Source organism: Chiloscyllium punctatum, chromosome 37 (genome assembly GCF_047496795.1).
Source record: "Chiloscyllium punctatum isolate Juve2018m chromosome 37, sChiPun1.3, whole genome shotgun sequence".
Classification (NCBI taxonomy): domain Eukaryota; kingdom Metazoa; phylum Chordata; class Chondrichthyes; order Orectolobiformes; family Hemiscylliidae; genus Chiloscyllium; species Chiloscyllium punctatum.
Genome location: NC_092775.1, coordinates 5,355,005 through 5,416,355, shown reverse-complemented (window position 1 = coordinate 5,416,355; position 61,351 = coordinate 5,355,005). Strand labels below are relative to the sequence as shown.

General features: G+C 44.2%; 1 protein-coding gene across 2 annotated transcripts; it reads right to left on the bottom strand.

Moving 5' to 3' along the window:
• Positions 1–3,526: 3,526 nt before the first annotated feature.
• LOC140462819 (neurocalcin-delta-like) lies at positions 3,527–36,522 on the bottom strand. 2 transcript variants are annotated; one of them, XM_072556155.1, is made up of 5 exons: positions 36,320–36,522; positions 18,520–18,587; positions 16,109–16,513; positions 14,671–14,776; positions 3,527–9,108 (listed from the first exon to the last, which is right to left on the bottom strand). In XM_072556155.1, the coding sequence occupies exons 3-5, from the start codon at positions 16,484–16,486 to the stop codon at positions 9,011–9,013; spliced, it is 582 nt and encodes a 193-aa protein (XP_072412256.1). In that variant the 5' UTR covers positions 16,487–16,513; positions 18,520–18,587; positions 36,320–36,522; the 3' UTR covers positions 3,527–9,010. The 2 variants fall into 2 exon arrangements, with proteins under 2 accessions (XP_072412256.1, XP_072412255.1); XM_072556154.1 differs by lacking the exon at positions 18,520–18,587.
• Positions 36,523–61,351: the final 24,829 nt, after the last annotated feature.

Genomic DNA, 61,351 nt, shown 5'->3' with positions numbered 1-61,351 from the left:
AACCTTGTGATACTCCATTGGTCACCACCTGCCATCCCGAAAGGGACCCGTTTATCACTACTCTTTGCTTCCTGTCAGCCAGCCAATTTTCAATCCAAGTCAGTATTTTACCCCTAATACCATGTGCCTTAATTTTGCTCACTAACCTCCTATGTGGGACTTTATCAAAGGCTTTCAGCAAGTCCAGGTACACTACATCCACTGACTCTCCTTTGTCCATCTTCATAGTTACATCCTCAAAATATTCCAGAAGAATAGTCAAGCATGATTTCCCCTTGGAAAATCCATGCTGACTCTACCTGTTCTGTTACTGCTATCTAAATGAGTCATAATTTCAGCTTTTATAATTGACTCCAGCATCTTTCCCACCACTGACATTAGGCTAACCAGTCTATAATTCTTGTTTTTTCTCTCCTTCCTTTCTTAAAAAGTGGGACAACATTAGCCACCCTCCAATCCGCAGGGACTGATCCTTATTCTTGAACATTGGAAAATGATTACCAATACTTCCATGATTTCTAGAGCCACCTCCTTAAGTACCTTGGGATGCAGACCATCAGGTCCTGGGGACTTATCAGCCTTCAGACCTAATAGTCTATCCAACACCATTTCCTGCCTAATATAAACTCCCTTCAGTTCATCCATTACTCTGGATTCTTCAGCCACTATTGCATCTGGGAGATTGCTTGTGCCTTCCCCAGTGAAGACAGATCCAAAGTACTTATTCAACTCTTCTGCCATTTCCTTGTTCACCAGAATAAATTCACCCATTTCTGTCTTCAAGGGCCCAATTTTAGTCTTAACTATTTTTATTCTTTTCACATACCTAAAAAAGCTTTTACTATCCTCCTTTATATTTTGGCCAGTTTGCCTTCGTACCTCATTTTTTCTCCATGTATTACCTTTTTAGTTATCCTCTGTTGCTCTTTAAATGTTTCCCAGTTCTCTGGCTTCCCCCTCATCTTGGCTATGTTATACTTCTCTTTTATCTTTATACAATCCTTAACTTTCCTCGTCAGCCATAGTCACATCTATCTCCCCTTAGGATCTTTCTTCTTCTTTGGAATGAACTGATTTTGCATCTTCTGCATTATATCCAGAAATACCTGCCATTGTTGTTTCACTGCCATCCCTGCTAGGGTATTGAACCATTGAACTTTGGCCAGCTCCTCCCACACAGCTCCATAGTTCCCTTTGTTCAACTTCAATACTGACACTTCTGATTCTCCCTTCTTCCTCTCAAATTGCAGATTAAAACTTATCATATTATGGTCACTACCTCCTAATGGCTCCTTTACTTCCAGGTTCCTGACCATTTGGAATGTTCTGTGGTGGAATTAGTTCTTTTGGGAGCAGATCCGATGGAGGAATTGGGAATAAGGGATGGTGTTTTTACAGAAAGCAGGGTGGGAGAAAGTGTAAAGCAGGTAGCTGTGGGAGTCAGTGGGTTTGCATTAAATGTCCGTGGTTAGTCGATTGCTGGAGATGGAGAAGTCCAGGAAGGGGAGGGAGGTGTCCAAGATGGTCTAGGTGAATTTGAGGTCGGGTGGAAAGTGTTTGTACAGTTGAACTGTTCAACCTCACCATGATGAAGGTCTCCAAGCCCTCTGTTTTTTCCTCTCACACCGACCTAATTAGTACCCTTTCACTGACGCCCTCATTCGCCTGGCTGAACTGGTCCTCACCCTCAACAACTTCTCCAATTCTCCACTTCCTCCAAACCAAAGGCGTAGCCATGGGCCCCAGCTATGCCTGCCTCTTCATTGTGTATGTGTAAAGTCCATCTTCCGCAGCTACATTGGCACCATTCCACACCTTTTCCTCCACTACATCGATGATTGTATTGGCACTACCTCATCCTCCCACGAGGAGGTTGAACTGTCACAAACACCTTCCACCCTGACCTCAAATACACCTGGACCATCTCAGACACCTCCCTCCCCTTCCTGGGCCTCTCCATCTCCAGCGAGCAACTAACCACGGACCTCTACTACAAACCCACCAACTCCTACAGCTATCTGGACTACACCTCCCACCTTGCCTCCTGGAGAAATGCCATCCCTTATTCCCAATTCCTTCACCTCCACCGCATCTGCTCCCAGGAGGACCAATTCCACCATAGAACATCCCAGATGGCCTTCTTCAAAGTCCACAATTTCCCCTCCCATGTGGTCGACGATGCCATCCAGCTTGTCTCCTCCACTTCCTGTAATTCTGCCCTTGAACCCTTCCCCTCCAAACACAATGACAGAACCTTCCAGCCCTCACCTTCCACCCCACCAACCTCCAGGTACATCGCATCATCCTCCGCCACCTACAAACAGACTACACCACGAGGGGTATATTTTACTCCCCACCCCTATCAGCATTCTGGAGAGACCATTCCCTCCGCGACTCCCTCGTCAGGTTCTCCACCAGCTTTCACCCCACTCCCGGCATCTTCCCCTGCCACCGCAGGAAGTACAAAACCTATGCCCACACTTCCATCCAAGGCCCCAAAGGATCCTTTCACATCTGACAGAAATTTACCTGCACTTCCACACACATTATCTACTGTATCCATTGCACTCGGCATGGTTTCCTCTACACTAGAGAGACAGGATGCCAACTTGCGGATTGTTTCAGAGAATATCTCTGTGACACCCACACCAACCAACACCACCGCCCTGTGGCTGAACACTTCAATTCCCCTCCCACCCCACCAAAGAAATGCAGGTCCTGGGCCTCCTCCATTGCCAAACCCTAACCACCCGATGCCTGGAGGAAGAAAGCCTCCTGTTCCACCTTGGGACCCTGCATCCACACGGGGTCAATGTGGATTTCACCAGTTTCCTCATTTCCCCTTCCCCCACCTTATCCCAGTCCCAAATCTCCAACTTGGCACTGCCCTCTTGATCTGTCCATTTTCCTTTCCCATCTATTCGCTCCACCCTCCTCTCTGACCTATCACTTCCTCCCCCACCTTCATCTACCCATCACATTCCCAGCTACCTTCACCCAGCCCTACCCCTCTCCAATTTATCTGTCAGCCCCTGGTCCACAAGCCTCATTCTTGACAAGGGGTTTATGCCCAAAACGTCAATTCTCCTGCTCCTCGGACGCTACCTGACTCTGTTCTTTTCCAGCACCGTATTCTCGACTCTGATTTCCAGCATCTGCAGTCCTCACTTTCTCAGAGAGTGCAGATGAGGTAGCAGATCCCCCTGACAGTGGATGCTTCCCCAGAACTGCACTGCAGGGTCAGCCTGGATTGTGTGCTCAGGTCTCCAGAGCAGAGCTTGAACAGATCCTGCTAACTCAGAGGCAAGGCACATGAGACCATGGCTGACATGTGTGAGAAGTCACGTACCTGTGTTTGTTGAAACTTTCAGACTTTCCTCATTCTAGATTAAGAAAATGATCATTTTTATAACAATCAGTGAGAATTCAGAGTTGCAGAAACATTCCTGTTATTTCAGCATCGTCGTGGGGCAAATGTTAGGCTTTCCAGTAATGCCTACACCCAAACAAAAACATGCAAAATGAGTTGCAGAAAATATGTACAGTTTTAATTTTTATTCTGATGAAGGAAAATGAACATCATTATCCATTTTTGACATTTAAGCCAAACACTAGCTGCAAGTTATGATGCAGCCCTGAACACAAATAAATCAAACAACTGACACAAATATTTTTAAAAATGCAAATTAAATATTAATTACTACGGTTAAAGTTTGAAAAAGCTGATTGGTTCTTTTCCTTTCATACACCTGAGGTTTTAAACTGGTGATAAAGCAGACGACTGAAAGATCTACAACAGGAGAAACACTTAATTCTCAGGGAAATTGGTTGAATAAATTACCATCACTGTCTTTATCCAGGACGGTCTTACTTTCTGGTCTGGGACACCTGCCAGAACATACATAGACTCATTGTAGCGTGGAAAAGATGTTAGTAGGTGCATCCACACTGACTCTCTGTAGACCAATCCTATCAGTCTCATTCCCCTCTATTGTGGTTGTCCTGGCAAGTTTATTTCCCTCAGGCAGAGCGTTCCAGGTCATTACCACTCACCGTGTAAAAAGATGTCCCTTCTCACATTTCCCCAGCATTTCTTAACCAACACCTAAAATCGGGGTCCTTTCACTCTTGTCTGCCAGGCAATGGAAAAGCTTGTCTTCAGCTACCTAATCTATCATTATCTTGCACAACACTATCAAATCTCCCTCTGTGCTAGAACAACGCCAGCTTCTCCAATCCAACCTTGTAACTAAAGTTGCTCATTCCTTTAACTATTTTACTACATTTCTATTGCACTCTCTTGGCACCATCAGAAAATCTGTCCATCCACCCTGGTGGGCTGTGGCTAGGAATGGTGTAATATAATCAGGTATGTGTTGCATGAAAACCATGCTAGTACAACATCACATCACCTTCACCTGTTGGAATTCGCTCTATTTACAGGTTAGGCCTGTCTCTCACTACTTTGGGATAATCATAATGAAACCCACAGGGAGCTCAGAATACACCGGAAACCCAGGAGTTGTTCCAGATTCTAATTTAATCAGCACCTCCACCCCACTCAACTCTCCTCCCTGGATATTGAATCTTGTCCCAGTTCTATGGGACGGGGAACAATGTCCAAGTGGTTATGTGTTATCAAGAGAGTTGACAATATAGTGCTCTACAGAGAACTAGATTTCCCCTTGCTTAGCAACCACAATGTTCTTAAAGAACATTATTTGGTCAGAGTTGGGGGACAAATGTTCACTGTAAAGTTTTGTTGTGAATTACCAGTTTTGACATTGTATGGTTCCTCTTTAAATTTGCTTTCAAGACTGCACATTCGCAGTTTGTGACACAGGGCTATCTTAGCAAAGGTATTACTGCAGACACTGGCTGTTATGTCTCATAACATTTTAGATCTGGGCTTCTGATAAAAGGTTAGCAATCCCTGAAGTGTTAATGCCATCATCCTATTTCCACTGATGCTGTCTAAGAAGCTGAGCATTTCCAGCATCTTATATTTCAGTTTTGCAATAATGACTGTTTTGAATGAAAATTGACTTGTGTACACCTGCTTCCAATTTCAAAGTTTTACTCCTTGTCTTGGGCATATGCAAACACATTACAAAATTTCAATTGTATTGTAATGTAAGATTGTGTAAATAAGCAGAACATTGCTCAGTTTGGAACACTGAATGAATCTTTAAAGCAATGAGTTCTGACTCCGCATCACTCTTGTCAACATCTCTTCAGACTTAGCCTGGAGCCTCTAGCAATTAAATATTAACTTTGGGACAATAAATTGGGCAAAGAAAAGTTAGGAGAAAAATCACCAGGGCATTAAAATATTGTTTCTTAAAACATTTCTTTGAAATATTTGGAAAACTAGTAGGAATTGGGGTAAAAAAGCTGGTTAAAACGCAGTCGAGAATTATTCAGTCAACATTGAGAATCTATTCACTTTACGATTGACCAGGGTTGTCATGATGGACATGTTGGGTCACCAATGGTGGGAGGGTGTGGGTCAGGAGGGCATGTGTTGGGAGAGTTGTTCAGGGATTGGTGATGGAACATTGTAGGTCAAGGGTGTGGGAGTGAGGATCGGGGGAGGGTGTGGAAATAAAGATCTGGATGGAGGGGAGTGGGAGTTGGGAGCAGGAGGAGTGGGGTGGGGATTGGGGAAGGGTATGAGAATCGGGGTGGGACAGGATGGGGATTGGCGAGAGGGGGCATGGGTGAGAGGATGGGAGCGGGAATGAGCAGTGGGGTTGGGATGGGGGATAATAGGGGAATGAGAAGTTGGGAGAGATCACATGATGACACCTCTAATACCAAGTCCAACCAGAGTAGGCCCACTGTTACAACAGTATCAGAGCTGAAAACTATTTTCTGTTGTAGAATTCTTTTGTTACAGTGCAGGGTGCACTAAATTGAGTCTTGATAAATGATCTTTGAACTAAGAAAATCAGCACAGGACAGAGTGAGACCAGCAAACTGAGGGAGCTGGCTGGGACGAGAGGCTGCCTTTCACAACTTGGGTAAATTTTTTGTAGCAATAGCACTTTGTGAATTGAACACCAGGTGGCTCTCTGACTGAAGTATGTTGTAGCGATTAGACTCCAGAGTCCACTGAATCATTCTCATGCAGTGTTTCTCAACTGGTGAGGTTGTCTAGGTGGGACCTCCAGGAAAACCAACATTCCTTCCAATGAAATGGCAACCACAGGCTTCTCAGAAATGACCCAACCATTATCTCTTTTCTTATAGTTTAGCAATAAACTTATTCTTGGCAAAACCACTGCAATTTTTAATGTCCTTAATTTTTCATTCATGGTTAATATAGTTTAGCAATAAACTTATTCTTGGCAAAACCACTGCAATTTTTAATGTCCTTAATTTTTCATTCATGGTTAATAATACTAAAATGCATGGAAACATAAAAAGACCATTACTTGGAATAGTAGGATTTTGATTTTATCATGGTGGGACTGGACGTTTCTTCACAAGATGTTTGGTGGCACTCAAGATGCAGATGGCTGAGAACCACTGTTCTAGAGGGTGTGTCAATAAAGTCACCAGCTTTTACCAGACCCACTGGTAAGTTTGTTTGGGGTTAAATAGCAGGGAAGCCATCAACAATGCCTTGTGCTGAGGCTGAGGTTTTGGAAAGATGACCAACGATCAATCACGATATTTTATATCTTTCGAGGTGAGGTATCCCAATTGTTGTACAGTTATTTACATCACAGAATGGGCCACTCAGCTCATTGCCGGCTCCCACACAGAGCAAAGTGCTGTGACATTTTGAGGGGGATAAATACCTGTGTTTTCTGTAATATCACAGTGCTATATTCATTTCATATAATTACAGCAGAGCCAAGTTTCTTTTATCCTTGGCCTCACTCAATCCACTATTTTTAAAAACAATCCTGAAATGGAGAGAAGGAGCAGAGTGTATAAGAAAGGCACAATGGTTAATTGGGGAACCAATTTTGGCAACTGGCCCCAAATGTTAGGCATACCATTAATTGTAAATGCAGTAATAGTCATACAGATAACATAAAATACAACATGTAGTACAGTGTACAACAGTGCAACATGTTGTACAACATGTATAACAATGACCTCAGACAGAGCTGTCCAATCCATTAGCTCCTAGTCACATTAGTAATCTTGATGCAGCTAATTGCATTTTTAATTAGTGAGTATAAAATGTAACTCTTGGACATGTGGTCTGAAATGATTTGAACAAAAAGACTCAGACAGCAGGAGAATGGAAAAATAATTTGGCTGTGAACATATGTTTTGAAAGTGTTTCTGAGATTCTTCAAAGAATGAGTGGGAGACCCTCATTGTCTCTCCGCTCACAGAAATTCAACCCAATATGCTCATGTTAGGACGCAAAAGTTAATCAGGAAACTAACAGCATAATGTCGGATGACTTGGGGAATGTTATAAATCATTTCAGAAACCACATCATAGGTGATCATCTGAAAATGCCCCGGGCCAGCTAATTGGACGAATGCCCAATGAAAAAGACCTAGCGACAAATCTTTGATTTTTTTTTCCAGAGGGCAACAAGGGAGTTAAAGTGGAGGAAAACAGAGGTGAGTACAGCTAGAGGAAATCATATTGGACTTGAAACATTAACTCTGTTTTTCTCTTCACAGATATAACCCGACCTGCTACGTTTCTCCAGTATTTTCTGTGTCTGTTCACCACAGCGTTAATGTTGAAAGAAATGGCAGAGATTTTGTGTGGTACCATTGAGGATATTTTTGGAAGGCTTACTGAGAAGTGGGGTAGTGTGCGATGCAATAGCCAGACAGTGCCTTCTTTCAGTTTCAAGGAACCAACACCCAGTGAATTTATCCTTTGTGGTGGACAAGATGATGTAACATTAGTTTCGGGGTGCTGGCAATACATCACAAAACCTGGAAGACAGTGATTAGGATATTGAAGATAACATGCCATTCAACATTTCTTGGGCAACATGAGGATACATGTTATTACTTGAATAAAATGCAGGGAACCTAGGGTGACAACCTGTGAGTGGTGAACGATGAAGATATCCTTGGATTTGTATAACAAAGAGAGACAGGGAATGGATCTGATCAATATGTTAAAGATACATTACAATCAGTCAATGGTGTTTTTGAGGTGATAGGGAACAATGGATTTAGGGGACACAAATGTAACCAACACAATAAAGGAAGTGAGGCTTGAGCTCTTGAAAGTTTACTTATCCCAGAGAGTATTGATATGTGGAGGAGCATTCCAGATCAAACAGGATTTATTTACAATGCTTCACGAAGGTGACAAGACAGAAACAGTTTATATGGATGGATAAAAGTGAATCATTTGGGGATAATTAGGATTTGTGTTCCCCAAAGGGAGGCAAGAGGAAATGCACCACCAGGGTTGATTCACAGGATGGTCCTTGGAGGTATCAGAATGAAGGAAAGTTGCCACATGGATATAGGATAAGCCGAGAATGGAAGAAGCATATATGAACCTAATGGCTTTTTCATGCTCCAATGTACAAATGTAAACATTAACCCATCAGAGTTTGGTTCTCACTCTCCCTGGCTTCATTAAGAACGAGCTATGACTCAGTACAGTTCAAATAAAGTAATGAGACACATTTCACCTGTAAAAAGCGAACAACAGACAAGATAAACCTAATAAAACATACCCCCCTTCTGCCCTGTTAGACTATATTGACAACAGTGCACGGTGCAAATGAAAATGAGATGGTGTTAACCATTGTTGACCAGCTCAGTTCCCCTTATTTTTGGCACATTTATACATCTAGAATTTATTTACTGGATTTTGTAAGTCAGGAAGCTGTATCTTCATGCAGTTTCTTCATTGTGTGGAAGGATGCTCAGTGTTTTGGCAGACACCAGTGTTCCACTTGTCTGAGCATAAATTCCCTTTCTGCCAGCGTCCTTGCTTGTTCACTTTTGGTTCGCCAGTGACGGGAATGGGGCGGAGGAACTGAATTCATGTCCCGGACACTGTCTCAGAACTGGCCAGCGGTGCTGGGGTCACACTGCAAGAGGCGGACAATGGATGGGTCCTTTTTTGCTCCATTGATGAACTCTTCCAGTGAAAGTCTGCCTAAAATCCAAAAGCGAGAGATGGTTCAGAATGAGAATTTAATGGTGAAATGCATTTTCCTTCCAATAGGTTTGACCCTTTTTGATAGATACACTTCTTTCCCACTACACACCCTGAGCCCTCAAAAAACGTACTCAACACAACTTGTATTTATATTGTGTTGTTCACATAACAAACCGTCCCTACTGTTATATGGAACAAGTTAGTCTCGGAAAGCTTTACCTCGATGTCAAGGTTTCAGTCCATGACCAGACCTCCCAGTAATGGATAACTTCACTTACATTGCTAACACACTCCCTCAAGTTGCCTACATTGCCTTAGAACAGAGAAGGTTGGAGGGGGGGGAATCTGACTGAGGTGCACAGAACTCTGAGGGACATAGGTACGTTAGGTAGAAATATCTTTTTCCCTTTGGCAGAGGGCTCAATAACAAAAGGCATAGATTTAAGGTAAGGGGCAGGAAGTTTAGAGAGGATTGAGAGGAGAATATTTTCATTCAGAGCATGGAGGGTATTTGGAAAGCACCACATTCTGGCCAAAGTTCAATGGTTCAATACCTTAACAGGGAAGACCGTGGAGGAACAATGGCGGATATTTCTGTGTATAATGCAGAAGATGCAGGATCAGTTCATTCCTAAAAGGAAGAAAGATCCCAGGAGGAGACATGGGAGGCCGTGGCTGACGAGGCAAGTAAAGAAACATATAAGGTTAAAAGAGAAAAAGTATAACTTAGCGAAGATAAGCGGGAAAACGGAGGACTGGGAAGCTTTTAAAGAACAACAGAGGATTAGTAAGAAGGAAATACGCAGAGAAAAAATGAGGTACGAAGGTAAACTGGCCAAGAATATAAAGGAGGATAGTAAAAGCTTTTTTAGGTATGTCCAAGGCAAAAAAATGGTTAGGACAAAAATTGGGCCCTTGAAGACAGAAGCAGGGGAATATATTACTGGGAACGAAGAAATGGCAGAGGAATTAAATGGGTACTTCAGATCTGTGTTCACTGGGGAAGACACAAGCAATCTCCCTGAGGTAACAGTGGCTGAAGGACCTGAACTTAAGGGAATTTCTATTTGCCAGGATTTGGTGTTGGAGAGACTGTTAGGTCTGAAGGTTGATAAGTCTCCGGGACCTGATGGCCTGCATCCCAGGGTACTGAAGGAGGTGGCTCGGGAAATCGTGGATGCGCTGGTGATTATTTTCCAGAGTTCAATAGAATCGGGGTCGGTTCCTGAGGATTGGAGGGCGGCTAATGTTGTGCCACTTTTTAAGAAGGGTGGGCGGGAGAAAGCAGGAAATTATAGACCAGTTAGTCTGACCTCAGTGGTGGGAAAGATGCTGGAGTCTATTATAAAGGATGAAATTACGGCACATCTGGATAATAGTAACAGGATAGGACAGAGTCAGCATGGATTTATAAAGGGGAAATCATGCTTGACTAATCTTCTTGAATTTTTTGAGGATGTAACTCGGAAGATGGACGAGGGAGATCCAGTGGATGTAGTGTACCTGGACTTTCAGAAAGCTTTTGATAAAGTCCCACACAAGAGGTTAGTGAGTAAAATTAGGGCGCACGGGATTGGGGGCAAAGTACTAGATTGGATAGAGAATTGGTTGGCTAATAGGAAACAAAGGGTAGTGATTAACGGCTCCATTTCGAAATGGCAGGCAGTGACCAGTGGGGTACCGCAGGGATCCGTGCTGGGACCGCAGCTTTTTACAATATATGTAAATGATATAGAAGATGGTATCAGCAATAACATTAGCAAATTTGCTGATGACACAAAGCTAGGTGGTAGGGTGAAATGTGATGAGGATGTTAGGGGATTACAGGGTGACCTGGACAAGTTAGGTGAGTGGGCAGATGCATGGCAGATGCAGTTTAATGTGGATAAATGTCTGGTTATCCACTTTGGTGGCAAGAACAGGAAGGCAGATTACTACTTCAATGGTATCAAATTAGGTAAAGGGGCTGTTCAGAGAGATCTGGGTGTTCTTGTCCACCAGTCAATGAAGGCAAGCATGCAGGTACAGCAGGTCGTGAAGAAGGCTAATAGCATGCTGGCCTTCATAACAAGAGGGATTGAGTATAGAAGCAAAGAGGTGCTTCTGCAGCTGTACAGGGCCCTGGTGAGACCACACCTGGAGTACTGTGTACAGTTCTGGTCTCCAAATTTGAGGAAAGACATTCTGGCTATTGAGGGAGTGCAGCGTAGGTTCACGAGGTCAATTCCTGGAATGGCAGGATTGCCTTACACGGAAAGACTGAAGCGACTGGGCTTGTATACCCTTGAGTTTAGAAAACTGAGAGGGGATCTGATTGAAACGTATAGGATTATGAAAGGACTGGACACTCTGGCAGGAGGGAACATATTTCCGTTGATGGGGGAGTGCCGAACCAGAGGACACAACTTAAAAATACGGGGTAGACCATTTAGGACAGAGATGAGGAGAAACTACTTCACCCAGAGAGTGGTGGCTGTGTGGAATGCTCTGCCCCAGAGGGCAGTGGAGGCCCAGTCTCTGGATTCATTTAAGAAAGAATTGGATAGAGCTCTTAAAGATAGTGGAGTCAAGGGGTATGGAGATAAGGCTGGAACAGGATACTGATTAAGAATGATCAGCCATGATCATATTGAATGGCGGTGCAGGCTCGAAGGGCAGAATGGCCTACTCCTGCATCTATTGTCTATTGTCTATTGTCTATTATTTAAAAAATGTTTAGATGAGTATTTGAAACTCCAGAGAACTAGACTTGGGACTGGAGTAGATAGGTGCTTGACAAATGGAGTGGACATTCATTAAGCCAAAAGAACTCTTTCCATACTGTAAAACTATGATGAGACACCTGAGGAATTTCCAATGGAGGAACAACCAGTTTGAAAACCAAAAGGAGGAGGTTTGCCTAATGTCAGTAGAGAAACAATTCTGGCCACTGTACACAGGTGAGACTTGCACTAGATGGCAGCATCAAGCCAGAAAGTTCAAAAATGCTTTCTCTCCTAATGTGTTCAGAAACTTGTGAAGAGTAGACAACAGAGCAAAATATCCAGCATTGTGGTGTTCACCTGATCGAGCATGCCAAACATCCACAACATATTGAAACACCCAAGGCTGGGTTGGCAAGCAGGAGGCTGGAGGAATGGAGCAAACCAGGCAGCATCAGAACTTAGAGAAGTCGACGTTTCAGGTGTAACCCTTCTTCAGGACTTGGGTCACGCCTAAGACATCGACTTCCCTCTTAGTGCTGCCTGGCTTGCTGTGTTCTCCCAGCCTCCTGGTGCTGCCTGGCTTGCTGTATTCTCCTAGCCTCCTGTTTGCCAATCTTGGATTCCAGCATGTGCAGTTTTTCTCTTTGACTCTAACCATGGCTGGGTTGGCCTGGTCATGTCGACAGAATGCCTAACACATTCTTCCCAAAAGTGAATCTATCATGGACAATTTCAGACTGGGCTGCACTCTCCTGACACTCAAAAGAGGCTGGAAGGTCACTCTGAAGACTTCACTTTTAATATCAGCCACTATTTCTGGGAGAAGCTGGCCCAGGGTCTTTGCACACGATGCAACCAGAAAAATACAGTCTCGCCTCCTTTGAAAGCAAACAGATATTAGATGCAGAGAGGAAACAGAAGGAGAGGACTTCCTGAGCCAGCATCACGTCCAAAACTCAGTCATCTGCAAAATCACATCCTGTTTAGAGCAAATCAGCTGCAGCATTTACCTACTTACCTACTGGAACCCCAAATAAACCCCAGAAAATAGCCATGATCACTTTTATGAATAAAATAAAACAAGTTTAAACTTGGAGACACATAAGAATCATAGATAATGATCCAATTTCATTTTGAAAGTCTCAATTGATCCTGACTCCACCACACTCTCTGGCATCACATTTTCCAGACTCGAATACAAGATAAACAGCAGGTTAGATAGGGTGGACAGGGAGAGCCTTTTTCCAAGTATGGTGACAGCCAGCACGAGGGGACACAACTTTAAAGTGAGGGGAGATAGGTATAAGACAGATGTCAGAGGTAGTTTCTTTACTTAGAGAGTAGTAAGGGTATGGAATGCTTTGCCTGCATCAGTAGTAGATTCACCAAGTTTAAGTGCACTTAAGTCGTCATTGGACAGGCAAATGGACGTACATGGAATAGTGTGGGTGGGATGGGCTTCAGATTAATACGACAGGGCGGTGCAACATCAAGGGTTGAAGGGCCTGTACTGCGCTGTCATGTTCTATGATCTATGAACCACTTACTGAGAGGAAATGCCGTTTCTAATGTCCCCCTTGCGTCTTGTGTCAATTATTTTAAATCAGTTTTCACTGGCTCTTGTTCCTTCCAACACTAGGAACCGTTTCTCTTGATTGACTCTGTCCAGACCCCTCTTGATTTTGAACACCTCAGTCAAATCTCTCTCTAACCTTCTCTCCTTCAATGCCTTTTGATCTTTCCCACAATGTATCAGTTGAAGTTGAAACAGTGTTTTAAAAGGTTTAACATAACTTCCTTGCTCTTGTACTATTGAAAAATACAGGTTTGGTAGCCATTATTAATTCTACTGTCAATTGTCTTGCCATCCTCAATGACATATGTACATATAAACTTGGGTTTCTCTGCTCCTGCACCCACTTCAGAGTTGCATCCTTTATTTTATTTCGTCTCTCTGTGTTCTTCCTACGAAAACAAAACACTTCACACTTCTTGACCATCTATTCCATCAACCTGTTCTACACTATCTTCCTCACAGTTTACAATACCTCCATATCTTGTCTCAGATTTTAAAATTGTGTCCTGAATACTAAGTATTGAGGTTATTTAATATACCAGGAACAGCTAGGATCCTAACACCTGGCGGTCTACACTACAAACCCGTTCCCTGTTCGAAACACAACCACTTACCTCTACTCTGTTTCCTGTTAATTGTTCTGTCTGTGTTGCTACTGTCTCATTCTTATTCCATGAGCACTAAGGTTCCTTGAGTCTGTTGTGTTTCACTCTATTAAAGTCCATGTATATCACATCAGCAACATTACCCCCATCAACTCTCACCCTTAGCTCCTCAAAAAACACGAGTTAAAAATAACAAATCTGTGCTTGTTTCACTAATTAATTTGCACTTGTCCAAGTAATTTTCTATTCTTATTCTTTCATTGTGGTTGTATCATTAGTAAGGCCAGGATTTTCTCCCCATCCCTCATTGCCCATGAACTTGCTAGTCCACTTTAGAGCGAGTTAAGAATCAACCACAATGCTGTGGGTCTGGACTGTCATGTAGACTGGGTAAGGATGTCAGATTTCCTTCCCTAAAGGGGGTGAGTGAACTAGATAAGTTTTAATGTTAGACAATGGTGGTTACTGAGACTAGGTCTGTATTCCAGATTTATTAACTGAATTCAAGTAGCTGCAGGTGCCTTAGTGGGATTTGAACCGATATCCCCAGGACAATAAGCTGGACCTCTGGAATATAGGTCTGGTGACATTACCATTGTGCCACCTGCATACGAGTTACTCCATCTCAGCTCACAAAGGTAAAGAATAGCTCACTGACCATGCTGTCACTTACCATCTGCATTGGTGTCCATCTGACGGAAAATTTTTTCTGTTCTTTTCTCCGGGGTAGCTTCATCCTCGGATAACTTCATTACTGATGAAACCATCTTGTAGATAGCCTGTCCGAGGACAATAAAACCATTGCGAGAGTTTATTTTGTAACTCCTAGAACTTGTTTCATGTGTGGGTGATGGAAGTGAAGGTAAATTATTTGATTAGGGATTTAGATGAGCATTTGAATGAAAAAGACTTGCTGGGTGACAGGAATAGAGTAGGGAGAAGAAGAATAATTGAACTGCTCCATCGAGAGCTAGCAATGCAACTCAATAGGTTGAACAGTCTCCTGGCCTGTAAGGTCTCTATAGGCTTTTCTTAAAAATATAACCTGAAATTGAATCAAATTCAGACAACTTTAGCACCACAGGCTCCAACGTGTTGTGTGCTGATCGCATCCTGTACCTGGAGAGAGGTGTACACTACATTGGTTAGGGGTCACCCAAATTTGGGTGGCCTTTGTGATTGATAGCAAGTCTTACCCAGCATTAGAACAATGCTTACACCAGCTCCATAGGATAAGATATCTTACCGCAATGGCCAATCCATAGGACAACAGGAGACAAGACAGTGTTTGGAGAGCATTATTTACGGTTAGCCTGGTTCTGACAACAGTAACACTGAAATAAATATCACTCTTCAAAAAACAAATGTCAGTGTCAAAGTAAATCAATCCAAAACAGATGGAACAGTTGAGGTAAGAAGATCACGTGGAGGTTGGGGGGGAGGTGATTTCATTAACCACATGGACTGGTGAGAAAATAAAAGTCCATTCACTTTTGACTCTCATGATGAGCAACAATTAGTGATGTAGGTTATTGAATTTTCTTAAATTGTTAGAGTGGTAGAGGCCATTTGGCTCATCATACTTTTGCTGGCTGTTTGGAAGAGCTAGCCAGTTAGTACACATCTCCTGTTCTTCCTGCACAGTCCTGTAAGTTTTTACCATTCATATAAGTACACGAATAGGAGAGGGCTATGAGCTAGGAGCTGGTGGGACTAGTTAATTTTGGGATTATGTTTGGCATGGACTGGCTGGACTGAAAGGTTTCTTTCTGTGCTGTATGACTCTATGTATTTAACTAATTCCCTTTTAACAGTGATGGATAACAACAACTGTGTAATAACAATTTCCACGTGTCTCCTCTCTTTTTGTGTCAATTATGTTAAATTAGTTTCTTCTGACCATCCTACCACTGCAAAAAAGGTTCTGCATTGATATTGTGAGCCCACCACTAACTGGCTTCAGCGTCAGATTGGTTTAGGAAAAAGGGAGGAATTTTAGTTTGAGCAATTGCAAGGAGGCAAGACAGGAAGAAACTAACTAACGATGCAGCAAGAGGAGCAGTAGTTCCACATAAAGAAATCTCCCTTAGTTTCGACAGAGAATCTTATACCTGGACTATCTCCAGCATCTCAGATTTGCTGATGTAACCGTTCCCATCGACATCGTACATGTTGAAAGCCCACTTCAGCTTCTGTTCCAAACCTCCCCTGGAAGTCACACTCAGTGCGATGATGAACTCGCGGAAGTCTATTGTGCCATCTCCATTGGTGTCGAAGGTACGGAAAACATGCTCGGCAAACTTGGAGGCATCGCCATAGGGGAAAAAGTTGCCATAGAGTTTTTTGAACTCTTCCATCGTCAGGTATCCACTGGGGCAGTCCTTCACAAATCCCTTGTACCATTCCTGGATCTCATTCTCCGTGAACTCTGTGTTTTCCCGTAAATCCTGCAGCACCTCGGGGCGCAGCTTGCTGTTCTGTTTGCCCATCCTCACCACCCCACAGTGTAACTGCAGCTGGAAAGGAGAGAGCAGAAAGATTGCCCTGTCAATGATTCACAGAGTGAATTATTCCTGGGGTAGTTTTACTGACAATCTCGAGAGAAAGATTCCATTCAAGACCCTAGACTAAACATTGTCACTGATGTGGCATGAGAAATGTAGCTGCCAACAGTCACACAGCGAGATCTCTTAACTGTGATGACCAAATAGTCTCTTTCAGAGTATCAGATCAAGGATCAAACATTATGAGTGGGAGAATGGCCATTGGAATTATTTCCAGACAACTTTCCCATACCCCTACTTTCCCCAAAATGCAGGATTCAGAAAACCCCTGCCTCCAGGAGAGGGTAAAACCAATGTGGAATCACTCAGTAAATCTTCGCTTCCTCTTTCAAAGAGTCTCTACTGATATTGAATTGGGCATCGATTACAGAACAGATTCCATGGATCCAATCAGCTTTTCAGTTTGCGTAACAAGTTACAAGTAACATGTGAAGTTGTGGATCGAGACAAAACAATGAAAATGGAATTGATGATAGGAAGGGAAAGTGATACAAGTGTCACAGAGTTAATGGCTCATTGCTGATTATGAAAATATTCTCTTAGTTAATCGCTGCCCAGTTCAGTATCAACTTCCTGCTGACCAGGAACTGTTTGACAACAAGATGCTTGGGAAACAGCAGGGACATGTGTACTTTTCTGGTCAGTTTTATTCCAATTTACACATCATGGATGTCTGACACACCCATTATTTATTCTCTACAGAGAAACAAGTACATAGATACACACCAATTCTCCCCGTAGCCAATGTAGAACTGTCATTTGCTGCCTAGTTCCAATTGATTTCAGGCTCTCTGTTGGACCCTATTGGATGTGAAAAGTACTGTATCCCAATTCCTCCTACTCTGGAACTGTATCCCAATCCCATCCACTCTGGCTCTGTATCCCAATCCCTCCCACTCTGGTTCTGTATCCCAATCCCTCCCACTCCGGCACTGTACCCCAATCTCTCCTACTCTGGATCTGCTTCCCAATCCCTACCACTCTGACTCGGTATTCCAATCCCTCCCACACTGGGTCTGCTTCCCAATCCCTCCTGCTCCCTGGTCTCTCTTGCTCCATGTGGTCTCATGTGCTTTATCGGAATCCAGATGTGATTCCAACATATTTGAGCATTAACCAATACCCAAAATGTCCAGGAGTCACTGTCTTCCCCAGTCAGTTGTGTAACTGGGGCTGCTCTGGTTTTGTAATGCTCATATCTTCACAATAATTAAGGAAACAGAATAAAGGCTGCAGTTTAAGTTGAGGAGGAGGGGGCGGTGGAGGAGGGTGAACAGTCTGGTTCAGAAATTCACAAAATCGAATTATTTAATCACCACTAGAAATTCCGGCTGGAATGTAATCCGCGCCCATATAGTTAAGGGAGGGTGGGAAATAGAGCATTAGCCATACAGTTATTTAGGAGAAAGTGAGGACTGCAGATCCTGGAGATTAGAGTCGAGAGTGTGGTGCTGGAAAAGCACAGCAGGTCAGGCAACATCCGAGGAGCAGGAGAATTGATGTTTTGGGTAAAAGGTTTTGATGAAGGGCTTATGGCCGAAACATGGATTCTCCTGCTCCTTGGATGCTGCCTGACTTGCTGTGTTTTTCCAGCACCACACTCTCAATACATTTATTTAGTGGTCACCGAGTCATAACTGTTGAATCAACAGGCAATGGATGAGGTGATTCACTCAACTCTGGGATCACACTGTGCACATACAGTAATGTCCAGGAGGGGTGTTCAGCTCGTTCTCTGATTCATAGCCATTGTGTCTGTGTTAATTTTTCAATGAGCCACTCCATCGGTCTCACTCCCCTGCTTCCTCCCCATTGCCCAACTTGTTATATTCACTCTTAATATTTACCCTTTATGTATTCTGAACATTACGAATTGAATCTGCTTCCACGGCCCTTCCAGACAGTGCATCCCAGACCACAACAACTTGGTCAGTAACAATCGAAATCTCATCTCCTACCTGTGTCGTTGGCCAATTATTTTATATCTGTGTCTATGGTGACTGCTTCCAGTGGCAGGAGGGTCAATCTGTAGACACAACCCACAGGTTAAATACATTATCATTACTTAGAATATGGAACATTACAGCACAGTACAGGCCCTTCGGCCCTCGTTGTTGCACCGACCTGTGGAACCAAACCGAAGCCCATCTATCCTACACTATTCCATTCTCACCCATATGTTTATCAATGACCATTTAAATGCCCGTAAAGTTGGTAAGTCTACAACTATTGCAGGCAGTGCATTCCACACCCCTACTTCTCTGAGTAAACAAACTGCCTTTGACATCTGTCCTATATCTATCATCCCTCAATTTAAAGCTATATCCCCTCGTGCTAGCCATCACCATCTGAGGAAAAAGGCTGTCACTGTACACCCTATCTAACCCTCTGATTATCTTATATGTCTCAATTAAGTCACCTCTTAACCTTCTTCTCTCTAATGAAAACAGACTCAAGTCTCTCAGCTTTTCCTTGTAAGGCCTTCCCTCCATTCCACGCAACATCTGAGTAAATCTCCTCTGAACCCTTTCCAAAGCTTCCAAATCCTTCCTATAATGCGGTGACCAGAATTGTATGTAATACACCCTGTGCGGCTGCACCAGAGTTTTGTACAGCTGCAGCATGACCTCACGGTTCTGAAACTCAATCCCTGTCCTAATAAAAGCTAACACACCATATGCCTTCTTAACAACCCTATCAACCTAGGTGGCAACTTTGAGTGACCTATGTACATGGACACCCAGATCTCTCTGCTCATCTACACTACCAAGAATCTTACCAAGTTAAAAATCACACAAACCAGGTTATTGTCCAATGCGTTTAATTAGAAGCACACCAGCTTTCGGAGCGTCATTCCTTCATCAGGTGGTTGATGAAGTAGCGGCGCTGAGAAAGCTAGTGTGCTTCCAATTAAACCTGTTGGACTATAACCTGGTGTTGTGTGATTTTTAACTTTGTACACCCCAGTCCAACACCAGCATCTCCAAATCAAGAATCTTACCATCAGCCCAGTACTTTGAATTCCTATTACTCTTTCCAAAGTGAATCACCTCACACTTTTCCTCATTGAACTCCATTTGCCACCTCTCAGCCCAGCTCTTCAGCTTATCTATGTCCCTCTGTAACCTGCAACATCCTTCCGCACTGTCCACAACTCCACCGACTTTAGTGTCATCCGCAAATTTACTAATCCATCCTTCTATGCCCTCATCCAAGTCATATATAAAAAATGAGAAACAACAGTGGCCCCAAAACAGATCCTTGTGGTACATCACTAGTAACTGAACTCCAGGATGAACAGTTCCCATCAACCACTACCCTCTGTCTTTTTTCAGCAAGCCAATTTCTAATCCAAACCATTAAATCACCCTCAATCCCTTACCACCATATTTTGTACAATAGCCTACTGTGGGGAACTTATCAAACACCTTACTGAAATCCATATACACCGCATCAACCGCTTTACCCTCATCCACCTATTTGGTTACGTTCTCAAAGAACTCATTAAGGTTTGTGAGGCACAACTTACCTTTCACAAAACAGTGTTGACTATCCCTAATCAAATTATTCCTTTCTAGATGATTATAAGCCTTTCCAAAACTTTACCCACAACCGAAGTAAGGCTTACTGGTCTATATTACCAGGGTTGTCTCTACTTCCTAAAGAAGGGCTTATGCCCGAAACGTCGATTCTCCTGCTCCTCGGATGCTGCCTGGCCTGCTGTGTTTTTCCAGCACCACATTTTTCAACTCTGGTCTCCAGCATTTGCAGTCCTCACTTTCTGCTAGTTGATCTACTCCCCTCATTGAACAAGGGGACAACATTTGCTATCCTTCAATCTTCTGGAGGAGAGGAGAGGAGAGGAGAGGAGAGGAGAGGAGAGGAGAGGAGCAATGCAGGGCGGCACAGTGGCTCAGTGGTTAGCACTGCTGCCTCATAGTACCAGGGACCCGGGTTCTATTCCCACCTCGGATGACAGTCTGTGTGGAGTTTGCATGGGTTTCCACCAGGTGCTCCGGTTTCCTCCCACAGTGCAAAGATGTGCAAGTTAGGTAAATTGGACATGCTAAATTGCTCATAGTGTTAGGTGCATTAGTCAGGGGTAAATATAGGGTAGGGGAATGGGCCTGGGTGGGTTACCTCTTCGGAAGGTTGGTGTGGAATTGTTGGGCCAAATGGCCTGTCTCCATACTGTAAGGAATCTAATCTAATCACTTCTGGCACTATTCCTATAAACAATGACGACATAAAGATCAAAGCCAAAGGTTCTGCAATCTCCTCCCTAGCTTCCCAGAGAGTCCTATGATAAAATCTATTTTCACACTTTTAAGAATTTCTAACACCTCCTCCTTGTGAACCTCAATCCCATCTAGTCTAGTAGCCTGTTTCTCAGTATTCTCCTTGACAACATGGTCTTTTTCTAGTGTGAATACTGACGAAGAATATTCATTTAGTGCTTCCCCATCTCTTCGGACTCCACGCACAACTTCCCACTTCTGTCCTTGATTGGCCCTAATTTTACTCAAGTCACTCTTTTATCCATTACATACCTATAGAATGCTTTAGGGTTTTCTCTAATCCTAGCCGCCAACAACTTCTCATGTCTCCTCCTTCCTTGTGTTAGCTCTCTCTTTAGGTCTTTCCTGGCCACCTAGTAACTCTCACTCGCCCTAACTGAGCCTTCAGATCTCATCATAACATAAACCTTCTTCTTCCTTTTTACAAGACATTCAACTTCCTTAGTAAACCACGGCTCCTCCGCTCGACAACTTCTTCCCTGTCTGACCGGTACATACTTATCAAGGACACACAATACCCTCTGTTTTCTTTCAGCTGTTCCTTGAATAATGTCCACATTTCTATTGTGCCCATTCCCTGCAGTTTCTTTCCCCATCCTCTGCTTCCTAAATCTTGTCAAATCGCATGATAATTGCCTTTCTTCCAGCTGGATAATTGAGGCTCTTTCTAAGGTAGGTGGGACCTCTACAAACACGATGGTCTTCAGCTGAACCAGAGGGGTACCACTAACCTGGGGGGAATTTTGCTAATACAGTTCAGGTGGGTTTAAACTAATTCAGCAGGGTGATGGGAACCTAAATTGTAGTTCGAGTATAGAGGACGCTGAACTACAATTCTTGCCCTCTAGTGTATACCTATCCCTTTCCATCGCTAAAGTAAACATAACTGAACTGTGGTCACTATCACCAAAGGGCTCACCTACCTCCAAATCTAACATCTGGCTGGGTTAATTACCCAGTACCAAATCTAATGTGGCCTTGCCCCTTGTAGGCCTGTCTACATACTGTGTCAGAAAACCCTCCTGCACACAATGGACAAAAACTGACCCATCTAAAATACTTGAACTCCTGCATTCCTGGTCAATATTTGGGAAGTTAAAGTCCCCCATAACAACTAGCCTGTCACTTTTGCTCCTATCGAGAATCATCTTTGCTATCCTTTCTCCTAAATCTCTGGAACTATTCAGAGGCCTATAGAAAACTCACAACAGGGTGACCTATCCTTGCCTGTTTCTAACCTCAGCCCATACCACCTCAGTAGACAAATCCTCAAACGTCCTTTCTGCAGCTGTAATACTGTCCTTGACTAACAATGACACACGCCCACTTCTTTTACCATTTTCTCTGTTCTTACTGAAATACCTAAATCCTGGAATCTGCAATAACCAATCCTGTCCCTGCTCTATCCATGTCTCTGAAATGGCCACAACATCGAAATCCCAGGTACTTAACCATGCTGCAAGTTCAACCACCTTACTCCAGATACTCCTGGAGTTGAAATGGACACACTTCAAACCAACTTCTTGCTTGCTGGTGCCCTCTTGCAACCCTGAAATCTTATTTCGGACCTCCCTACCCTCAGCGTCCTCTATACTCGAACTACAATTAAGGTTCCCATCACCCTGCTGAATTAGTTTAAACCCACCTGAACAGTATTAGCAAATTTCCCCCCAGGATAGTGGTACCCCTCTGGTTCAGCTGAAGACCATCCTGTTTGTAGAGGTCCCACCTACCTAAGAAAGAGCCTCAATTATCCAGGAATCCAAAACCCTCCCTCCTGCACCATCCCTGTAGCCACTGTGTTCAACTCATCTCTCTCCCTATTCCTTGCCTCACTAACACATGGCACGGGCAACAAACCAGAGATAACAACTCTGTTTGTTCTTGCTCTAAGCTTCCACCCTAGCTCCCTGAATTTCTGCCTTAGATCCCCATCCCTCTTCATATCTATGTTGTTGGTGTCGATGTAGATCATGACTTGGGGTTGTTTGTCCTCCCCCGCAAAGATCCCGTAAACATGATCAGAGACGTTTTTTCAGTCTGGTTCTGGTTTCCACCTTCACACTCTCTGCCTGATTACATTCATTGAAAATTCTACTGTTGACTTTAGAGGTTTGGAGCTCTGCCTATTCCCAGCACTGCTTGCCTCTTCACAGTTTATCTAATTTGTTTTCTGCGCAGACCGCACAGCAGTGAATGTGAGGCACCATTCTCGGTGCTATTTGTGTGACCACATCCGAGCTGCCTATTTGTAGAGCTCTGTAATCGGTAGGCAGGAAGTTAGGTACAGCTGCAGGGAGGAATCTAAAACATCCACAAACCCACAAGGTGAAGTTTCAGAAGCTCATTTTACACACCATCGACAACAAGTTGACTGTGTCCACAGAACTAAAATGCACCTGACACAGAATTATAGTTACTTGCATCTGCATGACTTCCTTCACTGCAGTCACCCAGCTTGTCACTTATGACTCAATATCCCTCTCACGCTCAGAAGCTGAAAGTACTGTGTCTGGATACAAGTCTCACTCTAGAGGCCTGAGCACACAGTCTGAACTGACATACCTAGTCCAGCGCTGAGGCAATGCTGCACAGGCAAGACTGTTAGATACCATTGGTACCAATAGGAGGAGAACAGGAGCTTTGTCCATTTCCCTGGACAGCCCTGATCCCTCAAATCAATGTCATGAATAACACATTATGAGACCGTAAGACATAGCAGCAGATGTGGGCCATTCAGCCCATCGAGTCTGATCCACTGTTCAACGAGGTCATGGCTCATTTGTTAATCTTTAACTTCAATTTCTTGTCTTTTCCCCAGACACCTCAATACTGATTAAAAATCTCTCTTTTCACTCTATCTGCGTCATTAATCATATTGCTATGTTTAGGAACTTCCTGAGCGCAAACTGGTCACTGCATTTCCTACCCTATGACAGAGGCTACACTTCTAAGGCACCTCATTGGTTGGAAAGCACTTTCTTGGGGTGAGGGGCGGGTGATGCTGAAGTTGGTGGGCAAGTGCTTTTATAATTTACAGGTTGCAACTGCAGTTTGCAGGCTGAGAGTGGGGAGACAGTGGCTGAGGTATCCTACTGCACTGTCCCTCTCAGCTGACATTGACCAGGCAGGATGGTTCCTGGCTTTTATTCACTCTGTTGAAATCATATTGGGACTTAGCACCTTGTACATGAACATATTCTGTGAGTCAATGCGTCTGGGAGTTGCAGTACTTCAAGAAGGGAGTGAATGCTTGACTTTTATATATGCTTATCAGTAATTAGAGACAATTCCAGATTCCAGGAAAAATAGTGAAAGTGACAAGCATAGTCTATGAGTATTTTTTCCATTTGTTCATGTGATGTGGGCATCTCTGGCTGAGCCATCATCTGTTGCCCATTCCTAATTGTCCTCGAACTGAGTGGCATTTCAGAAGTTAGGAATGGGGTGGCACGGTGGCTCAGTGGTTAGCACCGCTGCTTCACAGTGCCAGGGACCTGAGTTCAATTCCAGCCTCAGGTGACTGTCTGTGTGGAGTTTGCACATTCTCCCTGTGTCTGCGTGGGTTTCCTCCCACAGACCAAAGATGTGCAGGTTAGGTGGATTGGCCATGCTATATTGCCCATAATGTCCAGGGAAGGGAGTGCTGCGGGTCTGGGTGGGATACCCTTCAGAGGGTCATGTGGACTTGTTGGGCCAAATGGCCTGTTTCCATATTGTACAGAGTGTATGAACTATTGAACCACATTGCTGTGGGTATGGGGTTACATGTAGGCCAGACCAGGCAATGGCAGATTTCATTCCCTAAACAAGCTAAGTGAATCGATAGGATTTTTAGTGATAATCAACAGTGTTTACTTGGTCATTATTAGACCTGCTTTTAATTCCTGATTTTCACGGATTCACACTTCGCCATCTGTCGTGGTAGGATTTGAACCGATGTCGGCAGAGCAGTAGCCTGGGTCTCAGCATTACTGGTGACCATATGCCATTGCCTTCCCAGGAAGGACAAAACTCAGTTTACAAAGCAATGGACTTGAGTAAGATAGAAACAAGTTGAAATATCAGCTAATGATAGTTATATGGAGTTGTTCACATTAAGACAGTTGAATGAACTATTGAGAGATAGGACACAACCTACTGTCTCTACGACATAGCAGCCAGTTGCTATCACCTGCAGAACTTCACCAAAGATCCTTCCAAACCCACAACCACGTCCACCCAGATGGACAAGGACAGCAGATACATGGAACATCACCCCCTTCAAGTTCTCTTCCAAGTCACTCACCACCCTGACTTGGAAATATATCGCTGTTCCTTCACTGTCACTGGGTCAAAAGCCTGCAATTCCCTCCCCAAGGACATTGTGGGTCAGCCCACAGCAGGTGGACTGCAGCGGGTCAAGAAGGCAGCTTACCCCCACCTTCTCAAGGGGCAATTAGGGATGGGCAGTAAATGCTGGCCCAGCCAATGACACCCACATCCCACAAATGCAAATAACAAACAAAAACCTCTCCATTATGTTCACGTTGGACCAATGGAATGGCCTTGCTTTCTGAATAAAGCCTGCTGTATTTAAGCACAGATTAACCACATTATGTTTGCTCTCGAGTTGCCCACTCTGGTGGGACTTATTGCTGGAGATCTCACAGGTGACTACCCCCTGCAATTCCCATACCTCACTCGCCTGTCAACAGCCGCCCAAAAAATACTAGGATAACTGATGCACATTGCATTTATGTAGTGCCTTTATAAAATGAAATGCCCACAGCATTTCATGGGAAGCTGTCACTGAACATGGACACTCAGCCAAAGGAGGAGACACTGGGACAAAGAAGGGTTTATAGGGATCTGGGCCAAATGCTGGTGAATGGGACTAGCTTAATAGAGGATATCTAGTCAGCATGGATAAGTTGGACATCTCTCTGACTGTAAGTGATCAAATAATGGGAGAGTCTGAAAGGAGAGAGGGGTACAACAACCCAAAGACAATTCCAGAATTTCTGGCTCTGGCAGCTGAAAACATGGCCATCAACGAGGGAAGGACGTGAGAGAAGAACGCCAGTACCAACAAAATATAGATGAGATTGCCCAGGAAGGAAGTGTTGGAAGTGCCCATTCCCCAGGAATGTAGCAAGAGAAAACGGTTAACCTCATTTTCATAACTATTCCTAAAACTTCTGCAACATGTTTGTTATAAAAGTGATAAGATTTGAAATATTGTGACAAAGGTATAGTTTACATGGAACGTCAGGGGAAAGTGAAAGAGTTGCATGTTATAAAACTAAGCACGATATACTTATTCTCTTGAATTATCACTTCCACCTTTGCATCATTCACATTTTAGTTTAAGGCTTTGTTGAGTTTGTCATTTCTATTGTTCACCAGGAACAGCAGTAGCAGCACAACTAGTAACTGTGCCATAAAGGACTGACCCTGAACTTGGCTCAGTGCATGGCATTCTCACTGAGTGGTTTGTGGGTTTGAATTCATGCCAGTGTAATCAGGCTCAAATTTCAGGTTGAGATTCCTGATGGACGTATTGATGGAGTCCTGAACTATTAGAGGGCCAGTAACGAATAACCACCTCAGTCTCAGAGGGTCAGTGCTGAGGGAGTGCCACACTGTCAGAGAGTCAGCGCTGAGGGAGTGCCGCACTGTCAGAGGGTCAGTATTGAGGGAGTGCTGCACAGTCAAAGGGTCAGTCTTGAGGGAGCATCGTGCTGTCAGAGGGTTAGTGCTGAGGGAGTGCCGCACTGTCGGAGAGTCAGTGCTGAGGGAACACTGCACTGTCAGTGGGTCAGTGTTGAGGGAGTGCCGCACTGTTGGAGGGTCAGCACTGAGGGACTGCTGATTGTTGGAGGGTCAATTCTGAGGGAGTGTTACATTGTTGGAGGGTCAATTCTGAGGGAGTGTTACATTGTTGGAGGGTCAGTGCTGAGGGAGTGCCGCATTGTTGGAAGGTGAGTACTGAGTGAGTGCCGCACTGTCAGTGGGGTGGTTTTGATACAGTCATGCACTCTTAGAGCAGTAGTGAGCGAGTGCAGTACTGTTAGCCAGACAGTGTTGAGAGGGTCCTTCATTGTCAGAGATGAGATGTTAAGCTGAGGCTCTACCTCGTTCTGAGGCGGAACTAGCACTGACTCAGGCCACATCAAGTTGTTAAATGTCCAACTGCATTATCATGTGCACAATTGGGGTGGGGGAGGGGCGTAACTTGAGATATCTTTTTGGCAACGGACATACTAAAGAATTATATCGAATACATTGCTAATTGAAAAAGACAAAATGCGTTTGCATTTATTTAATGCCTTCACAACCTCAGGTCCAAAGATATCTGTCACAGCCAATGAAATATTTCTGATGTGTAGTACTGCAGGAAACATGACTGTCAATGTGCACACAGCGCACTGTCAATCACAGTAAAACAAATGTACAAACAGCACTCAATAGTTCCTGTTTCCTGAGGGAAGTGATCGCTCTACTCGTTGTGACCACAATGAGGAAATCTAGTGTTACAGTATAGCTCACCCTCTGCTAATGCTCATCACCTCAAATAACACCCCCACCCCCAACCCCAACACAAACAAGGTTAAAGCAGAATGACCCCATTCAGCCAATCACAGCCCTGTCAGCAAAGTGAAGCAAGAGGTCATTGACAGTGCAACCAGACAGCATCTGCTCCTCAATAATCTTCTCACTGACTCTCAGTTTGGATTAATAGCTGTCCGATAACACCACTAGGCCATCATCTCCCTAAAGAATGTTGTATGTGGTTATTTAGCTCAGTGACTCTGTCTGTGCCTTAGTGTGATGCAGGATGCTTCAGCAAATCCAGCTCTGTCAGGGTCTGTCTCAGTCTATCTCTGTCCTTTATGCCAAGTCTCAATAGGTCACTGCGCGTCACACCATCTCTCTGTGTATTTACCTGGACCACGCAGCTCCAGATGTCATTACAGACTTCATCTGAACAAGAATGAATGAACTGTGATGAAGTGGGGTGAGGTGGGAATGCCTATTTCCATAATAGAAAGACAGCATTTGACCAAGTGTAGTATCAAGAAGCCTGAGTCAAGTTGATGTCAATGGGAATTGGGGGAATACTCTCTGGCGGATAGAAAGGTAGTTGTGATTACTCGAGGTCAACCATCTCAGCTCCAGGACATCTCTGCAAGAGTTCCTCAGGGTGGTGTCCTAGGCCAAACCATCTTTAACTGCTTCATCAATAACCTTCCCTCCATCATTGGGTCAGAAGTGGAGATGTTTGCTGATGATTGCCAATTTTTCATTACCGGTCATGACCCCACAGAGTGAGGCAGTCCGTGTCCATCTTCAGCAAACTTTAGGGAACATTGGGCTGTCAAGAGGTAAGTGATGACTGCACAGAAACTGACCATCTCCAAAAAGAGAGAATCTAACCATGGCTCCTTGTCATTCAATTGTGTTACCATCATTGAATTCACCCCTAACAACATCCTGGAGGTTATCATTGACCATAAACAGAACTGGACTCACAGTGTAAATACTGTGTCTGCAAGAGCAGGTCTTAGGCTAGCAAACTGCAGGGAATAATTCACCTCCTGATTCCCCAAAGCCTATCCATCACCTGCAAAGAACAATCAGAAGTGTGATGGAATGTTATCCATTTGCCTGCCTGAGTGTAGCAGGTACACGGGAACACCACTACCACCTGCAAGCTTCTCTCTGGGCTACATACCATCCCAATTTGGAATGTTGTGACTTTTGATTTATTGTCATTGGGTCAAGTTCCTGCTGCATTTACACTACATGGATTGGAAGGATGCGTCACCATCTTTGTAGGCAGTTAAGGACATATAACTGATCAGTTGGGCATTAGCAAAAATGCCAGTGTTCCAGGAATGAGCATAAAAATCGACTGAAACAGGTTTTTCTGCCACATGGTGAGATAGGTAAATACACAGAGAGATGGTGTGACGCGCAATGACCTTTTGAGACACAGCTTAAAGGACAGAGATAGACTGAGACAGACCCTGACAGAGCTAGATTTGTTGAATATCCTGCATCACACTGAGGGACAGCCAGAGTCACTGAGCTCAACAACCACGTACAACGTTCTCGGGGAGATGATGGCCTGGTGGTGTTATCAGTCAAATACTAATCCAGAGAAACAGGTAGTGTTATAGAATCATACGGCACGGAAACAGACCCTTTGGTCCAACTCATCCATGCTGACCATGTTCCCAAACTGAACTAGTCCCATCTGCCTGCATTTGGCCCATATCCCTCTAAACCTTTCCTATTCATGTACTTATCCAAATGATTTTTCAAATGTTGTAACTGTACCTGCATCCACTCTCTGTGGAAAAAGTTGCCCTCACATTGTTTTTAAAACTTTCTCATCTCACTTTAAAAATATGGCCCCTTGTTTTGAACTTCCCCACCCTAGGGAAGTTGCTATTCACCTTATCAATGCCCATCATGATTTCATAAACCTCTATAAGGTCAGCCCTTGATCTCCTATACTCCACTGAAAGAAGTCCCAGCCTATCCATCCTCTCCTTATAACTCAAATCCCTAATTTCCAGCAACATCCTGGTAAATCTTTTCAGAACCCTCTCTTTCCTGTAATAGGGGGACCAGAACTGGACACAGTATTCCAGAAGAGGCCTCACCAGTGTCCTGCACAACCTCAACATGACATCCCAACTCCTATACTCAAAGATCTGAGCAATGAAGGCAAGCACGCTAAATGCCTTCTTTATCATCCTGTCTATGTATGACACAAATTTCAAAACTTATGTACCTGAACCCCTAGGTCTCTCGGTTCTACAACAATACCCAGGGTCCTATCATTGATTGTATAAGTCCTGCCCTTGTCTGTTTTACCAAGATGCAATACCTCACATTTGTCCAAATTAAAATCCAAACGCCACTGCTCAACCCATCGACCCAACTGATCACAATTGTTTTGGAATCTTAGATATCTTTCTTCAATACCCACAAGTTTGGTGTCATCTACAAAGTTACTAACCATGTCTCCAATGTTCTCATCAAGATCGTTTATATAAATGACAAACAGAAGTGGACCCCGTACTGATTCCTGCAGAACACCGCTGGTCACAGGCCTCCAATCAGAAAAAATAACTGTCCACCATCACCCTCTATCTCCTACTGTTAAGCCAATTTTGAATCCAGTTGGCTAGCTCACCCTGAATCCCATGTAATCTAACTTTATTAATTAGTCTACCATTAGGTCAAAGGTTTTACTAAAGTCCCCATGTAAACAACATCGTAAGATCTGCCTTCATCAATCTTTTTGGTCACACCCTCAAAAAGCTCAATCAGGTTTGTAAGACACAATTTCCCTCACACAAAGCCATGCTGACTATACCTAATCAATCCTTGCCTCTCCAAAAATGTGGTTAGGTGAATTGGCCATGCTAAATTGCTCGTCATGTTAGATGAAGGGGTAAATGTAGGGGAATGGGTCTGGGTGGGTTGCTCTTCGGAGGGGCTATTTTCACACTGTAAGTAATCTAATCTAAAAAAAAATGCTTATGAATCCGATCTTTCAAAATCACCTCCAACAACTTATCCACTGATGTCAGGCTCACATGTCTATAGTTCCCAGGCTTCTCCTTACAGCATTTCTTAAATAAAGGCACAACATTAGCCACCCTCCAGGCCTCTGGTACTTCACCTGTGGTTATAGATGATACAAGTTTGGGAATTAGACAGAAGGTAGAGAGAAACTGTTCCCTCTTGTGAAAGGATCAGGAATGAGAGGGAATAGATCTGAATAGTTTAGCAAAAGATGCAGCGAGCATTGCAGAGAACACTACCAGAGAGTTTGGGAAGGAGGCAGATTCAACTGAACGAAGGTGGGAGAATGGCACTAAGTGAATTGCTCAGCTGGGGGGGAAATGATGATCTGAATGGCCTGTTTCTGAGCTGTAACTATCAGGTGACCAGCTGGTCCACATATGCTTCAGGGTCAGTGCTGAGGGAATGCTGCACTGTTGCAGGGTCAGTGCTGAGGGAGTGCTGCACTGTCAGAGAGTCAGTTCTGAGGGAGTGCCGCACTGTCAGAGGGTAAGGCTGAGGGAGTGCTGCACTGTTAATGGGGTGAATTCTGAGGAATTGTTGAACTGATATTTTTTGGTGTGATACTATTCTGTATTTCATGTAAAAGGTGCAAAAGATCACATGGTACCATTTCTAGGAACTGGATGGGAAGTACCCCTGGTGTCCTGGCCAATATTTATCTCTCAATCAAGATTCCTGAAAGGTAGTCATAATCCTATTGCTGTTTAAGGAAGCTTTCTGTGCACAAGCTAGCTATTCTGTTTCCTGTATGACACCAGTGTTTATGTTTCAATTGTAATATATTGGCTGGAAAGCACCTTATGCTGAAAAATGTGTTGCTGGAAAAGCGCAGCAGGTCAGGCAGCATCCAAAGAGCAGGAGAATCAACGTTTCGGGCATAAGCCCTTCTTCACAAATTTTCCTGCTCCTTGGATGCTGCCTCACCTGCTGCGCTTTTCCAGCAACACATTTTTCAGCTCTGATCTCCAGCATCTGCAGTCCTCACTTTCTCCAAGCTGTCCTGATGTTATGAAGGCACTATGGAAATGCAAATTTTGTTTCTTTAGGGTTTAAGATGACAAGAAACAAGTATACCTTTGACGAGGACAGTGCAATTGACGTGGTGAACATAGACTTCAAGAAGAAATTGTACACAACAAAATTTATAAAAGGGAGAATGGCAATTTGGATACAAATTTGGTTGATTGACAGTAAACAGGAAGCTATGGTTATAATTGGATGTCTTTCAGGTTGGAGGAAGGTTCATCGTGCAGTTCTACTTGGTCAGTGTTATTAAATTAGGCCAGGATATTTTTCACTGGAGCGGAGGAGGATGAGGGGTGACCTTAGAGAGGTTTATAAAATCATGAGGGGTATCATGGGGAATGACGAGGGCTTTTCTCCCTAGGATGGGGGGGGTGGGGGGTGGGGGGGAAGAGTCCAAAATGAGGGGGCATAGTTTTAAAATGAGAGGAGAAAGTTTTAAAAAGGACATGAGGGGTAACATTTTTGACACAGAGTGATTCGTTTGGAATGAAGTGCTAGAGGAAGTCTCTGTATTAATGACAGAGACCACAGTGTACAAGTTGGCTATTCCAAAGTTTTCAAGTTCGCAGATGATTATGAGAAAGGCTGTATAGAACTCCAAAAGACATAAGAGAAGTTTGTGAGGTGGGTGGATAGGTGGCAGGTAAAGTTGAATTCAGAGACTTTTAAGGTGGTTGATTTCAGTGGCCAGATACAAAAAGAAATAATTCTAAAAGTATAATTCTAAAAGAGGTTAGAACCAGAGGAACCCAGGTGTATTTGTGCACAGATCATTGAAGGTGGCAGAAACAAATTACGACAGATGCTGGAATCTGAACTGACAACAAAAAGTGCTGAAGATCACAGTGGGTCAGGCAGTTTCATGGAGAGACAGCGAGCTAACGATTCAAATTGAGATGACTCTTCAGAGGTGAAGTGAACTGAGGAGGGGGCAGCATTTATGCGATAGTTGGGAGGTGGGTGGTAGGACAGGTGGAGAGAGCAGTTAATAAGGTAATTAATATCTTCGGCTTTATCAGTAAGGTGACAGAGTACAAAAGCATGGAGGTGAAGTTGTGTAAGATACTAGTTAGACCTAAGCTGGAAGACTGTGTACAGTTCTGGTTATCACACTGAAGATGGATGTGAAGCATTGGACAGAATGCAGAAAAGATTCACATGAGTAATTCCAGTGTTGAGGAACTTCAGTGACATGGAGAATTTAGGACTATATTCCTTGGAGAAAAGAGTATTGAGAGGATATTTGATCGAGGTGTTCACAATCAGCAGGGAATTAGACAGAATAGGTAGAGAGAAACTGTTCCCTCTTGTGAAAGGAATCAGGAATGAGAAGGAGTAGATCTGAATAGACTAGCAAAAAATGCAGCGAGCATTGCAGAGAACATTACCCGAGAGTTTGGGAAGGAGGCAGATTCAACTGAACGAAGGTGGGAGAATGGCACTAAGTGAATTGCTCAGCTGGGGGGGAAATGATGAGCTGAATGGCCTGTTTCTGAGCTGTAACTATCCGGTGACCAGCTGGTCCACATATGCTTCAGCAGAAAATCAAGTCGAGTAAAGAAAGGGTCAATTGATTTCAGCACCTGCTAGGCCTTCAATTTGCTGTCCATGTAACTGAAGGGCTGCAACAGCAAGAAGCCCTTATAGACTTCAAACTGCACCATCTTTGTACCTCAGATCAGGTGTTGGAGGAATCTTTTTGTTCAAGGTGAAAGGAGGAGGCTAAAGACACGGTTTTTGTCGTACTTATGCTGCTGTCTTGATCTGATTCACATCGACAAAGCAGCCTGTGATGTTTTGAGGGCGTCAATCAAATTACATCCTGACAGTGGACTTGGAGCAGGTGAACAATTAGATTTTAGCGAAATGGATTTGGCTGGATGAGCAATTTTTAGTAGAGTGCTGATAGTGTAAACTGAACAGACGCAATCCAACAACACCTGAGAGATACAGCTGTGGTTCAGTTCGGGTGAACCCATCCCAAATCTTACGTTTATCATTACTTTGCCTGGTGCAGTACTGTTCCAGTATTTTCATCTTTAATTATTGCAAATGACGCTAGCATGGGTAGTGAAAGACCCTTGTTAAACTGGGAAAAGAGAAAATGAACTGCTTTGATTTAACCCTGAAGGTGTGTCAGAGGTGGAATGGGGAAGACAGAGGACTTTGCGGGTTGCCTGTATGTTGTCCATTGAGAGACTGGAAACCATGATACGATCTAGTTGACACTGGGGTACCAGGGAAGGGGAATGTGTTGTGAAGTGTGCAGCCTGGTTTGCTGCAATGCAGATATCTAAAGCTGGGAGAGCTCTTGTGCATTTAAAAAAAAATTAAATGCTGATCTCTTTCTATTCCTGTACAGTATACACCCACCTCTTTAGGCTTCTCAAAATGCCTGCATTTAACCCTGATTTCCCCACAGCAGCTTCTGTCCTCATACAACCCCACTGTACAACTCCTACACTTCCCAAGCATACACTCCAGCTATGTTTGGAAATGATCTCCCTGTTCCCAGTCAGAAATTAGTGCAGCTCCTTTTTGAACCAGTTAATTGCACCAGTGTGTTTCCAGCTTTATGGCCGGTCAGTCCCACAGATCCTTTCACATGGGGAAATCAATTCATACATTGCTACAAGTGTTTCTAGAATGTTCTTCTCTTTACTTTCCTTTCGTGCAGAACTAGCTTGGCGAGTAACGTTGAGTTACATGGTTATGGGATTGACCCTGACTCCTGAGTGCACGCAATCCCAGTGCCCTACTGAAGGAGGGCTGCACTGTCAGAAGTGCCGTCTTCTGTCTACCCTGTCAGGGGAAGGATTCCACAGCACTATTTTAAGAACAAGGTCAATGAGCTGAAGATTTGTCACCCAGCCAGCATGACTACAATCAGATTATCTGCTCGTTTCCTTCTGGCTATTTGCAGGAGCTTGCTGCACAGAGTTTCGCTATTATGTTTCTTGCATTGGTAATACTTCAGAAACATTTCAATGACTACAAACAGCTTTGAAATCCTTTGAGGCTGCGAAAGGTGCTAGAGAAATGCAAAGTGTTTTCCTGCTGAAGGTACGGTCTGCCAGTGTTGTTGTTGGGAGCAGTAGCTGCGTGTCACATTCTTGCAAGCTTTGAATTTCCTGCGTGGCCACCATTTGGGAAATTAGACCCAAAGCTATGGCCATTGCCCTGGAATTGCCTGTGAATCCCACAGGAACATGGATAAGGGTCGCGCGTGCTAACCATCCCAGTCCCTCACAGCATATATTTGCCCTCTTCGACCTCAATCCTGACCCCATGACTAATCCCTTAGCCCTGTCACTGACACTAACACTGAACCCTAAACCCCATCACTAATCATGGCTAAATCCATCATTATTCTGACTAAACCCTAAACCCCATCACTGACTCTAAAACTAAAACCAAAACACAAACCTTGACCCCAAACTCAACCCTAAATCCTATCACTAACTCTAAAATTAAACTCTAAACCCCATCACTGACCCCTAAAAACCCTAAGCACTACAATTGATCGCAGTTAACCAACTGCACGAAACCTTAAAACTCATCATTAGTTGAAACACTGACCCTAATGTTAATCTCTCAAACCCATCACTGACCCTAATGCTACAATTTACAGGATTTGTTAAGAACAATCTAAGCAGCTGCATCAGTGGAATTTGAATGCCTGGCCCTCTAGATTAATCTTTCAGTATGATTAACCTGTAGTTACCCTACAAAATATTAAACATTACCGCATAAAGCGGAATTCCTGAGCAGGATTGCTGCCCCTAATATCGACCCTATAAAGCTCTGTACAGAACCTAATTGTCAAAAATCAATACATTAATTTTAAATTTCACCAATATTTGATTATTATTAGAGCAAACTCATGGGGTGTTTCTGTACCCCTTCTGCAGCCTGCACTCTTACATATTACTCATGCTCAGACCATTTTACACAGCTTTACACACTCAGTACAGCCTCTCACACCCGTTAACTCATAATCCTTGCCCACTGATTCTGTCAAACTCACTCAATTTGAAAACAGAGGAACAGGCGCACTGTCAGCCATTCGGCCCATTATGTCCGCTCTGACATTCAATTAGATCATGACTGATCATCTACCTCAAAGCCACTTTTTGGCACTCTCGCTGTATCCCTCGATGGGCATTACTTTCCAGAAATGTGCGGATTTCTGTCTGGAACCTGCCTGATTCACGAGTTTCTGATTCTCTCAGGCTCCTGTCGCTGTACGTGCACAGATTTTTCACTCTTTCTCAATGGGCTTCGCTCATTGATCTTCCCAAGACTCACAGACAGCTCCCTCCAATCACTGAGAGTGGCCCCCACACTCATTCTGTACAGGACACACACCCTGATCCAATCACTCAATCTGGATCAAACCTGGGGCACACATTCACACTCAATCTGGATCAAACCTGGGGCACACATTCACACTCTCGCACATTCATTCTCAGACATCCCACTGAGAAGAATTTTTTTTTGCCCCGTTTGACTCTCATTTTGCTGCCTCCTTTTCTCATACCCGGGTGGACCCAATATTCATTCATCTCCACACTCCCTCTTACACATGCTAATTCTCTGTCTGTGTGTCTGCCTCTCTGCTTTGCTCACACGCACGTACACGATGTTTTTTTAAAAAAAAATGCCATCGATTTCCCACTCGGGTTGATTGCTGGTCACTGTTGTTACACAGCCAGGTTTCCTGCCTATTTCTGACACTTTTACACACTTTGCTTTCCCAGTTCAGTACTTCTCCTGCCTGCTCCCTTTTGTCTCCCGTGTGAGGTCTCGGTTCTGGCCGGAATTTAATCCCCTCCAATGGACTCACCAGACGCTGGGCTCCTGCTCGCTCACCCGGGGGGAGAGGCAGAGAGAGAGGGCTCGCAGTGTTCACGCTGCTCTCCCGGGGCTCGGGGGATCTGCAGCCTCTCTGTCCCCGCTCCCACTGAATCCTGTTTCGCGGCAAACAGCCTGGGAACCCCCGGGGAACTGAATGAGATCAGAGCCTGAGACCTTACATGGAACAAGGAGGAAGAGGAAGTCAAAGCGAATCAAACTGCAATACTGGCGTGGGAGGGAGGGCGCTGTCAGCACGGAGTGACCCAGACACACAGGGTGACACACACCCTCACACACACACACACAGGGTGACACACCCTCACACACACACAGGGTGAGACATACCCTCATACAGACACACAGGGCGACACACAGCCTCACACACACACACACAGGGTGAGACATACACTCATACAGACACACAGGGTGACACACACCCTCACACACACACTGACAGGGTGACACACAGCCTCACACACACACACACAGGGTGACACACAGCCTCACACACACACTGACAGGGTGAGACATACGCTCATACAGACACACAGGGTGACACACAGCCTCACACACACACACACAGGGTGACACACAGCCTCACACACACACTGACAGGGTGAGACATACCCTCATACAGACACACAGGGTGACACACCCTCACACACACACTGACAGGGTGAGACATACCCTCATACAGACACACAGGGTGACACACACCCTCACACACACACACACAGGGTGACACACAGCCTCACACACACACTGACAGGGTGAGACATACACTCATACAGACACACACACACAGGGTGACACACAGCCTCACACACACACTGACAGGGTGAGACATACACTCATACAGACACACACACACAGGGTGACACACAGCCTCACACACACACACACAGGGTGACACACCCTCACACACACACTGACAGGGTGAGACATGCCCTCATACAGACACACAGGGTGACACACACCCTCACACACACACACACAGGGTGACACACAGCCTCACACACACACTGACAGGGTGAGACACACCCTCACACACCCTCACACACACACACAGGGTGACACACAGCCTCACACACACACTGACAGGGTGAGACATACACTCATACAGACACACAGGGTGACACACCCTCACACACAGACAGGGTGACACATACACTCACATAGACACACAGGGAGACACACCCCCACACACACAGACAGACAGGGTGACACACACCCTCACACACAGACGGTGACACATACCCTCACATAGACACACACAGACAGGGTGACACACACCCTCACACACACACAGATAGGGTGACACACACCCTCACACACACACTGACAGGGTGAGACATACCCTCACACACAGAGGGTGACACATACCCTCACAGACACACAGGGTGACACACCCTCAGACACACACACAGAGGGTGACACGCACCCTCACACACACAGACAGGGTGACACATACCCTCACACAGACACACAGGATGACACACCCTCACACACACACTGACAGGGTGAGACATACCCTCACACACAGAGGGTGACACATACCCTCACAGACACACAGGGTGACACACCCTCAGACACACACACAGAGGGTGACACGCACCCTCACACACACAGACAGGGTGACACATACCCTCACACAGACACACAGGGTGACACACCCTCACACACACACAGACAGGGTGACACACACCCTCACACAGACACAGACAGGGTGACACATACCCTCACACAGACACACAGGGGGACACATACCCTCACAGACATACACACATTCACACAGTCACCCCCCCCCCCCACACACACACACAGGGTAACAAACACCCTCACCCACACACAGGGTGACACACACCCTTACACATACACAGACAGGATGACACACACAGACAGGGTGACACACACTCTCACGCAGTCAACCCCCCACATGCATGGGGTGACTCACACAGTCACCCTCACAACACAGACAGGGTGACACACACAGACAAGGTGACACATCCTCTCATACAGTCAACCCCTCAACACACACACAGGGTGACACACACTATCACACAGTCACCCCCCACCCCCACACACAAACAGGGTGACACACACTCTCACATAGTGACATTCCATGCACAGACAGATTGATACACACCCTCACACAGTGACCTCTAACAGACAGTTTCACACAGAGAGACCGACACAGATCCACACATTGCAACACCAAACCTTCCAAACACCAGGGTGGTATGATGGCACAGTGGTTAGCACTGCTGCCTCACAGCACTTGAGACCTGGGTTCAATTCCTGCCTCAGGCAACTGTCTGTGTAGAGTTTGCACATTCTCCCAGTGTCTGTGTGGGTTTTCTCTGGGTGCTCTGGTTTCCTCCCACAGTCTAAAGGAGTGCCGGTTGGGTGAATTGGCCATGCTAAATTGCCCGTAGTGTTAGAGGGGGTGGGTCGGTGTGGACTTGTTGGGCCGAAGGGCCTGTTTCCACACTGTAAGTAATCTAATGACACAGAGGCACAATAAGAAATTGAGTGATAAATACAGACTCACATTCACAGACCGAGGTACAGTGATATACACACACACATAGTTTCATATACATTCATCAACGGACACAGAATGGCACAGAACCTGTCTTTCTCTTGCACACATACAGTGACAAGTGTATACTGTGACTCAAACACTGTCACACATCGGCATACACAGCAATGCACACACAAGATTGATGAGCAATCATATGCAAATACCCACTCATGCACAGTAATAACAGCAAAAGGCCAAGCAAAAGTTTAATAAAAAGAGAAGATGGGTCGGGATATAAAAACAGACTGTAAGAGCTTTTGCAAGAATGCAAAAGGGAGGAGAGTCGTTCAAGTAAATATTGGTCTCTTAGAGATAGAAACAGGAGAAACAATCAAGAGGTTGAGGAAGTGGCAGTAGAAAACATAAATGACATGACAGGGAATCACAGGGTTAATGAGAGTGAAAATCTAATGGTTGTTTATATCAGCAGAGAGATAAATATTCAAGAAATATAAATCCCCTGGATCTGAAAGACCATATCTTAAGGTTCTAAAAGAGATAGCTGTCGAGATAGAAGATCATTGGTTATATTTTCCCAAAATTCTCCAGCTGTTACAATGCCAGTGGATGGTCATGTCAGATCTCAGACTGAAGTCTGGCTTGATATGACAATCTTGTTTCTTTGTTTTGAATGAGTTGGTTTCCCACTGGATCATAAACACACAATGCTGCTGATTTAGCTTATTAATTTATCATGCAAATGAAACAAAGATTAAATAGAATAAACCCAGCCATTTACATATTGCACAAATTTGAAGATTTCAGACTTTAAGAAATAGGAAAAGGAGTAGGCCATTCAGCCCCTCAAGCCTGTTCCACCATTCAATAGGATCATGGCTGATCTTACACTCCACACGTTCACTTTCCTGCCCTTTCTCCATAACTCTTTATTCCCTGACTGATCAAGAATGTACCTACAATGGCCTTAAATATACAGAAGGGACCTCCCCCCACTGCCTTCCCCATCCCCACCCCAAGTATCTGTGTCAAGGTGTTCCAAAGACTCTCAAGCTTCTGAGAGAAGACATTTCTCCTCATCTCAGTCTTTAAGCTGATGCTCCCTTTATTCTGAAACGATTCTCTTTTGTTCTAGACTCTCCCATGAGGGAAAACATCCTCTCAGCATTGACCCTGCCAAGCCCCTTCAAAATCCAATATGTTTTCAATGAGATCACCTCTCATCCTCCCAAACGCCAGGGAGTAGAGTCCCAATCTGTTTAACCTTTGGTCATATGATAATCCCTCCATACCGAGGATCATACTCATGAACCTTCTATGATCTGTCTCTAATTAAATGATATTTTTCATTAAAAAAGGGACAAAAGCTGCTCACAGTGCTCCAGATGTGGTCTCACCAGCCCCTTGTACAGTTACAGTAAGACTTCCCTTCTCTTATACTCCAACCCCCTTGAAATAAGGGCCAACATTCCACGACCCTTCCTGATTCCCTGCTGCCCCTGTGTGCTGGCTTTCTGTGTTTTGTGCACAAGTCCCCCCAAGACCCTTTGTGTTGCACACTTCTGCAGTTTCTCCCGGTTTAATACTCTGTTCTTTTCTTCTCTCTTCCAAAATGAAAACTGCATTTTCCCACATTACACTCCATTTACTAATGGCTTGCCCACTTATTTGACTTTTCAGAAATTGTTTGTATCCGTCTTGCGATCTGACTGCCCACCCATTTTTTTGTCATCTGTAAATTTGGCTACAGTCTATTTCCTTCCTTGCTTCAAGTCATTAATATATATTGTAAACAGTTGCGATTCCAGCACTGATCCCTGTGGAACCCACTGGTCACAGGTTACCAACCTGAAAAAGAACCCATTACCCCCACTCGCTGTTTCCTGCCCATGAGCCAATTCTCTATCCATGTCACATGCCATTGCTCGCAAGACAAAGCTTTTCACTGTGCCTTGGTACATGTGACATTTCATTCCATTACATTCAATGTCAATATACGACCTCCAATACCGTGGCTCTTATGTAACAACATTTTGTAAGGTACCTTGTCAAATGCCTTTTCAAAATCCAAATACAACACATCCACTGGGTCCCTTCTATCCAATGTGGTTTAGATTTCCTCAAAAATTTCTAATAACTTAGTCAGATATGATTTCCCTTTCATGAAGCCATTTAGAAACACACAGTAAGACATGCTGCCATTAAACTGCAAAATCCCCTTTACAGTATGAAACAATCCTTTACAGATCCTGTAGGTGTCACTCCAGACAGAACCTCCTCCTCTATCTTGTCTATACATTTATCCTCACTCTCACTTCACCTCCCAGTTTGCAGAGAATCTGAAAGCCTCTTCCGGGACCTTTCATACTTTTTCAGCTTCATATATCCTCTTCATGTTTATATCTAAATATTTATCGCCTGGAACAATTGCTAAATTACTTATTCTGAGGTAAACTATTTTTAACAAACCTTAACCCTCTTCAATCCCACCATTGGGGAACCCCATTTCCGGCAAGTATTGTTTATTCTCCCAGCCCAGCCAATCCTGCTGCTTCCTGGAGAGGGTAAACTCCATTTTACCGGCTCAAAAACTCGGCACCTCCCCTTCTTTGGAACAGCATTGTGGGTGTTCTCACAGTCTATGGACTGCGGTGGTTCGAGAAGGCAGCTCACTATCTGAAGATGTCAAAGGATGGATAATAAATGCCAGTCTTGCCATAGGTGACCACATCCCATGAGGAAAAAGAAAGAAAATGCAACACTTGTGCTCTGGACACTGGTTTGAAACAGGAGCAGGAGGAGGCCATTCACCCCCTCGAACTTGCTGTGCTTTTCAGTTGGGTCAGTCTTAGTACTGACAGCTACACAGTCCAAAGATGTGCAGGTTAGGCATGTTTGCCATGCTAAATTGCCCAAAGTGTTCAGGGATGTGTAGGTTAGGTAGATTAGTCAGTGGTAATGTAATGTAATAGGGTAGGGGCATGGGTCTGGGTGGACTTGGTGGGCTGAAGGGCCTGTTTCCATACTGTAGGGAATCTATGAAAGAAAAGAACCTCTTGCATTGTTGGCCTTTACAAATTTGCTCAGGCCTGGAGCCATGATCTTTTTGGTGTAGGTGCAGGGTGGGGGTGTTGATTTGTGGGGGTGGTGTTGGTGCAGGGGTAGGTGGGGGAGGTGCTAGGGGAGTTCCAGATTTCCATCACCATGCGAAAGTGCTTCCTAATTTTGATCCTGAACAAATTTCCGTTCACAGGCATGTTTCATCACATAGACCATGTCCTGGCATCACTCAAACAGGTGAATTTCGAGGACACCACAATGAAAATGTGTTTACACTTCCTTCCTTCTCTCATTGAGGACATTGAGGAGCTGCAGGCTGGGCAGATTCTCAGTGTCTCTGACTGAAAAACCATTGATCGCACTCTTCAATCACAGGGGGAAGAATGGGATCGACTGCAGACTCTACTGGGACTAGAGATGGATATCAAAAAGATTGAGCCCTGGAGTGGCTGAGTAGACAGTTAAATGGGCTGAATGTCCATTCAACACACCTACAGTAGATAGCAGGCAGAGAGAGGACAGTTATAGCTTCAGGAATATGCTGATGTATCAGAAAAGTTGATTGGTTCTAACTCAAATTGTTTAACCACATTTGTTTCTGACGAAAAGTGGAAATGATAACATAATGATTATATAATTAGATAATCTCTGTTATCAGTCTATAATGAAGTCCTTAAGACCAAAAGAAATAGGAACAGGAGTAGGCCATTCGGCCCCTCGAGCCTGCTCCACCATTTAACAGGATCATGGCTGAGCCAATATTCCTAATGCTGAAAATGTGTTGCTGGAAAAGCGCAGCAGGTCAGGCAGCATCCAAGGAACAGAAGAATCGACGTATGCCCGAAACGTCGATTCTCCTGCTCCTTGGATGCTGCCTGACCTGCTGCGCTTTTCCAGCAACACATTTTTCAGCTCTGATCTCCAGCATCTGCAGTCCTCACTTTCTCCTCCAATATTCCCAATGCCTACTTTGCTGTTCTTACCCTGTAACCCTTCATTCCTGAATGAACAAGAATCTATCTACTGTCTCAGCCTTAAATAAATACATCAACACTGCCCCCACAGTTTCTGTGGCAAGGAATTCTAACTTCATTGAGGTCTACAGCACAGAAAAAGACCCTTCAGCTCATCAAGTCTGCACCAGTCAAAGCCAATCACCTCACTACTCTAATCCCATTTCCTAGCACTTGACCCATAGCAAATACACATCTAGATACTTATTCAATGTCCTGAGGGTTTCTGCCTCTGGCACCATCACAGGCAATGAGTTCCAGATTCCCACCAGTCTCTGAATAAAAATCCTCACATCCTCTCTAAACCTCTCGCCTCTCACCTTAAATCTACGCCCTTGGTCATTAATCTCTCCACCAAGGGGAAATCTTCCTCCCTGGCTAGATGCCTCTCAGAAATGATCTCAGTCATTTCCCCCTCAGTCTCCAAGGAAAACAATCCAGTCTGTCTAATCTCACTTCATATTTGAAATTCTCCAGCCCAGGCAACATCCCAGGAAATCTCTTCCATATCTTCTTCAGTGCTGTCACATCCCTCCATAATCTATCTATTCTACTTGGTAGTCTGGAGGCCTATAACATTGGCCTGGAGACATGTGTTCAAATCTCACCACAAATTTAAAATTTGATTAGTCTGGAATATAAAGACAAATGTGGTGCTGGAAAAACACAGCAGGCCAGACAGCATCCGAGGAGCAGGAGAATCGACGTTTCGGGCATAAGCCCTTCTTCAAGAATGAGGCTGGTGTGCCAAGCGGGCTGAGATAAAAGGTAGGGGGGAGGGAATTTTGGGGAGGGGCACTGGGAATACAATAGGTGGAAGGAGGTGAGGGTGAGGGTGATAGGCCAGACACAGGGTGGGGGCGGAGAGGTCAGGAAGAAGATTGCAGGTCAAGAGGGCGGTGCTGAATCCGGGAGTTGGGACTGAGATAAGGTGGGGGGAGGGGAAATGAGGAAGCTGGAGAAATCTACATTCATCCCGTGTGGTTGGAGGGTTCCTAGGCAGAAGATGAGGCGCTCTTCCTCTAGGCGTCATGTGGCCAGGGTCTGGCGATGGAGGAGGCCAAGGACCTGCATGTCCTTGGCGGAGTGGGAGGGGGAGTTAAAGTGTTCAGCCACGGGGTGGTTGGGTTGGTTAGTGCGGGTGTCCCAGAGGTGTTCCCTGAAACGTTCCGTAAGTAGGCAGCCTGTGTCCCCAATGTAGAGGAGACCACATCAGGTGCAGCGGATACAGTAAATGATGTGTGTGGAGGTGCAGGTGCAGGCCCATCGCAAATTCCCCTGCACCTCCACACACATCATTTACTGTATCCGCTGCACCCGATGTGGTCTCTCTATATTGGGGACACAGGACGCCTACTTGCGGAATGTTTCAGGGAACACCTCTGGGACACCCGCACCAACCAACCCAACCGCCCGAAACGTCGATTCTCCTGCTCCACGGCTGCTGTCTGGCCTGCTGTGTTTTTCCAGCACCACATTTTTCAACTCTGGTCTCCAGCATCTGCAGTCCTCACTTTGGTGTGGCGGCACGGTGGCACAGTGGTTAGCACTGCTGCCTCACAGCGCCAGAGACCCGGGTTCAATTCCCGCCTCAGGCGACTGACTGTGTGGAGTTTGCACGTTCTCCCTGTGTCTGCGTGGGTTTCCTCCGGGTGCTCCGGTTTCCTCCCACAGTCTAAAGATGTACAGGTCAGGTGAATTGGCCATGCTAAATTGCCCGTAGTGTTAGGTAAGGGGTAGATGTAGGGGTATAGGTGGGTTGCGCTTCGGCGGGGCGGTGTGGACTTGTTGTGCCGAAGGGCCTGTTTCTACACTGTAAGTAATCTAATCTAATCTTTCTCCTAATATAAAGATAAAGGTAATCATGAAACGACTTCATTGTGTCTGAAAACCCACCTGGACCATTAATGTTCTTTAAGGAAGGAAATCTGCTGTCCTTACCTGGTCTGGCTTATGTGTGACTCCAGACACATAGCAATATGGTTGACTGGCCTCCCAAATGGCCGGGCAGAGCCTCGGTTGTACCAAACTGCTGCAAAACCTAAAGAAAACAATGAGACCGGACCCGCCAGCTGGCATTGACCGAGGCACCAGAAATGACAGCAGCCTGTCGAAACCAAACAATGCTGTAGTGTCACCTCCTCACTAACATCTGGTGCTAACATTGGGAGACCTATCCCAGAGGCTACAGCATGCATTAGCCTGACGTCTAATGGAATCATATCCTTCAGGCAATATTCCAGGCTCCGCTGTCTCTATCCTGCCATGCAAGACAGCTCCATTAGAGGTGGGGGCATGGAGGTATGTAGTCAGGAGGGTGCTGACCTGGGAGTTCTCACTATTAACTCTGGATCTTGTTACATCCCATGGTATCAGGTCAAACACTGGCAAGAAATATCTTGCTGATTACCAGATATCACTGAACCCCTTCATCACACCAACACTTGTGGGCATGGAGACCAGGAAAATAAAATGAAGAAGTTTGACCACAAAGAGTAATGGCCTTGGTGGGACCCACTGTCCTCTAGGGGCCTGTTCCTCTTGCTTCCATCTGCTCCAGCACGCTGTCATTCCTAACTTCCTGGGTGGACAGGAAATGAGGCGTCATTGTGGCACTGTCACATTTGGGGGCTACACAGAGATTCAAACAAACCGATGTAGAACAAAACTAATCACATTTACACAAACGTGAAGTTTCACATTCAGTGAATTGTCACCCGTGTCTCCAAAATGCCCTCGGTAGGTTTTCTGTTTCCTCTCTCTGTCTGTCTCTCTCACCACCTCTCAGTGTAATCCCTGCTTCCACAGCTGGGCTGGATTGAGCTCGCTCCATCATTGCTGCAGTTACAGTGGTCAGTCCTGGGGTCACAATCATTGTTTTAGAATAAGGAGAAGCAGATTGAAAACAGAGATGGGGAGAAGTTACTTCTCTCAAAGAATTGTGAGTCCATGGAATTCAGTCCCCCAGATACTGCAGTGGAAACTGGGACACTGAGTAGATTTGAGGATGAAATAGACTTTTAATTAGTGACAGGTTGAAGAATTACAGGGAGAGGGCAGGAAAGTGATTGAGGTTCTGGTGGTATTGAATGGTGGAGCAGGTTTAAGGAGCTGAATGGTCTACCCCTGTTCCTACTTGCCATGCCCCCTTTGTTGACTATGAATGACCTGGAGGTGAGGATACAGTGCATCATTTCCACATTTGCTGAAGACACAATCAGCAATGCAGTCAACCATGACGGGTTCTCTCACAGATGTCAGGAGGGGATGGATTGTTGGGGAAATGGACAGATTTATGGCACGTGAAATTTAGTGGAGAAAACTGAGAAATGATTCATTTTGTCAGGACGAATGAGGAGAGGCCATGTAAACCGCATAGAGCAATGCAAACATGGGGCTATACAGGTCCAAGTCTTTGAAGATGACTGGGTAAGTTGAGCTAAAAGCCTTCACGATGCTTGGCCTTATTCAAAGAATATAAGCTCTGAGAAAAGTTTGTAAATTCCTGGGTAGGCCCCAGCTGGAGCACTGTGTCCAAGCCTGGACACTACTCCTTAGGAAAGATACCAAGGTCTTGGAGAGAGGTTTAACTAGAGGAGGTTCTGAAGAAGACTCATACTGCATTTGAAATGTTAACTCTATTTCTCTCTCCACAAATGCCAGATCTGCTGAGTTTCTCCAACATTTTCTGTGCCTGTTAACCAGAAATACGCCAAGGATGAAGGAGTCCTGTTAGAGTGGACAGACTGGTGAAACTGGGATTGTTCACCTTAGCACAGAGCAGGTTAAGAGGTAATTTAATTGACATGTTCAAAGTGGAGGGGCTTGACAGAGTTGATATAGAGAAACCATGGTAGGCAATCGGTAATTATCGGTAAATAAAGCGAAAGGTAAAATTGCCTCTTTGTTTTCCACATTACATGAGTGTTGTGATCTGGAACATATTGCCTGGGGACTGGATTAATGTTTAACTGTAAAATGTTTCAGTACTATTGGGAAAGGCCAAGTGGGTGACACTAACTGAAAACAATTCTTTCAAAGAGCCAATACAGGAATAATGGGCCAAATCACCTCCTTTTTGTGCATTCTTTGGTGCAGTAACATGGGACAGTAGCCAAACATGCGTCAATGTAAAATCTGCATCATATGAGGTCCAAAGTCAGAGAATGAATTATTTATGTATTTCTGTGCTGGTGATGAGGTGGTGGGGTGGAGAGTTGACTGTTGTATTGGATACTGTCACTAGACTGGTAATCCAGAAGCTCTGGGGACACAGGTTCAAAACCCAAGGTAATTGGGTGGAAACACTGCCACCCAGATTTCCTCTCCAAACCACACACCATCCTGACTTGGGACAAAAGATCGTCATTTCTTTACTGTGCCTAGAATTCTCTCCCTGTGTGTCTACATGTGAGGTTGTTCAAAAGGAAGTTAGCAATTGAGAATGGGGATTACATGGTATTTCCTTTAGAACATCAATTCAGTACAAGGTAAATTCCCCACTGTCTGACCAGGCCAGAGGGCTGCTCCTTCAGAGAGATAACTGAGTGTGGTTTAACCTGAGGGTCACCACACCCAGGTGGGGGGAAAGGTTAAGAAGGAGAGTCCTTCATGCTAACCTCAGTCGATGCGGCAATTAACCTGTGTTGTTGGTGTTACACTGCATCATAAACCAACCATTCAGACGGCATTATACATTGTCGAATGCCTTCTGGAAGTCCAAAGTACCTCACAAAAAGTTAAATCATATACAAGAGACTGCATTGTTGGAGGTAGCACTTTGGTATGGGTAGAGAATTGGCTCATGGGCAGGAAATAGTGAATGGGAATAAGGGGTGCTTTTTCAGACTGGCGACACATGACCAGTGTATTCCACAGGGATCAGTGCAGGGACCACAACAGTTTACAGTATACAATATATGAACGACTTGGAGCAAGTAAGTGAATATGCTTTAGCCAAATCTGCAGCTGACACAAAAATAGGTGGAAAGGCAGATTATGAAAAGGATACAATCTGTTTACAGAGGGACATCATTAGGTTAAAGAAACATAGAAAATAGGAGCAGGAATAGGCCATTCTGCCCTTCGAGCCCACACCACCATTCAATACAATCATGGCTGATCATGCAATATCAGTATCCAATTCCTTCCCTTCCCCTTACCCCTTGGTCCCTTTAGCTGCAATGGCCATGTCTGGCTCTCTCTTGAATATATCTAACGAACAGCTTCCTGTGAGAGAGAACGCCTCAGGTTCACAACTCTCTGAGTGAAGAAATGTTTCCTCAACTCAGCCCTGAATGGCTTACCCCTTATTCTTAGACTCTGACCTCTGGGTCTGGACTTCCCCAACATCGGGAACATTCTTCCCGGATCCAGCCTATCCAGAATTTTATATGTTTCGAAGAAGTCAGTAGAATTTGGCAAATGGAGTATAATGTGTGGAAATGCAAAGTTCTTCATATTGGAAGAGAGAAGAAAAGAACAGAGTATTATTCCAACAAGGAGAAACAGCAGAAAGCTGTAACACAAAGGGACTTGGTGGGACTTGTGCACGAAACCCAGAAAGCTAGCACACAGGGGCAGCAGGGAATCAGGAAGGGTGATGGGATTTGGTCTTTATTTCAAGAGGGGTTGGGGTATGAGAGGAGGGAAGTCTTACTGTAACTGTGCAAGGGGCTTGTGAGACCACATCTGGAGTACTTGAACATTTTTGGTCCCTTATTTAAGGAAAGATATCATTTCATTAGAGGTAGTTCACAGAAGGATGGATCCTGGTTTGGAGGGATTGTCTAATAAGTAAAGGTTAAACAGATTGGGACTCTACTCCCTGGAGTTTAGAAATATGAGAGGTGATCTCATTGAAAAATTACAGATTCTGAAGGGGCTTGACAGGGTAAACTCTGAGAGGATTTTTCCCCTCATGGGTGAGTCTAGGACCAGAGGGCAGAGTCTCAGAATAAAAGGGTGCCAATTTAAGATAAGATGAGGAGGAATTTCTTCTCTCAGAATGTTGAGTGTCTTTGGAACTCCTTGGCACAGAGAACCATGGGGGCAGAGTGCTGGTGTATATTTAAGATAGAGCCTGGATTATTTGGGGATAGGTAAGATGAACAAGGGAAGGATTTACACAGTTAATGGCAGGGCCCTGGGGAGTAATGTCAAACAGAGAGACCTAGGGGCGCTGATGCATTGTTTTTTGAAAGTTGCGTCACAGGTAGATTAGGAAGGTGTTTGGGATGCTTGGCTTCATTGCTGAGACCACTGAGTATAGGAGTTGGGTAATAAACACTGCCTGGCCAGTGACACTCACATCCCAAAGATCAAATTTTAAAAGGAAGAAAGTGAGGACTGCAGATGCTGGAGATCAGAGCTTAAAAATGTGTTGCTGGTAAAGCGCAGCAGGTCAGGCAGCATCAAAGGAGCAGGAGAATCAACGTTTTGGGCATAAGCCCTTCTTCAGGAACAAATTTTAGAAGTCTGATATAACTTAACTATAAAGGGTCGAGAACACATGTATTATATGCTGACTAACCAACAGCATTAGAAATCACCTGAGTCAAATGTTTGCTGCAATTTTGGAATGATCCAGAGGAGGGCAGCAATTCCACATGCCAAAACGCTCCAGTAATTGTATGAACTTTAGCCCCATTTGTCATTAAAAACGTTGACTTCCTCCCCCTCTTTCCCCAACAACATTCCCCGTCTCCTCCTTGTATTCTCTTGGCTGTAACTGATGAAGGGGTGGACTCATTGAGGTGTTGAAAATGTTTAGCAGAGTTAATAACTATTTCCTCTGGTAATTGGAGTACAGAACGAGCAGTTTACAATAGGCCATTCTCGGTCTAATTTAAAACAAACAACATCCTCACAAAAAAGGAACTCTGTTTTCCGAAAGGTTGTTAAATAGTTGGAGGTTGAAAAGGACAGAACTGAGAAGGATGGAATGATTTGGGGGATATGGGAGTATTAAGAGTTCTAGCATGAAGATGGTTATTGGAGTTAAAATATCAATCAGCCGGTTCCCTCCCATCAGAGTCTGAGACATTTCAATAAGTCACATCTCATTCTTCAAAGCCCCAGTGTGGAGAGGCCCAACCTCCTGAACATTTCCTCAGAAAGTCAACCCTTCAGTCCAAAAAAACCCTGCTCTACTGCTTCTATTGGAATTATATTCTTTCTCAAGCATGTTAGTCAATCATCTTCCACACTAATATGTGACCCTCTACGCTATGGGCTTTGATTCAGTGAAAAAGCCTTTCATGTGGCACTTTATCAGATGTCTTCTATAAATCTAGGTCCATATATCCACAGATTCCCCTTTATTCATGGTACTCAAAGAATTCTGATGATTTAGTCAATCACCATTTCCCTTTCACAAACCATGTCTGATTGCATTATGATTTTCTAAATATCATGCAACTGCCTCCCTAATAATGAATCCTCACATTTTTCTTATGGCTGATGGTCATATCATATAATTAGTCTATCATTTCCTCCGTTTGTTCTCCTTCCTTTCTTGAATGAAAGTGTCATGTTAACGATTCTAAAACAACTGGGACCTTTCCAGAATCTAGGACCAACACTAATAATGCGATCTTTGCTACCTCTTCTTTTATGACCCTAAGATTAAAATCATCTGATCCAGGGGAATTATCCACCTTTAGCTCGTTAGTTTTTCCAGTACCGATTCTGTAGTGATTATGATCCACCTTCCTGCTCATCTATTTGTCACAGTTAGTCAGCTGTTTAACCCAGTTCCATGCAATCAAGTCTTGCTCAGTGAATATTGTCAATCACTCCCATGAGACCTCTGTACTGCTCTAACTCTGGCCTCTTGTACATCCCTGAGTTTGATCACCCTATAACTGCAAGTCTTCAGCTGCCTCGGGCCTAACCCCTGAAATTGGCTCCCTAAATATTTCCATCCTACTATTTCTCTCTCATCCTTCTAAGATATTCCTTCTAGAGGAATGTAAGAAATAGGAGCTAGAGTAGGCCGTTCAACCCCTTGAGCCTGCTCTGCTATTCAATACAATCACGGCTAATCTCATCTCAGCCTCAACTCCACTTGCCTGCCCACTCCCCATAACTCTTCAACCTGTTACTAATTAAAAATCTGCCCATTTCCTCCTTAAATTTACTCAATGTCCACCAGTCTGGAGCAGTGAATTCCACAGATTCATGACCCTTTGAGAGAAGTAATTTCTCGTCATCTCATTTTAAATCTGCTGCGTCTTATCCTAAAACTTTGACCTCTCACTAAATTACCCCACGAGCCAGTGCAAGCAAATATAACTAAAAGCCCCGCACATTCTGGCCATCTGAAGCAAGCACAGGGCAGGAATGACTCAGTTTGTAAACTAGCGCAGATGCTGCCATATGGGTGGCACGGTGGCTCAGTGGTTAGCACTGCTGCCTCACAGCACCAGGATCCCAGGTTCGATTCCATTCCTTGGGCGACTGTCTGTGTGGAGTTTGCACATTCTCCCCGTGTCTGCGTGGGTTTCTTTCAGGTGCTCCGGTTTCCTCCCACAGTCCAAAGATGTGTAGGTTGGGTGGATTGGCCATGGGAAATTGTCCCATAGTGTTCAGGGATGTGTACATTAGTCAGGGAAAATGTAGACTAATAGGGAAGGGAGATGGGTTACACTTTGAAAGGTTAGTGTGGACTTGTTGGGCCAAATGGCTTATTTTAACGCTGTAGGGATTCTTTGATTCTATTAAACATCCTCTCTACGGGTTGACGTGAGACTAAATATCAGAAATTAGGAGGGAAAGTGAAGTTGCAGTCTTTATTTGCTGGAGACGAAACGTTGGAATTGATACCCTTAGACAGCAAAAGAGAAATCAGATCAATGTTTCCCTCCACCTCCAGCTATGGCTTACTCATTGTTGCCCATCAACTAGACCCTGCGACAGGATCTCATTCAATCCCCATTTAAAGTCGGTTACTGGCTGTGAATTCTCTGCAGCACCATTCATCAAAGTGGAGACTATTTATTTACGTAAACGACAAAGAGCCATTTGATGTCCTAAGGTCAGTTTAAATGCTCAGGTGTCTGATTTAGATTGGAGCAGAAAATACTTCCTTTACATCATTACAACAGAGAGAGACCATTCTGCCCATTGAGCTGTGACAGTGCTATCCCAATGAATCCCTTGTGTCCATTAGAACATAGAACATAGAAAAGTAGAGCACAGAACAGGCCCTTCGGCCCATGATGTTGTGCCAAGGATTATTCCTAGTCTAAACTAAAATAACCTAACCTACTCACCCCTCAACTCACTGCTCTCCATGTGCGTTTCCAGCAGGCGCTTAAATGTCCCCAATGACTCTGTTTCCACCACCACCACTGGCAACGCACTCCATGCATTCACAACTCTCTGTGTAAAGAACCTACCTCTCAATCCAGAGAGTCAAATCTCCCTGTATCCCATACTTCCTGACTTTATGAATTCTTTCCACAAAACCCTGAAAATGTTACACTAACTTATCCAATTCTATTTGAAAGTTGATGTTGAATCTTCTGCCACCCCACTTTCAGGCAGCGCTTTCCAGATCCCAACAACCCATTGTGTAAATTAATCTGCGTCCCACCTTTGCCAACTCCATTAAATGCTGACAAACAGAACTAGATTAATTTAGAATATCTGGTCGGTATTGACAAGTTGGACCAAAGGGTCTGTTTCTATGCTGCGCATCTCTCTGATTTTACAATTCTAAAAATCTGTGTCCTTTGGCTCATGGATAGGATGAATAGATAAGGACTTTTCCCTGGGAGTAGATGAGTCCAGAACTAGAGGTTTAGGGTGAGAGGGGAAAAATTTAAAAGGGACCTAAGGAGCTACTTTTTCACACAGAGGGTGGTGCGTGTGTGGAATGCGCTGCCAGAGGAAGTAGATCACACAATGAAATAAACATTTCTGCAGAGATGATATTTTTCTGAAAACACAAAGGCAAAGGGAAAACAAAATCTCTGTGGACCAGGAAATGGGAAACACAAGAGAAAATGTGAAGACTTCTTATGTCATTTTTTTTTCTGACAATGCAGCTGAATTGATGACAACTGTAGAGTGATGTTAGATATCCAGTGGTGATTCCAATGGATTTGAATTTGAGTCTCCAGAACATGTTCATGATCTAACTTTTAAGTTTTTGCCAGGTTAACAGAAATCTGTCAGCTTTGCAGGAGAACAGGGGGTATGATGTATACTTCCCAGTGTTCCTTATTTTTTCTAACTCTTGGGTCTGCAGAAGAAAATTCCGTGTCCAGAGAGGGTTGCTAGGCAACCATTACCATGAGCCTTCTTGTAAACCATTTTTTTCAGTAAACCCTATCTGTTATCTCCTTGAAAGCTTTACTGAGCTGTTTCTCACAAGTTACTTAATTTCTAGTAAAAAGTAGGTGGTTTACAGCTCATATTAACCTTAAGTTACCAATAAATCACATTATAAAACCACTCTCAATCAAGATAATGTACCAATATGTCCATATGGCCCAGACAGTCCTTAAATATAAATACATAATCCCAACAATAGACAAAAAATGCTGATCTTAACAATGATAGCCCTGTTCTAAGAGCTTGTAATAGTCAATAATAATGATCTAATTATCAATGGCTGCTCAGGCTTTGATTAATTCTCTGTGTTTGTTTATTTAAAATAGTAAACTTCAAGCAGATATTCCAGATTTCTGTGTCTTTATTTTGCAAATCCAAATCAGGCTTATTTCCAGGAACAGTCACAAGATTATATACCGACAGGACATGGAATTCCTAAAGATACATGCTCTTAAAGGGCGGGTACACATACAATATAGATAATTATGTAACTGTGATATCAATACTCACATCTATCGAGAATCTGAGAAAAAAAAGGAGTGAAGGAACTGTTGTAGAGAGCTGTAAGATAAACAGCAGCATTGTGAATATTAGTATGGAAATGTTAGGAGTTTGTTAGAATTCCTGTAAGTGGTGCAATAGTCACTTGTAGATCCAACAGAGGAAGTGTTACCACAGATTCTGGGAGAGTGTTGTCCTAGAGGTCAGCCTCTACAGTGCAAGATTGAACACAGGCCTCATGTTAGAGAGAACACATGAGGGCTGAACATCAATCTGCTGCATCCATGGTGTTAGGGAAGCTGCCCAATCCATGGGGGCACCTACAGTGACTTCATATTTCAATGGAGTGTGGGTGGTAGGGGGTTGACCTTACAGAGGTTAATAAAATCATGAGTGACATAGATAAGGTGAATGACAAGGGTCTTTTCCCTAGGGTGGGGGAGTTCAAAACCAGGGCATATTTTTAAAGTGGAAGAGAAAGATTAAGAAAGGACACGAGGACAATGAGTTTTACACAGAGTGGTTTGTGTATGGAATGAACTGCCAGAGGAAGTGGTGGAAGCAATAACAGTTACAACACTTAAAAGTCATTTGGATAAGTTCATGAATCGGAAAGGTTTGGAGGGATATGAACAAGTGCAGGCAGTTGGGACTAGTTGAGTTTGGGATTATGGTTGTCATGGACTGGTTGGACCAAAGGACCTGTCTCTGTGCTAAATAACTCATTAGGACCAAAGAGACCTTGGAGTTCAGGCTCATAGTTCCTTGAAAGTGGAGTCGCAGGTAGATAGGATAGTGAAGAAGGCATTTGGTATGCTTTCCTTTATTGGTCAGAGCAGTGAGTATAGGAGTTGGGAGGTCATGTAGCAGCTTTAGGATGTTGGTTAGGCCACTGTTGGAATATTGCGTGCAATTCTGGTCTCCATTGTATCGGAAGGATGTTGTGGAACTTGAAAGAGTTCAGAAAAGATTTACAAGGATGTTGCCAGGGTTGGAGGATTTGAGCTGCTGGGAGAGGCTGAACAGGCTGGGGCTGTTTACCCTGGAGCATCACAGGCTGAGGGGTGACCTTATAGAGGTTTATAAAATCATGAGGAGCATGGCTAGGATAAATAGACAAGGTCTTTTCCCTGGGATAGGGGAGTCCAGAACTAGAGGGCATAGGTTTGGGGTGAAAGGGGAAAAATTTAAAAAGAACCTAAGGAACAATGTTTTCATACAGAGAGTGGTGTGTGTATGGAATGAGCTGCCAGAGGAAGTGGTGGAGGCTGGTACAATTCCAACAGTTAAAAGGCATCTGGATGTGTATATGAATAGGAAGGGTTCAGAGGGATATGGGCCAGGTTCTGGCAAATGGGACTAGACTAATTTCGGATATCTGGTCAGTATGGGCGCGTTGGACTGAAGGGTCTGTTTCTGTGCTGTATGACTCTTTAACCTTGGAATTGACGATGTCACAAATACCAGGATTGCCCACTAGAGGGAGTCAAGTGCTACCAATGAAGAAAACTTAAAGATGCAGTATTTAAGTTTTGCCGGCTTAAAAATGCACCAATTCTAACTGTAAAAGCAGTAAAAATATCCTCACAAGGAAAGTATTCCTGAAAAAGGGAAAATTCTTCAAAAAGTGCAACTCCGGGAGATGGAAGATGAACACCAGCAAGGACAACACACCTCGCAGAGTCATACAGCATAGAAACAGGCCATTCGGTCCATTACGGAGAAAGTGAGGACTGCAGATGCTGGAGATCAGAGCTGAAAATGTGTTGCTGGAAAAGCGCAGCAGGTCAGGCAGCATCCAAGGAGCAGGAGAATCGACGTTTCGGGCATCAGCCTGAAGAAGGGCTCATGCCCGAAACGTTGATTCTCCTGCTCCTTGGATGCTGCCTGACCTGCTGCGCTTTTCCAGCAACACATTTTCAGCATCCGGTCCATATGTCGAACCTTTTGAAGTGAAATTAATGAAAGTGAGAAAAATGTCTGATAGGTACACTGAAAAATGGAGGATTGAGTTTAAATTAGACCCTGGTGCAGCAGATTCAGTTTTAGCTGATCAGTTACCTTGGTTTGACCTGTCTGATATTGAGCCAGTCAGTATCATACCACAAGGTTCAAGGTGGAACAGATCTCCAGAGGATGCCCAGTCACAACCATTCTTAACCACAGGAGCTCAACAGTCAATGGGACTCTCTATATCTTAAAGAAGCAAGGTAAATTGTCGATTAGTCAGGAATGGATGCAATAAGGTCCTCTGGAAACAGTCTAGAAAGAGTTGTTTTTCTGCTTGGAGTTCTTTGCTGCGTGAATGTATGCTGTAGATCTTCTGTACTTTGACTTCCAGATGACATTTAATAAGGAGTCGGCTAGGAGGTTTCTATATAAAGTAGGGGCTCATGGTACGGCATGGAGGGAAGATCAGCTGGTTGCAGAAAACAGATTGTGTGTACATGTGGATGGAGAGAGTTTTCCTATTGATTCCTGTTTTCCTAGGGGCATTATGGGTCTACCACAGCACATGGACTGCAGCGGTTCAAGAAGGCAGCTCACCTCCCACCTTCTCAAGGGGCAACTAGGGACGGGGCTATAAATGGTGGCCCATGCATGAATAAATAGAAAACTTTAAGAAGGGTCACTGACTTTAAATGTTAATTCTGTTTCTCTTTCCACCGATCCTGCCTGACCTGCTGAGGTTTTCCACTAATTTCTGTTTTGCTTTCAGATTTCCAGCCACCGCAGTTTTACATTTTGTTTTTTTGTTTAACACAGTGTAACATCTCCTCCAGGGGAGCCCACTTTGAAGAATCTGCTCCTCTCTCCAACAGGATTTCCATTCTCATCTTGTCCACCATCAACACTTCCATTGTTGTTCCTGCTGTTCGACAGGGTATTTGTCAAAATCCCTTTGCATAGTCAAACCTCATTCCTCAGTGACTGTCTCTGGCTCAAACTCACCCCTCGTGGATTTGAACTGCAGTTTCATTCTTTGTATTTTACATCCACTCAGGATCACAGGTAGCTCTGTGATATACAGACAGCTGCTCTCGCTGCATTCTGAGATCCACACTCAGTGCCAGCTGCTGCCATATGCTCTCTCTCTCTCTCTCCTGCTCCCCCCGCCCATCAGCAGCGCCTCACGCTGGCTCAGAGCTGCCTTGCACCCTCAGTTCCACTTCATTGCCCAGCTTACTCTGACAATTCTGAAGGAGGGTAAACGGACTTGAAAGATTAACTCTGTTTCTCTCTCCACAGGTGCTTCCAGACCTGCTGTGTTTCTCCACCAATTTCGGTTTTTGTTTAAGAATTTGGGGCAGTACGGTGGCTCAGTGGTGAGCATTACTGCTTCACAGCAGCAGGGGCTGAGGTTTGATTCCAACTTCAGGCGACCGTCTGTGTACAGTTTGCACCTTCTCCCCATTTCTGTCTGGGTTTCCTCCCGCAATCCAAAGATGTGGAGGTTAGGTGAACTGGCCATGCTAAATTACCCATAGTGTTCAGGTATATGCTGGTTCGGTAGATTAGCTGTGTGAAATATAGGATTGTAGGGTGGGGTGCCCTTTGAAGTGTTGGTGTGGACTTGATGGGCTGAATGGCCTGCTTCCACATTGTAGGGATTCTATGAATTATCTTCTCTATTTGAAATTGCCTCTCCTGGTTCTTCCCTATAAAAAAGTTTCGCTTCACATTTCTCTGCAAGACATTTTGGAGTCAGTGAGGACTGCAGATGCTGGAGAGTCAGAGTCGGTAAATTGTGATGATGGAAAAGCCCAGCAGGTCAGGCAGCATCCGAGCAGCAGGAGAATTGATGTTTCAGGCCTAAACCTTCATCAGGACTGGGCAAGGGTCCTGTCTGAAATGTTGACTCTCTTGCTCCTCAGATACTGCCTGACCTGTGGGGCTTTTTCCAGTGCCACACTTTACCAACTCTGCATTACACCTCAGCTGCCTCGTTTACAAAAGTCTCAAGTCTTTGAGGCTTCAGTCCTGCTTCCTCTTTGAGGTGGGAGCCATGCAATCTTTTCCATGTCTTTGCAGAGCAGCCTCAGATTAATATGTTCCTCTCAGTACTGCACTGCAGTGCCAGCTGACATCATGTGCTCAAGATCCAACGTTACATCAATGATGTATTGAGCTAATATTCAATTGCATGAACTCCCAGTCAAACACTGACACCCTCATTATATCAGCTGCCCTTTCAAAAGGAAAATATACATTTTCCTTTCTGGCTGCAGGCAGGCAGCTAATCAAGCCCAGCTGTGAATTTCTGTTGAATCAGTTTCTGATATTAAACTATTCCATTTTTCTGTTTCACTTTGTTAACCTCTCTATTAGTGAAATGTCAGGAAGGAGTCTCAGGGGACGCTCTCGGATGAGGTATTGGTCTATCTTCAAGTGGGAATGATGAGCAACACAAAGATAATGCCAGCTACACAAACCGTTCATCAGGCCGTGGGCCAGGTGCAGGTAAAAGCATAGGCCCAAGCCCAGGGTGTGGCTCTGTGTGTAGCTCTTTAATCTGGAGGATCCTGTCTACTGATTTGATTTGATTTATTATTGTCACATGTACCGAAGTACAGTGAAAAGTTTTGTGTTGTGTGCAGGTCATATTGTACAGAGTGCATTAGAGTAATGGAACAGAGCAAGGAATACGGTGTTATGGTTACAGAGAAGGTGCACACAGAGCAAGGTCAACATTAAATTTAAAATTTGGGAAGTCCACTCAGAAGTCTAATAACAGCAGTGTTTGAATCTGTTCTGAAGAATAAATAAACTTTAATATTTTCTGCCCAATTGGGAGAGAGTATAACCGGGGTGGGAGGGATATGTGATGATGTTGGCTGCTTTCCCAAGGCAGTGGGAGGCTCTCACCTTTCTGCCATGAACCTTTGTGTCACTGTACAAACTAATTCACAACACACTGATGTTCAGGCACATCGTACAGGACCTACCACAATCTGAGTCAGAAGGGTAGGGATACTCACTTAGCTCTTCTTGAAGACAGTTGGCACAGACATGATGGGTCGAATGGCTTCCTTCTGTTCCGTAACCATTAATCCCAGGCTTCCATGTCATGTCCAATCATATTATAGCTCAGCTGAAATCACTGAAAGAGGGTGTAGGTTTGCTCGCTAAGCTGGAAGGTTCATTTTCAGATTTTCGTCACCATACTGGGTAACATCTTTAGTGACCCTCCAAACAAATCACTGCTTGTGTTTCCTGCTTTCTATTTATATGTTTGGGTTTCCTTGGTTTCGTTGATGTCATTACCTGAGGTGGTCATTTCCTATGGTGATGACATTTCCTGTTCTTTTTCTCAGGGGCTGGTAAATGGAGTCCAAGTCAATGTACTTGTTGATAGAGTTCCGGTTGGAATGCCATGCTCCTAGGAATTCTCATGCGTGTTCCTGTTTGGCTTGTCCTGGGATGGATGTGTTGTCCCAGTCAAAGTGGTGTCCTTCCTCATCTGTATGTGAGGATACTAGTGAGAGAGGGTCATGTCTTTTTGTGACTAGTTGATGTTCATGTATCCTGGTGACTAGTGTTCTGCCTGATTGTCCAATGTAGTGTTTGTTACAGTTCTTGCACGGTATTTTGTAAATGACATTAGTTTTGCTCAAAAGCCGCTATCATTGAAAGAGATTGTCAGGCATTTATATTCATGGTTGTTTGTGGGATCTCATTGTGCACAGATTGATTGTTACATAGCTCTAATATTGAATCCAGATGGCTACTCCCCAAATACTGCAGAGGGCATGAAGCTTGTTAGCAGCAGTGTGTGTGCTACCTTATAACAGAAAATACTCTCAAAATGTTTATCATTGGCTTTAAAGTGCTTTTACAACATGTTAAAAGATGTTTGGATCTGTGCATGAACAGGAAATGTTTGGAGGGATATGGGCCAAGTGCAGGCAGTTGGGACGAGTTAAGTTTAGGATTACGGTCAGTTCTTCTGTACCATGATGGTTGTGTTCTTTTGCAACCCCGTGTTGTAGAAAAGAAAACAGTGCTTTAAGTGTTGGCGATGTAATTGTGTTACAATCAACACATGTTTCAAATGTTTGCACTTTAGAAACAGCGTCCCCAATTCACCAGTCATGTTACAGCAAATTTACAATGACGAAGTGCATGTTATAAAGCAGAACGACCTGTAAGGTCGGTATGGACTGGCTGGACCAAAGGGTCAGTTTCTGTACTGTATGACTATGAGATCTCCTGAAATTGTGGAAGGCACTAAAGGAATGCAAGGAAATTGTTCATTCATTCATTCTTTCTCTCTCTGTTACCTTTCTTCTATCTTTCTGCTTTGGCTGGTTGGCAGAATCAGAACTGACTCCTCTATGTTGCCTCTCATGCTCCCTCCTTCCATTCCTTCATCTCCCCCAAACTCCCTCAGCTTGGGAGTTGGGTCTGTGTGTACCGCAGGCTATAGCCACTGCTACTTACCTCTGACATGGTGTCACAGAACCAGTCCCTTTTTCTAAAAGCTGTTCCTTTTCTCAAGGTTACTGTGTCCTTGATGTTTTTCACAGGGGTCATAAAACACTCCTGGCTCCAAGGTGGCTACTTTGGTACAGAGATAAAGAAGGATTTTGACAGGCCTTTTGTTTATATGTAAACAGATGAGATTTTAGGCCAAAGTGGTTGTGTTTTAGAAGTGACCTGTATAATGAAAGGGGAGTGGTCAGCTCTCTAGCTGGGCAGTTCAGTATAGAACTAGTTGGGAATTCAGCTGTGTGTGAACAGGCTGCAAAGCTGTCTCTCCTTCTGCCCTTCTAACTTCAACCTGTAAGCCTTTGTTTCATTTTTACTATGTTTCAGGGGGTTTGCTTATTGGCACTGTTGTGTATATTCGGAACAGCATAATTAAGTCTAATATGGATAAATTGAGTTCTGTAGGGGTTCTTTATTCTGTTCTTTGGGTTTCATTATGTAATTTTGTGAATTAAATTTTGTCTGTTTTAAATTTTTGTCTGTTTTAATAGTCAACCTAGTCTAACTTAATCTGAGTAATTTTCACTGTACACTTACCAAAACAAATTGCAAAGTTATGGTCTGAGCTGCCTGCTTACAAATGTTTTGAGCGGTCTGGCCTAGTCTATAACAATTGTTACTCAATGAGACAAACAAGGCAACAGGATGTCTGAGCACTGTGAGGCAGAAGGAGGGCATAGGGAGGTCAAGGAGAAATTTGCTTTGAGTGTAAGAAGCCGTGAATGTGTATCTGATTAAAAAAACCCTATCCGTGGGGCATCAGTGAATGAATTCATAACAATTCTGCACTGGATGGTCAGAGTGAGACAGAGGAATTGTCAGATGTGATGACACCATCTGATTTCTTAGATGTTGAAGATATCAACATGTTGACACATTGCTCAGTTAGCCAGTGAGTTACATCTGGACATAATTAGAGGCAAAAGCCATTCAGCCCCTCTAGTCTGCTAGATCACTGCTCATTTATATCTTCAGTGCATCTATCCAAATTTTTAACATCCCTGAAGACTGAAACATTAAGTCTGCTTTCTCTCCACAGATGCTGTAAGACCTGTTGAGTTTTTCCAGCAATTCC

What these genes read in the sequence shown, in the direction of transcription:
- LOC140462819 (XM_072556155.1), bottom strand. Translation starts at nt 16,486, where the DNA reads ATGGGCAAACAGAACAGCAAGCTGCGCCCCGAGGTGCTGCAGGATTTA. An exon ending in AGATGCTGGAGATAGTCCAG is followed by an intron (nt 14,777 to 16,108) that starts GTATAAGATTCT and finishes GTCCTCGGACAG; the next exon opens with GCTATCTACAAGATGGTTTC. An exon ending in GATGGACACCAATGCAGATG is followed by an intron (nt 9,109 to 14,670) that starts GTAAGTGACAGC and finishes TTTGGATTTTAG; the next exon opens with GCAGACTTTCACTGGAAGAG.